We start from the raw sequence: 72,089 nt of genomic DNA, 5'->3' as shown, positions 1-72,089 counted from the left end.
CTCCCCCCTGGCCTACCCCTCCCGCTGGGCAAATGCCCCTAACTTGTTACTTACCCTTTTGCGCAGGTCCAGTCCAGGGAGTTCACAGCCGACATCTTCTTCCACACGATCTTCTTCCTCCTTTGACCGGCGTTTTGGCGCATGCGCAGTAGGAGCATTTCGCCGGTACGGATCTACTGCGCATGCGCCAAAAGTCACGCGCAGTAGATCGTACCGGCGAAATGATCCTACTGCGCATGCGCCGGTCAAAGGAGGAAGAAGATCGCGTGGAAGAAGATGTCGGCTGTGAACTCCCTGGACTGGACCTGCGCAGAAGGGTAAGTAACAAGTTAGGGGCATTTGCCCAGCGGGAGGGGTAGGCCAGGGGGGAGGAGGGAGGGGGGGCAATACACGGGAGGGGGGGTGGGGGGTTAGCGCCGAGGAGGTTTCCTTCCCCTTTAAATAATGTAGAACAGGGCTGTCCAACTGGCAGCCCGCAGACCCCCCCCTTCTTTGGCCCCCCAGATGCTGTGTCTCTTTACCATATGTAGGTATCACTGTAGAGATAAACTGCACCCTGCATTGTTTAAACCTAAAATTCAGACTCTAATCCCCTGTATTGTTCACACTTGTGACACCTCTATTGTTTATATCCTAAAGCCTGTAATGTTCACACCTGAGATCCAGACTGAAACTGCCACATTGTTCTTCTGTTCACACCTTATTCAAAATGCTAATGGGGCACCAGCACTGTGTCACTGTATGTAGTACATATTAGAATGATATCTTTCCCTGCCTCCTGCTCTGTTCTGCCTCCTCTTCCTGCAGGGCTGGAACTAGGGACAGGCAGACTAGGCACCCACCTAGGGCGCAATCATGGGGGGGGCACACTTTTAAGAGGAATTTCCTTTCTTTCTTTTTTAAACCGTGATTTGCTTGGCCTTTAACAGTTTTTCAACTTTATAAACCCCCTGTTCCAGACAGAATCACTCCACACCTCCCCTTTGGCAGCTGCTGGCACAGGTACATATTTGTGGGCAATATCTTGGCTGCTACTTCCTAGACACTTCATTATACATTGTGTACTCCACAAATCTACAGATTCTTTTCAAGTAAAGATACCCCCAATGCAATACCGTTTAGAGTATAACTTTAATTTATGTTATTATGTCGCCCATAGACTACAATGCAAATCTGCGAATTTTCGTCGTCCCACAAATTTTTGATGAAGTGAATAGGGCTGATTCCCCCATCACTAGAAAGTCTTCATTAGCTAGTTCCTCAGTTGTCCGTAGATAGATGATAAAATCATAGTTCAGAATCTCTTCTTTTTCCCTGCTCTCATCAACCAATTGACCTCCCTCTGATAAAAAAGGGTCCCAACCCACCTTTCTTAATTTTTTATACTATTTACATATATAAAAACATATTTTGTATTCATTATACTCTTTGCTGCAATACCCTTTTCAGTTACTATTGAAGATTGGCTTATACAGTAGCATTTTAACATGCTTTATTGGCCTCCTTGTACCTAATAAAAGTTTCAGCTCTTCCAGATAACTTTAATGCCTTAAATGTGGGGATGCCTGTTTTTCTTATCAACTTCATCACCAACTCTTCTATCAAACCATATAGGTTTGCTTTGCAATGATGTTCCTTACATACAAGGGGAATATACTGACATGTATATTAATTAAGCAGCTATTTAAAGACATTCCATTTTCCTTCTGTGCTAAACCCTGTGAAAAGTCTTTCCCAGTTAATATAGTTCAGACATGCTCTTATATTGGCAAAGTTTCCACATCAAAATTTTGCGTTTTAGTTACTCACATACATAGTTGTCTGCAATATAATCTCAAAGGAGATATTTATTACGCCCTATCAAATATGGAATAAGAAATAATCTGACGAAATGGTTCTTTCAGAATCAATGTTGCTTTTATTACTTTGTTAGCAGGGATGTCTGATGTCAGTGAGGCTGACATGCATCCTGCACTTTATTGGAAATGATTAGAATTTAATTAAGTTATTTGTGCATGTTCTGTATTGCTTCACATTTTACATAACTCATATATCGGTGATACATTTTAATAAATGATGAATTAACCAAATGCTATTTCTTGTTAATGTAAATATATATGAAGGTAATTTAATTAGAGGTATTTGTCCTAGGGGGAAGAATAATAAAAGAAGCAATTTAGAGATACAGCAGACCTGAATAGGTTAACATGTGGTACAGGGATGCAGCCCCTGTCCTAGCAGATCACAATTCTTTCTGTCGAGTGTAAGAAATGGCTCCTGGGTAAGGAATGAATAATTTTACCATGACTGGGAAGACCTGAAACTCACTTAAAAGGCTAAATTACTAAAAGGAAAAATTAAGGGGGTGTTTACTAAAACTTGACTCTTTCTCACTTTATAAAAAAATTTGATCAAACGCCCAAATTTGAATCCCCTTAATTTACCAATAAATCCGAACAAAAAAAGCATATGCGGGAAAAAGTCACTACAAAATCAAACATTAAATCATATGGCATGACTATTCCGATTTCACAACCGAAAAGCCTTATTAAAAACATATTATTGAACGAAAACCAGCCCTAAACTTTCGAAGATCATGATAGTAAGAAACATCTTCATATTGTTAAAGGAACATCTGCCATTGACTTTTACTTCATTTCAACAAGTTTTAGCGGAAGTATTTTCGGATTCTAATTTTTAGCTGCTTTGGAGCATAATAAATCTCAAAAAATTTGATTTTTCTTCCCCTCTTATGATTCGAGTTTCCCCCCTACAAAACTCGACCAGAAAAAAAATTGAGGCTTCATAAATAGAACCCTAAATAACAGTTCTGAAGTCTGTACTGAATAGCATTTACTACTCAACTGCTTGGAAAGATATATTGTATTAGTGGTTTGTGTTACTAGAGTGCACACTCTGGGGAAATGCAATAAAAGATGCAAATGGTGCTACAGGTCTAGTTACCTATATTAACCAATCATCAGTTTTCTAATCATGTTCTTTTAATTCGTGAGCCAACCCATGGAAGCAATATAGCTGGCCATACACTATAATATGCACTCGTTTGGCGACATCGACACAGGGCTATATCTCTAACGTTCGGCCCTAGGGCTGATTGATCGGATTACAACGAGGAGCAATGGGCTCCAATGGGTCGATCGTCTGAAAAATGAAACCTTCCTGATCGATATCGTGGCCAGATATCGATCAGGAAGACCCATCGGAAACCCCCATACACGGACAGATAAGCTGCCGAATTGGTCTAAAGGACCGATATCGGCAGCTTTAATCTGCCCCTGTATGGCCAATTTATGGGTGAATGAAATGAAGTTGTTTACATTACCAAGTTGTTTACAGAGGCTATCTCCATGAGTATCAAAAAAATCTTTTGAATTTTTACACGTGGTTGAGAAGACTGCTCATTGAGTGCCTGCTCTACAACAATATGGTTTTGAAGTTGTTTACATTGCCTCAATTTGCAGCTGGGAATGCTAACTAATTCTATACAGTCTTATGAGCTAGTCACAGACTGATACGGTCACTTGATATTTTTTTAACACTACGTTAGTGGTTGACCTTTTAAGCCTTCCAAAGGTTAAAGGTCACCAATCACCTTGTTAGTTTGTAAAAAAATCTGTTCTGCACACTTGTCTGTTCATTAACCTTTAAGTGGGCTCAGTTGTAAGCTACACCTCTTTAAGTTTATCCTGTGAAGTTAGACTGCTAGCAGATGACTTTATACAAGAGACCTTAGATTACCTAGCCTTCTGGTCAATATCAAAAAAATCCTACCAGCTATTTTAACATGAACAGAGACAGCTCTGAGAAAGTTAAAGGTATATTATCACCATACTGTCATCCCAAGATTATCCTCTGTAAAATATGTGCATTTAATTTGCAAGTTAATTAAATCTGCATACTTTTTCAATCCTTTCTTTTCCTTGCTGCTTAATCCTGTTTCAATATCCTGTGCAATGACACAAGGGAACAAGGGAAGTTTCACAGTGTTTTCAACTTTTTGACTGGCAAAATGCTTTTACATTGCCCCAATTGATTTGAAAGGTCAACTGGACTCTGCCAATGTAGATCTGAGGATTATCACTCAGAAATGCCCATTGCTGTGTTTTTACTCAATATTTGCCTGTCCTTTGAGTGCACTTACAGGACCAAGATCAATTCCAAGAATATTGCCATCCGCCCACTGAGCTATAAAATGATGGAAATCACCCCGTTGCCATTGGAGCAAGCAACTATGCAACTTGACTGACATACCAAGATTTCAATGCTTGGTTATGGCGGGGCATTTATTGGGCAATTTTTCCATCTGTGTTTTAATGCAGATGATCACCATTCTGTGCCCTAAGGCTACCGTCACACAAGGCGGTTTCTTGGCCCACTTCGATCTGCAGAATACCTCCCAACATTTGAAAAAATGGAAAGAGAGACAAAAAGATCCGGTGTGTGTAGCACTATAAAAAAATGTTGACCATGCTCATTTAATGGCTACACCCCCCCCAATTACCATGTCAATTTTTCAGAATTTGGCAGGTTATGAAAGCTTGAACACATTCTTGGAGTTTAGGGCAATGTTTTATGTGTTTTAGTTTTGCTAACGAAGGTGAAATTGCCCTTTAAGCTGTGAGTCAGTTCCCTCAAGCGACCTGCTAATCTTAAATTGTCACAATTGAACCAAAATGAACAATGTTCTGGGCTCTCTGCCAAAAAAAACTCTTATTTAATTAAGAGAAGCTCCGGACATTTTCATAAAAATCCAGGATTGTGGGGGGAGCTGTCACAATCGGAACTGTCCTGCAGAAAACTGGAAATTTGGGAGGTACGCATGGAGCAGATTTTGATGCTAAAATGCACAAGTATGCATTTTTGATCCAAAATCCACTCCTGCATTCAGGCCAGTGTCTTTGGGTACAGGCATACAATTAAGCATATCAGAGCATAAGTATCCTAAGCCTCAAAGTCCTGTAGTGATATAAACAGTGGGTTTTAGAAAAGATCTGTGACCACTGTAGTTAGCTTGAGTCATCATTTATTTATGTACTACAGCACTTTAATATAATATTATTATACCCCCATTTTATGTTTTTCAGGGGACCAGGAAAAAATGAAGTTAAATCCGGGAAAATGTAAAATCAGGGAAATGTGTTAAAGTAACTTTTTCTTCAAACACTGAAAGGATATAAGTAAAGGAGTCCACTTACTTTGAGATACAAATGTACTGTGTTAATAACAAGGGTTAAACATTGCAGTGTTAATGTTACACTATGGGGAGCATGTGCAAGGCCTCTCTGTCAGTCACATGCACAACATAAAGCAATAAGTGATTGGTACAGGACTGTATAAGGGCCAGACTAATTGGAATTGACCATTTAAAGGCAGAACCATGGCAAAATACACATCTGGTTAGTCAGGGCCGTTCCTGCCATGAGACAAGGTGAGACGGCAGTGAACGGCCAGTTACAAAGGGCAGCAAAAAGCCGCCTCCTGTAACTTTAAGAGCTGAATTTCCGTTTTTTAAACCGGAAATTTGGCTCTGCTAGTGCAGAAAGCGCAGTACGTGCTCTTGCGCTAGAGATGCAGTCCCTTTTGACCTGCTCCGACGCTAAACTTTTAAGCACGGAGCGGGAGAGAGGGGCAGCATCGAGGTTGCTGCCTCAGGCGGCAGCAGCCCGCAGGTCTCCCTTGTGGTTAGTATTTTAAACCTCTGTATTTTACAAATAATAACATTCATAGAGGAAAAAATTTAGTTTTTGGGTAAATCAGGGCATAATTGTAATGTAAAATCCAGGAAAACATAACTTAAATTCACTGAAATGCACCCATTGAAATGCATTATAAATTGGTGGGACTACAAATAAAAAAAGTGTAAAATGCGGAAAAACTTAAAATCAGGGTACTTTAAATTGAGGTTTCACTGCATTACAGAAAGGAAGATTTAATGAATAAGACAGGAGGGGCCTGCACATGAAACAATCTTAGCCTAAAAAGTATACAGCGCTATAGCCGCTCTCTGAGAGATAGATTTCGAATTAACCTATAGTATTGATTATCCTTTTTCCAATATTATTTTTTTATGAAACTGGCGTCATTAGATACTATACAGGTCGCAAAATCAGTGCAACGCTTTATTGTATTGTTTTACTATTAAAGGGAGCTCCACTTCATTCTTTTTTGCATAATGAAAGAAGATGTAACTGTGTAAAAGTCCCAGCATATGTATTAATTACTAATGTTCAATGTTTTTTTTAAGTTGTTTCTAAATGTAATTGAAAGCAGTATATGTATCTCTACACTGCTTCTTCTGACTTTTGGCAATATTGCAAAAGGCAACTGTTGTCCAGATAAGACTCCAATTCCTACAATGCCTTGCATGCACTGAGACTGACAGGTGCAACTCTATGCACTGCTGAATTGAGCCAATGTACAAGCCTCTGAATGCAGTGCCATTTGGGTTCTAATCAGCACCCTGGCTGTCGTGTAGCTCTAGCTGCCCACCCTGCCTCCTTTCTTTGACATGCAAATGCAAGGTGCACACCCGATGACGCACTGGCCGCGTGATGTCACGAAGGGAGGCAATAAAAGGCTGGGCATGACGTAGAAGTGACAGGCAGCTCCTAGTGGTGATCCATCTGCTACCTGGCTGTGGCTTTTCTGCAGCATGTGCCTAGTACTTGCCAGTGACTATGCTTCTGCCTAATGAAACATTTAATTTCTGCTGGGGGTGCTCTGCAAAAAAATTAGTAGTGGCAAGCAGGCCCAGATTTGTGGAAAGGCCACCAAGACCCAGGCCTAGGGCAGCGGCATTTTAGGGGGCGGCATCCTGCCCAACTACACCCACATTGGTTCAGAAACACTGGGGATGTGCAATTGTTTTTTTTACATTTTCCTCTGCGCCAATCCCCATTACTCCGATCTCGATGATGAAAATTTGCACTAATAAAAGAGAGGGGATAGGGGCGATAAATGTCAGCTGGCCTATGGGTGCCCGTTATGTAAATCATAGGCAAGGACCCAGTGGAAGAACTCAAAACTGCTACTGCTACCTTGCTTAGGGCACCATTTAGTCTTAATCCAGCTTTGGTTCTAGCACCACACATAGAAAGGTGGCACATGGATACAACATGGGAAACCCCTTTCTTGTTCACCTACTTAGGGCCAGTGTTGGACTAGGGTATCAGGGGTCCACTGAGGCTATAACCTTAGGAGATCCCTTACCCCAGTTGTGAACTTATCCGCTTGTGAAACTCGTCACCAGCCTACACCTCTCCCATCGCCCCTCCCCCCAAGTCCGACCCTGCTCAGGGCAAGTGTAAAGTACAGAGATTCTTTACATGCAGTGTGCTATATGTTTTGTACTGACAAGAGTACAGCTGCGCTGTATGAGTGCCAGGTGCAAGCAATTGTGCATTGTGCACTAATTGGCACACGTTTTCATAGCACTTGCACATGATCCCTCACAAACTACACATGCCCCCATCCTATATACTAACCGAAGGCCTATCTATGTCCCGAGTGGAGGGGAGGCAGATGCGCACGCAACTTCGGTTAGGATCTATGAGATGCGCGCGCAACTTCAGCCGAAAGACATAGATGCGGCCTTCGATTAGCAGATGTGCTGGAAGGTTAGGATCAGAACAGGTTAGGATCGGGGAGGCAGATGCGCTGGAAGGTTAGGATCTAGGGAGGCAGATGCGCTCACCGTCTCCTTCTGCCTCCCGCCGCCTCTTCTTTCCTGCTCACTCAGGCGGCGACCGCTGGAAGGTTAGGATCTAGGGAGGCAGATGCGCTCACCGTCACACTAGGGGAACCGGTTGCGTACCTGCACGAAAGTCTGTATAAGCGTCGGCCATCTTGCTACTCCTCTGCGACTTTGTCATCCGCCCACTGCCAAATCCGCCCACTAAAGTCTGTATAAGCGTCGGCCATCTTGCTACTCCTCTGCGAGTTTGTCATCCGCCCACTAAAGTCTGTATAAGCATCGGCCATCTTGCTACTCCTTTGCAAGTTTGTCTAATGGCGGCGCTAGCGTCACTCTAGGAGGGGAACCGGTTGCGTACCTGCACGAAAGTCTGTATAAGCGTCGGCCATCTTGCTACTCCTCTGCGACTTTGTCATCCGCCCACTGCCAAATCCGCCCACTAAAGTCTGTATAAGCGTCGGCCATCTTGCTACTCCTCTGCGAGTTTGTCATCCGCCCACTAAAGTCTGTATAAGCGTCGGCCATCTTGCTACTCCTTTGCAAGTTTGTCTAATGGCGGCGCTAGCGTCACTCTAGGAGGGGAACCGGTTGCGTACCTGCGTGGGTGGCCATTTTTAGCAACTGACTGTATTTAGTACTGACTGTATTGATTCTGAAGACGAAAGTGAGAAACTTAACTTCCCATTAGAATATTTAAACACTATCAACAATGCTGGATTACCACAACACAATCTTATACTCAAAGTAGGAACAATAGTCATGCTGTTAAGAAACCTTAAGGGTAGGGGCACACGGCGCGATTTCGCCGCGATTCTGCGCTAAGCGAGTTGTCGCTGCGTTTTTTAAGCCGAAATAGCTTTGCTAACTTTGGCGCTGGCGTCAATGCAAATCGCGGCGAAATCGCTGCGCTAATTCACACGCGGCGATTCGTTTTCTATTGTCGTCCGAAGTTGCCTCGCTGAGCGTTTCCGGGCGACAGTAGAAAAAGAATCGCCGCGTGTGAATTAGCGCAGCGATTTCGCCGCGATTTGCATTGACGCCAGCGCCAAAGTTAGCAAAGCTATTTCGGCTTAAAAAACGCAGCGACAACTCGCCCAGCGCAGAATCGCGGCGAAATCGCGCCGTGTGCCCCTACCCTAACACTAAGCAAGGTTTATGTAACGGTACACGGTTGGTTGTGAAGAGCATGAGACAAAATGTTATCAAGGCAGAAGTGCTTACAGGATCCCATAGCGGTGATACTGTTTTGATTCCCAGAATTGACCTTACCAGTTCTGACCAGGAATTACCTTTTAAACTTAAACGACGACAATTCCCCATTAAGGCTGCATTTGCCATGACAATCAACAAATCACAAGGACAAACATTGGATAAAGTCGGCATTTACCTATCTGAGCCTGTGTTTGGTCATGGTCAACTTTATGTTGCATTTTCAAGAGTGCAGCGTTCATCTGATGTTAAAGTCAAGATTTTAAGTACAGCTCACCAGGGAGAACTCATTCAAGGACAGGAGAACATTTTCACAAAAAATGTTGTTTATAAAGAAATTTTTCAGTAACACTTTACTACCAATAAACTCAAAATTTAAGAATTCTAATAGCAGATAGGTAATAACAAGCAATAGGCACAGATTCACTCTACATCCCCACAAATTAGCGTCGCCAGTTGCTGCCTGGGGATGCCGAGTGAATCAGCACCCATCGCATTTTGCTGCCTCACTGTTGTTACCATTCTTTCATTAACGATTCTTTAGAGAATCGGGGGTTTACTGGTATGTAATAAATGGCACTAAGTTTGCCCAGGAGCAGTATCCCAGAGCAACCAATAAGATGTTTGCATTTAAACAGGTGACCAGTAAATTCTACCTGGTTGCTATGGGTTACTGCCCCTGGGAAAATTTAGTGCCTTTGATTACATAATCCCATTAAAAACTTAAAGGGCTAGTTCAATTTAAAATTCGTTTTTGTATTTTAAAGACAATGGTATTGTGAGACAATCTGTAAATGTTCTGAATTCTTTGGAGTTTTTTTAAAATGTAACTTTGATCTGCAGCTCTCTAGTTGCCCTCTAGTCCCACAAACAGGCAGTAGTTTGAAAGGCAATGAAGCATTTAAGATGAATAGATGAAATAGATTAAAGCTTTCATAGACAGATCCATAACAAATGTAAAAAAATAAAAATAACAAAATAAGTGTAACCTGTGTGAGAACCAGTTCTTGTTTCGCTCAGTGACCTTAGTGACCAGATAATGATATCTCCCAGTAATGTGACAAAGTGGAGCCGGGCCCAGGCGAAAGTAATCTTCTTGGTGTATACGCTGGTGTGCAAACTGCCAGGGGGCCCTTGTGCAATCGCACTCCCTGCTCCCTAGGTAGTTCCGCTCCTAACATTTGGCACCCCACCCCTAATGATTTACATTTTCCTACTCCTTTAAGTATCCAGTATAGAATTTCCTGGTTGGATGGTTGGATATTGCTAGTCAAACAGCTGGTTAGTATAAACAAGAAAGTAGTAGATATTAGGACTAGCTAAATATCAGACCCCTACCCCAACAAGATGTATTTGACATGCCAAACCAACCTCAACACACTATTTCCAATTCCACTTGTCCACCTCTTAGCTTAATTCTCAAAAAAAAATTCTATTGTTCAAAAGATTTCTTAACTAACAGTGTTAAAATGTGCACCAGTGCAGCTACACCTAGTAACCAATTAGAAATGAGCTCATACTGTATATGCTTATTCTGTGTGTCATCTCATCTGTTCCTTTGACTCCCAGTGGAGTATAGAGCATCCGTGAAGACTCTCCATTCAGATCTATTTGTTGCTATTCTCTTGATCTCATTCCATGTTTTTCCCATCTTTATAATTTCTTATTTCACTGATCTTCTTCTTCATAACTAAATTGGTTAGAGGGATGGAGGACTTTATGAGGGTAGACTGTCAAGGTTGGGGTTGGGGAGGGGACATGATTACACTTTACAAGTTCATTAGAGGACATTATAGACAAATAGCAGGGGACCTTTTTTTCCCATAAAGTGGATCACCGTACCAGAGGCCACCCCTTTAGACTAGAAGAAAAGAACTTTCATTTCAAGCAACGTAGGGGGTTCTTCACAGTCAGGACAGTGAGGTTGTGGAATGCACTGCCAGGTGATGTTGTGATGCTGATTCAGTTAATGCCTTTAAGAATAGCTTGGATGATTTCTTGGACAGACATAATATCAAAGGCTATTGTGATACTAAACTCTATAGTTAGTGTAGGTATGAGTAAATAGGATTTAATTAAAAGTAGAGAGGGGTGTGTGTATGGATGCTGGGTTTTCATTTGGAGGGGTAGAACTTGATGGACTTTGTCTTTTTTCAACCCAATTTAACTATGTAACTATGTTTTTCGAAGCCGTCCCCTTGTTATTGATCCTTTTGGATTCCATTCTAGGGCTCTTCTTTCTATAGATTCCTCTCCCATCCTGAGTGTGTGGCCTATCCATCCCCACTTCTTTTTCCTTAACTGAATTTCTATTGGTAGCTAGTGTTTTTCCACAGTTCTTCATTGGTAACTTCTTCGGCCATTTTATTTTCATAAGTCTCCGTAGGCACCTGTTTACAAAGATCTGGATTTTTGTGGTAATAGGTTGTGTGACCTTCCAAGTTTCAATTGCGTATAAAAGGACTGCTTTCACATATAGTATTAAAAATGCGAACTTTGTTTCTTTTTGAGATGTTTTTATTTCTCCATATAGGGTACAACTGGATAAATCCTCCATTTGCTTTCTTTATTCGTTTTTTTACATCATCTTCTGCATCACCGTCTCTGTTAACAACACCTCCTAAGTAGGTAAACGACTCCACCAGTTCTATTTCATAGTCGCTAATATTCAATATCTCTGTAGCAGTATTTTTATCCTCATTTCTTTTGTTTTGTTGGCATTGATATGTAGCCCTGAAATGTCTGCTTCTACTAATTAGCTGATATTAGGTACAAAATGGTGCAGATTTAGGAAATAACTCCAGATGAGTTTCGCAGTTTGTTGGTTTCTGCAGCAGCACAGCGGTTAGACTTCCACATACCAGAGGCCTGGGAACTATTTGAATTCATGCTCACACTGGGAGGCAGGCCAAGAGGCACACCATCATACTACATGTCTGACACACACATATGACTGTGTCACATTTACCCAAATCAAAGACTAAAACTGACAGCAGGCAGGCCTAACTGTGACTCTCCGAGGCCATTGTCTGATAACTCCACAGGCTTTTTCTTGGTCAGCTCTGTTGAAAAGTGGAACAGAACTAATCTAGAAAATGACTAATGTCATGTGTAACATTTGTTTTAATATTCTGGGAGACTTCTCAGTGTCCTAATTGTGTGATGTTTCCCCCTGCATCATACTATATATGCTGGCCTGAGCCAAAAGGGTTAAATGGCCCAGATTGTGAGCAGAAGATGAGACCTGAGCTGGTGTCCCTGTGAAGTGCTTGACTGTCAGCCAGACAGAGGCTCATCTCACTTGGGGAAAGGACGCAGCGAGGGCTCACGATTCCCCTTCTATTTTTGGGGTCAACAAATCAACAAGTAACAGGTGCTGCCTTTAAAAGCAGCCATCGTGGTAGTATTGGTTACCCCTTTCAAGGGCATCAGAGTTTCCGCATGTGTCACACAAACCTAATGTGTGAATCCCGAAGCCCCACAGGCTTTTGACAGCTATGATCTGCAAGAGAAACCTTATCCCTGGCTTGACAAGTCCTGTGTTGCGAGGCAACAGAAACCCTTTTGCTGCCAGAGAAGCCTGCAGTGCATTGCTTGCTGAGAGAGGGATATCTTCCACCAGAGATATGGGGACTGAAGCAATGGTGAACATGTGAAATGTACACATAATTAAAGATAATGTCCAATCTTTCTGGGGCTCAGCATATTTTAACTAAATTAGGGTCTTTTATTTTTTATGGTGCGTTGCTTTGTGGTTTAAAAACAATACTATAGGGGTGTACTGTAACTAGTAATAGGAAGTACATTGTGATCTGCATGCCTTCATTCAAACTTAGCTGACCCTGGAATATTGAAAATTGCAATGTCACACCAGACTGCCATTAGAAATCATGGGGCTCCATACTTACTTAGAAAGACAAGAAATCCTCTGCACTCCTCATCAATATATTCTGGACATCAAGGTATTTTGTACATAAGCTACCATAAATGGTCCTCGCCTTTAAACAAAAGAGATTGTTTATCAATTTACAGCAATATAATCAAGCTGGCAAACTGCATCAAAGTCATATAGACTTTAATGTAATTGAGTGCAGAAGCTTTGTCTTTATACATTTTGTGTTCACACCCTCATTGTACAGCTGCTTAATAATTGAAAATCGTTTAGTGGTGAGCACAATTGTCCCTTTTGCTTTATTTACCAAGGCCCTTTGCCCTGGAGCCATGTATTTAGCCCATACCCCACCATGGCCCCCCTGGTGTAGGCCCTTCCAACCATGTAGCAATGCCCCACTATACTAAATAGCACCTGGTTTGCCCAAACCCCACCGATTCCAGAGGAAGAACCACAGCTTTTATGGTCAGTAAATCTGCGCCATTGGAAGTTATTTGTCTTTCTAAACTTGCAATCAAACAGACCCCCTGACAGAACTCCTGCCATTAAACAGTTTGCAATAAGACCCAATGTATTTGGTATATTAGTCTTACTGGAGTAAGCCCTGTCTACATATTCAAATGATCAAGCCAAATACAAACTTTGCTTGTACATTGCCTCTGCCAAAGCTCTTAAGATTGAAAAGTGCATTAGGTACACTAATTTTAATATAAAGACAGGGTTTACTCCAGTAATACTGATACATGGCTCTTGTGGTCCCTGTTTCTAATAGTCTTTAGGAAGAGACTTTATTGAACCCAGGTTATGGTGGATTTAACCCTTGATTGTTTTTCCTTTTTAAATTCTTTATTATAACATTAATAAAAGTTACAGTATGTTTTATCTATGAGTAAATATAAGGTAACAATTTCTAGCTGGAATTCTTCATTTCTGACAATTAACTGAACAGATCACTGAGGTCATTATGTATATTTTGTCAGAGAATTGTTTGGATCAGTAATGCACAAACTTTTTCTCCAGAAAGGTGTGAAATGTAGCAGTATCATTCCCATAGTGTTCTTTTTGAACAAATAGATCTTCATTTTGGTAGATTTGCTTTTATTCTGTAATAATGGTGCAAAGAAAATTCTTTGCCATTTTCTGTGTACATAGACTGGCTTTGGAAATGATTTATTGACTTTAATTAAAAAAACTAGTCTGTTTTGTGCATTCTTTGACAAACATTTTAGCAAACATCAATTTAGCTTTTGTTTTGCAAGTGAAAAACCTTGTGTATTGTTCTTTTAGTCTCATTTGGTATAGGAGCAGCTTTCTTTTGTCATATCAACTTTCGAAAACCTAGAAGTTCAAGATGAAATGAGAAATATATTTTAGACACCTTTCTAATGCTAATGTAGCGCTATAGTAAACTGACTTGTGCTAGGACAGTTTAGCTACTTTCCTTGGTGGGCTGAGACCACCATGAGCTCTCTTTCTCAGGGGTAAGCCCTCGCAGCGGGGTGGAGGCAAGGGTGTAGTGTAACTGTAGCCTGATGCGATAGCACAATGATGGGCGCCAGTAGTTCTTTAACAGTTGAACAAGAACGGTATTTATTGAACAATAGCACAGAGATCATTTAGCACATTGATCCACGATGGAGTATAGAACATACACAGCAGCATAAAGGAAACATATACTCACAGCACTTATAGGCTGAATCCCCACAGGCTAGGGAATACACAGCAGAGAGTAAGTTGACAGCATGCGAGGGGTATTGCCCAGTTTTCAGGATATCTTCCAGTGGCAGACTAGGGGAACTCCTGACATCCCTATCTCAACACTTGGTTCCTTACTCTGGGTCAGTAATACCCTGGGATCTTAATCCCTCTAATCTCCTCGGCGGAGCCTTGAGCTGCTCAACTAATTAACCTCTCTATCACATGGTTCCTAAACCTTTAACTGTATACTCTGGCACAGTGCCATCTGGTGTACACTGTGTGAACTGCAGGGGTTACATAAGTACAGGGTCCCCATAAGGACCCACTGAGGTGTCCATATTACTAGGGATGTGACTGTCTGTAAAGTGTAAGGGTGTCTAAGATTTTCACATCCCTACACTAACAACCAATATATCTGTAGGTAAAATGAAAATTAAGTAACAATTCCATCACTCTTGCCTTGTCAGTCCAGTTCCAGAACACAGGACTGTTTCCGACAGCTGACTTTTCCTCTCATACAAATCAGTACCTTGGGCATATGTAGATAAGAACAATAATCCACTACAATAATACCCAGGCCAGAGCACACTACTAATCCATTTATACTGATGTGTAAGTGAAAGAGATAGATATGGGTCCAGAGCAGGTGTTCAGTAAAGACAAAATGTATTCTTATGCCCCTGTCCATAATGTATCTGAAGAAGAGATTAATATTCTGACATAATCTGCAATTGGCCTTATTTTTGTATTTTTTTAGTTATTTTGCTTTGTGCTCAGTTTGGTCATTTAGCTTATATCTGTCTTATTTACCCAAGTAACCAGGCATTGGTCTGAATGAGAGACTGGAATATAAATAGGAGAGGGAATAAATAGGAAGATAATTAATAAAGGAGCAATAGTTTTTTTGGCTTCTAAATATTTTCAGTTTTATGCTGAAAGGGGAAGGTTTGCCAGCTGGGAAGGTTTGCCAGCTGGGCCAAAACTGTCAATTTGGATATTCTAGCAAATGCCTGTTGTAAGCTGCCATAGACCTGCTATTTATTTTGTAATTGTTGCTTGGGTCTCTGTGTACTTGAATACACTTATGGCTTATATTATTTTGGGACTAACAACCAGGCATCAGATACAGGTACTGCCTCTTTCTATTGGGTTAGTTAGGAACTGGCTTTGCAACCTTGGGGTGTCTTAATGGGCCAAAATGCCTTCATTCATTTTTATTTAGTGAAAATGTAACAACTAAAACTAGATATTCCATGATGTCAAACCATATCTCCTTGGTATACATGGCCCACTTCTTATAAGTGGATTTTAAATCTATTGCATAATAACAGGTAACATAGAAACTGCAAGAGAGTTAGTGTGGGGGGCTGTTTAGAGAGAACAAATGTCTCACTATGTCTCGCACTTGGGGGGAATCAGCACTTTATGCAGGTCTTATCAATATACATATACAGTGCCGGAACTAAGAAAAAGCAGGAAAGGCAGCGCTTGCAATCTAAGGCCCTGGCTATCTCCTTTACACAAATGAAGGACAATGTTATCGGAATGCTACCTGCATGTTGTGGGAGGAAAGCAGAGCACCTATAGAAAACATACACACAAACTCATTGCCGTGTCCTGGCAATATGTTTGTTGCAGTTTGCTCAGGAGCACACTACAATAAGTGGCTCATTGTTGGACCACCTCCTTGTTATCAGCTGGTCTATTTCCACCCCTTACTATCTGTAACAGGGGACAATGTTGTAGTGCAGGGCTGTCCAACTGGCAGCCCCCCCCTTGTGTGGACCTCCACATGAAAGTATCACTACAGAGATTAACTGGCCCCTGCATTGTTTAAACCTGTTATCCCCTGTATTGTTCATACATGTAACCCCCCCCTGCATTTTTCACACTTGTGACACCTCTGTTGTTCACATACTAAAGCCTGTACTGTTCATACCTGAGACCCAGACTGAAACTGCCCACATTGTTCACCTGTTCACACTTTTTACAAAATGCTAATGGGGCACCAGCACTGTGTCACTGTATGTAGTATATATTAGACTGATAGCTTTCCCTGTCTCCTGCTCTGTTCTGCCTTCCCTATGCTCCCTGTGTGTGTCATACTCTGCCTATGCTCCCTATGCTCCCTGTGTGTGTCATACTCTGCCTATGCTCCCTATGCTACCTGTGCCAGCACCCAGAAGCTGTGCCAGCAGGAAGCTTCACAATTTCACAGTAATAGAAAGAATGTCTTCAGTTCAGTGCAACTGTGCAAGGCTGAGGGCAGCGAGCGTGCGCCACACCAAGCAGGCCGCCAGTTCTCTGCCTCTCTCTGTAACCCAACCACATCATTGACGTCATTGACATCATTGACGCATGTATGCACTGCCGCACCACACAAAAGGAACTACTACCGTGAATACTGAAAGAAATTATTAAATAAACGCTTGAAAAAACATTAAAAAATAAACACTGGCTTCCATTATTGGCCCTTCACCATGTAGACCAGAAAAATTCTGGCCCTTGGTACCATAGAAGTTGGACAGCACTGTTGTAGTGAATCCTTGCTATGAATGGAAAAGCTCCTTGGCCTGGCTTTGTCTCTATGACAGACTAAATGGATTTTTATAAAACCCTAATACAGAGCCGGGCCAACCCGGCCAGGTGCCATGGCGCCAGCTGATAGATCGCTCGATTGTGCATGCGCGAAACTGCACTTGAGCACAGAAGCGCATATACTAACAAAAATTCCAGAGGCAGCCAGAGAGAGTCGGGACCGGACATGGGGTAGGCGACAGAGCAGGTATGTGCCTTTGCACCCCAGGCACGTGCCTACTCTGCCTACCCCTAGTTCCAGCCCTGCCCTAATAATCATTTACATTTCTTGCAAAAAACAGGTCTTTATAAGAATTGCTGTAAATAATTCATTTGTAACCCTGTAATTCTAATTATTTCATCAATAAATACATTTACAATTACATTTTTCAAAAAATCTCTTCATTCCCTATTCCCTATTCCCCTTTCAGTTTAACCTTTTCTTATTAACTCTATGGTTACTACTGTACCCCCTATTGTAAAATATTATAATAGGGGCAAATAAGGAGCTTCATGGCCATATAAAAGCACAAGGCCGAATGTAAATAATATTATCCTCATACTTTACAGCTGGGGGATATAATTTAAAGGATATTCATGCTAGCTAACTAGTATCACAGATTTTCCCCAAATTCCTCACCATTGGCAGATCTGATAAGGTTCTCTAATCAGCCAGAAATGTATCATACTGCTAGTGTTCCTTCCCACAAGTGCCTGCACACTGCAACCAATCATGTACAAGTTGTACTCATCATCATTTTGGCATATATTAATTTAATTACAGTAATAAAACAAATTGGACCTGACAAGCACACAAAGCATATTAAATATCTTTAATTCAATTAGGGATGCACCAAATCCAGCATTCAGCTCAGATAAATCCCAGCATGTGTTAAGGATTCACATTCAAACATATCCCTAGTATTCAGTAAAGCAAATTAAAGCTAGTGGGGGCCATACAATTGACAGCAGGTGGCTCAGCAGAATACTACTAAGGGGGGTGCAAAAACCAAATAAACACAGAGTGTCAGGAAATTGAATGCTGAATAACCCATGCATTAGGCTTAGAGCAGGGGTCCTCAACCCCTGGGCCGCGGGCATACCTGAACTGGGCTGCCGAGTCCACATTTGATGCAGACACACGGAATTTGACGCAGCGTTTGCAGTTGTCGCGCACCCCCCCCCAGTCCTTGCAAAATATTCTGGCTTTACACTGGTCCCTGGGGCAAAAAAGGTTGGGGACCACTGGCTCACAGCATTCAGCTACTTTATCGCATGTCACACAGCACTTTCCTTGTAGAAGAACATATATTGGGTTTTTAAAGATGGGGAGAGCAGAAATGGGAATGTGGACAAGCAAATAAAAATGGAAATGGAAGCATAGCCCACCCCAATGCCATCCCCTTCATGTCATAACCGCGTTTCTTTGCCACGTCACAAAAATAATGGTCTGTCCAACTAAATGTTGTTCATCAAACTTCTCCCTTAAAGTGTTGTAATTTTAAAGCGCTGCATAATGTGATCATTACACATTTTGGGGCAGATTCAATTCAGTGTGACAGGTGAAAAGTCACAGATGAAATTCAATTTGAGATGCAATTTGATTTGTAAAAACTTATCTCACAGTTTATCACACAAAACTCTATCAGTTTTTCTCACAAAATCATGCTAGTAAGCATTGGTTTTAGGAAAATAATATTCTTTTGACTCTTTGTAAAACCATTCAGTATACAACATATGTGAGGGTGCTCAGTTGGTAATTACTATGGATTAGAGTGAGTCAGTGATCAGCTTGTGGTTATATGGGGCACTCTGCCAACTAACAAGAAAATATTGCAATATTCATCCCAATCCAGTTTTAAATTCCTGTTTGTAATGTATTATCAACCAGGGTATAACACTACAAGATCTAAGGAAAAGTTGCCTCAGATGTTTTAAATGCCGGATGAGTTCTTGTAATTCTTGATCCCAAGCTTTGAATAGTTTAATTATCTTAAATAAGTTTATCCTTGTTCATCTTTAACTCTTTTGTTATGCTTTCTAGCATTTAACACAGTTAGCATGCAGATTTTGCCAAATTGTATCAAGATCATATGCTCTTATTTTAGGGCAGATATTCCCATATATAACAATTTGCTTTAGTAAACCAGTGGGCTTGTCTGTCACTTGTAACTTTAACAAACTTGCAGCCAACAGCACTATTGGGACACACTTACTAACATAAGTGATATCTGCAGCAATGCATGAGCCCATAGCAGCCAATCACTAATCAGCAAACTTGCTGTCCAATAACTCCCAGTTGCCAAATATCACAATTGTGCTTAGAGAATTTCTTGGATAAAAGAAAAGCACTAGGGTGTAAGTTCTTAAACTGGCCGAGTAGATCTCTAGATGCAAGGTTGTCCATAATTACATTCTACAAGTCCTTCCAAAATGCCACCACCAAGAACTTCATTATTCAATTCCGATGTCAGGGCCACATGGCCTTCAGAGAAAACTTGACAATAAAAACATGCCAATGTCTGGTCATGCAGTATTTAAAGGGTTAATTGATCTAGTAGTCAGAATATAGGTAATATTTTAACTTTTATTACTACATCAAATATAATGACTGACTTAAGGCTACTACATGCCCTTAAAGCCCTGCCCATACACATACACTCAAGCTTTATATATATATATATATATTAAATATGTGTTATATGTGTTATATGTATCAAAGAGTTTGTCACATTCTATCAGAGGAACTGTTACGTGTGGGGGGGGGGCGCTGCGGGGTTGCCTGCCACCCATATGTGCTGTTGTCCTTTTATTTTGATATGGCGCATGGCATCATCGCGCACAGCATGAAATTCAAATATTTAAAGGCACCAAGATCTAATTTCGCTGTCCAATGTAGGTTCTATCTTGTATAGCTTCTGGATGCATTGATTTATATGCCTCTCCCTGAGAAATTCCCTTCATACAAATACCTCCATGTGTAGCCAAGCAAAAAAAAAACCAAACTAAATAAGAGACATACTAAAGTGAGTGCACTGGGTATGCCCAACATAGAACATTACTAATAAATCCAATATCACTGATAAGATCATCATCTATAGACCTTATGGAGGAAATGTGACTGCAAACAGAAACCAAGCTATACCACATCTTTTTGGCCAAAGAGAGATGCTGAGAGATATCAAGCCTATACATACAACTATAGCACTTAAAATGTGATTTAGAACCAGGAAAACTGGCCTAGTGAAATTCTCCTAATTCAACATAAGGGTCATCACGAAGGCAAGGTATGGGCATGTATTAACATTACATTCAGTTGTTTTATGAGTTGCTATTGCTGCAACATGGAGCTCATTCAGCCATAATACACATATGGATCATTTTCCTCTCTAACAGCTATTGGTTGCGCCATAAAGTATTGCAGTTCTGTCAGACCCCCGTGTGGCTTCTGTACAGTGCTGGGCATAGGCGATTTCTGTGCACTAAGATGCAATGATTTCTAGGCAGGCAACAACTGAAAATCGCTTGGGAAATTACGTCTGTAGCAATCCCAGCCTTCTATAAATTTTCAAGAATCAGATGTCCAGGAAGGACATCAATCTGAAGCCTGAACGACAAAGGGGCAAAAGTGATTATGAATGAGAAAGCTGGACTGCCAAGTGGAGCAGCAATAGTTATACATGTATTTTTGATTTAAACTGCTTTAACTTTCAACTTCTGTTACAGATTCTTTTCTGCATGTACAACAAATGGCATAAGGAAACTGTAAGAGGCAATAATAAAGCCTTTGTAGTAATGTTTCATTATGGAAATATGGAGGATACATAAACATAGACATAGAGCCAATCACTACAACCTATGTGAAATTGGGTCCTGCTTTGGTAGATCAAAAATATTTTTACTCCTGTGGTTGAACGCTGGAAAAATGCCTGTGTATAATAGGCTTTAGAAACAACATAAAAGGTATATTTTTACAGTTACTGTGGTCATTATGGAGAGGACAAACCCAGATCTGGAATGGGAGTCAAAATAGGCCCTGGCATTCAAAATACAGAGAGGCCCAAATAGTCCCCCACCAGCCCACTAAATAGTGACTTTCTATGGCATCTTATGGCAGCCCCTCTGGCATTTGTCAGAACCCACAGCTTGCCAGTCCTGGCCTGGACAAGGCTATTGAAAAAGAAAAGAGCACAAAAGAAATACATAAATATGCGGTGCCTGGGTTTTATTTGTCATCATACACCAACGGGGAGTTACGGTACCAATACCATGGCCTCAAACCCATATGGAGTGCATTGGACCTCGACTGTACACATGCAGAGCTGATAGTTAGGGGCATTTTCATGGGCCGACCTTGGGAGCCAAATGTTATCATACACTTCCATATAATTCTGTTCAAAATTTCTTACATTTTAAAGTGTGATCTATGTAATTTTGAACATTTCCATTCATACTCTGGATTTATTTCTGCACAAATATATTTTTCCATGGGCTTAAACCTAGTAAGGGGAGCGCTTATTAATCTAATTTGATATATTCAACCCCCCAGTTAAAAATGTATTCCGTTAATGAAATGATGATGACTAAATGCAATGCTTCGTTTCACTTTATCAAGCCCTTTACTTAATTTTTTTTCAGCGATAAGATGTGTCTTGCAGCAATACAAAAATATAATCCCTACCTAATTCTTGGCAAAGCTGCAAGTACAGTAATTACCTGAGAGCTGATATAGTCCATCTAGGCACAAGACGTCCTCCAGTCTGGCATTTTATCACTTCTACTTCCTCAAAGTTTTTCATATTACGTGATGACATTACAAAGTAGCAATTGGCCTACCATGTACTGCTCATTTCTTCACTTGCCTGTTGCAAGGACACAGTTGATGCTACTGTACGAGAGCTTAATAGTTGCCAAAATGGCTCTAACATGACTACCTCGCTGGCTGGTAGAGCTTACATATTGGAGATTGCAGTAGCCTGTATTATTAGAGAGAAACCTGTGTCAGATGAATCTATTTCTGGGTTCCATATCCACAGCATAAGTAAGGCACCTGTGGCCTGAATTATATAACTACATATAACAGATTAAATTATGTCCAATTTTATATGCCATTCTCAGTCAGGGTTAAGAGAGAAAAAAATGTGAGAATCTTCAGAAGTTTTCTAAACCAAAACAACAATTTTTAAAAGCCAATGACAAATACAGAGTATGATGTTGTTATTTCTAATTATAGGAACATTGGGCAACACAGATAAGGAAGTGCAAGGCTTATAGCCACATTTATTGTAGAAAGAAGAAATTTCACAATGGTTTGGGGTGGTAAACCTTCCTCAAAAAGGTAAAATTGACTGATCATGTTTTTTTCACCTGAGGAAGTGTTACCAGGTTCATTTTCTACAATAAATGTGACTATAAGCCTTGCACCTTCCTTATCTGTTTTGCCCCATGCTGGCCCGGACTGGCAATCTGTGGTTCTGGCAAATGCCAGAGGGGCTGCTGTAAGACGCCATAGAATTTCACTATTGGTGGCTGGTGGGGGGCTGTTTGGGCATCTGTGTACTTGGAATGCCATGGCTTATTTTGAATCCCAGTCCAGACCTGGCCCTATGTGCCTATCATTGATGTTAGTTGAAATCTTCTCTACAGCTATTCTGGATGCTGGTGGACTGGGTGCTCCAGAGGGAAATTTGTATGGACGGTCACTACAGTCATAAGGTGTGCTGGTTATTTTGCCTTATTGTTGTTATTTCTGATCTATGTGACTAGTACTATGTCCTAAAAGTGGATTTCATCCTTTATTTTATAATGATCTCAGTGGTCAGTCCCAGTGGTATAGCTGACCCCTCTTTTGGGATGGGGGGATGGGCATGTAGACTATACTCAAATTACTTATGTGGAATAAATAATTTATTCAGTTCTCACCTATCTGCTGTTATATCTTTTGCATTAGAGGGGTGCTTCTCTAGTACTGAGAACACAGTCCCAGACTAGAAGAACTGCATTTCCATGTTGATAAAAGGAAATTTGGCTGTGAAAGTTATCACAAAGGGCTTTTAGCAGTCCTCCCAAGTGCTGGTGTTCTCATGTTGTCTTTTGGCTGCAGCACTCCTGGGAAAAACATAGAATTTGACAGTCAAAATATGTGTCTAAAGCTTTACCTTTGCTGAATGTTTTGATTATAAGGGTAGTTATACAATCAAAGGTGCAAAGTCTGCTCCAGGTATGATCACCTATAGCATCCACTCAGCAGGTTGTATTTATTAACCACCTGTTTAAAATCAACTATTTTATTGGTTGCTACCGGTTAGTGCACCCAGACAAAAAATCTTTGCCTTTTATTACATATGTCGGTTAAACTTTTATAGAATATATTTTATATACTGCCATGCACCACATAAAGTCAGCTCAAACTGAATAACTGCTAAGCCAGAATGCTAAGGATGTTAATGCCAAAAAATGCACCGTGGGTATAATTAAGTACATTTCAGCAATGTGCTGCTGACAAGTTTTAGAAGGTTAAGAGACACATGACATACCAAGCTCTCTCAAAATCTAAATTAGTACTGACCCGTTTGCTATGACCATTTTATAAAAATTGGCATAGTAGAAGAACCATGTTGCACCACTGTTCTGTACTATGAGTAGAAAATGGGATTTCAAGGATTGTAAATTTTTTTTTTACATTTTAAGGGTTTGACATCTGCTGGACTAAAGATGTTAAAGGGTTCAGGATACTTCATGTTAAATAAAAGACTGAAACAACATGCAGCTAATAAACTAGGCAGAGGCTTGCCTAATAATGCTAGAAATTAAGTAGGATTAACACCATCCAACTCCATCATTGGTATGGCAATAGCTCTGTCTGTAGCAGCTCCTTAAAAAACAGAGAAAATATGAATACCTATTGAATTTGCAGATTATGATATATGGTGCCTAGATTTTAAATTTGGAATCAAGCCTGGAACTGCCTTGGCACAACTATGTGCCAAGAGCCAGACAGATTTATGGGTGGAAAATTGCAATCTGATATGAGTTCACACTTCCCCTTCAATCATGCTCTGCTTGACCAAGCAGTCTATAAGCATTTGGCTAGCGAGTAGGGCTATATGAGATCTTACCTTTTATTATATGCTTGCAAAAATACCAGACCCTTGACTGGCTTTACAGTTTAAGATTCTGAAGCTGCCTCATTAGATTTTGCACAGGAGTAGAGAGGGTTTTTGGTCTGAGCCAGTCCAGTGTATCAGCAATTATAACATGTTGACACCCCCAGTGATTTAATATTTTGTGTTTCTTTAATAATTTACAATTTACTCTTCTTTTCTTTTTTGCATCTGTTATATATATATATATATATATATATATATATACACTACAGCGAAATAATCTGCCAGTCTCTATATCACATGCCTTTTTTCTTGCCATGGAAAATTATGCAAATCTGGAAGTTGAAAGACTGTATCAGCACCATGGCTGGCTGTGGATCACGGTACACACTGAGACATGTTATTTGCCGATAAAGCCCTGACAAGGGAATGGACAGAGGTGCAGGCAGAAGAGCTACTGACAGATCTACAATGTTCCAGCGGGAAGCAATCCACTATGAATCATACCACATGACAATATTTGTGACTGATAGGAAAGGGGGACCATAGCAACCAAGTAACAGATTCCGTTACAAATAGGCTGCATAAGAAAATGTTTAATTAAAAGAAAACAGACAATGATCATACTTTATACAGAGCTGAATAATTCAACTGTGCTTTACAGAGACAATCCATCATTCTCATCAGTCCCTGTCCCAGTGGAGCTTACCATCTAAGGTTTAATTTATGGTGAACATTGCCATTGCAACTAACACAGAAGGCCTAGAAGAAAACACAGGAATTGTAAAAGAGATTTCAGCTAAACAAATAAACAACACTTTCCTTTTAAACTCAACCCATCAGATTTTGTATTTTCTTGTTTTACTTGCAGCTGGCTGAACAAAGCTCATCACTTATTGGTTAATCACTTATTGGGCAGCACAGTGGCTCAGTGGGTAGTACTTGTGCCTTACAGCTCTGCGGTCCTGAGTTTAATTGCAGTTGGTCACTATCTCCAAGGTGCTCTTCACATGTCTGCATGCGTTAACTCTGAGTACTCTGATATTCTCCCATACTCCAAAAACATACATGGCTGTTAAATGTCCCTAGTAACTGGCATAAGTATAGAGGAAGCAGACCCCTTGGTGGTGGACTCAGGGGATAGGGGGGCCCTGGCAGTGGGGTTTGTTTCCTCTGTAGTTGCAAATAATCTTCTATCCCTAGCCACTCTCCTACCTGTGAGATATATGATAGATGTGCGTCTGCGCCAGGGAATGGGTGGATGGGGGCTAAGTAGGAGTCCCTCTGCTCCAGGCCCCTTTGAAGATTTCTTTGCTGGGAAGCCTGGCTCAGACTAGTTACACTGATTGGACATGCTTGACAAAGGGGCGGAGCCCCGAAACGTTGCACCACCGCAGTAAAAACTTTTGCAAGGGCTCGCCCTGCAGATACAAGTCTTGTGTGCTGGTGTGTTTTTTTGTTTCAGACTAGTTACACCACTGGCCCTAGTGTGTGTGTGAGTCAGTATGATAGAGACATTAATTTGTAAGCTTAGATTAAGGGAGGTGTTCCCGAAACACGTCAGGCAATGTTGGTCTGTGATCTGCTGCAATAAACCACCATCTTTTATTCGGAGTGCCGCCTTTCTCTTTGTTCAAATATGGCTTATTGCAGTGGGAACGATGTCGGCAGAGCACCCGGAACTGAAATTGGAGCTATACTAAGGTGAACATATGGGGGGTCTGGAGTGGCCTTATTTTCTCATTGACTTTGTTCTCTCTGAAAAGTGCTGCATAACTATGCTGTTGCATAAATATGGAGTTCACATGTTACTGGCCTTTATTATCTCACAGGCTGTAAATTTCATGGGGCTGTATTCAGTTTATCTTTAATTTTTTTTAACTGACTTACCCCTTTTTCCAAACTAAAAGCTTTCAAGCCTCTGCTCCAGCCTGATATGAGAAGGCTCCTGTTTGGAACTATAACATTTTATCATTGCTCTCTACCTCAAATACCAGCAAAGTTTGAAGCAATCTCTCCACCTTCCATTACCTCTTCCGTTCTCATTTCCCCCAGCGATCAGCTGCTTATGTCTCTTTGTTCTGGGGCCCTTCAATCAACTTTTAAATATAATTTTAAATGTTAAATTATTAATAGCAGCTTTCCTCAAACAAGCCCTTTGGGACCACATGACTGGGATTTAGGGATACTGTTAATTGAATGCCCTGAAGTAATAAAAATGCTATCAGGTGCTTTTTTGAACTCACTAGTTAGTCTTTCCAAACTAGATGGGTTACCCTCCAGCTTAGTATTAAAGGGCTCCTATACAGCATTATGTATTTCTGTAATTACAGACATACATGGTCAGACTGAAATGAGCACATAAAGGAAAAAAAAGTTACTATTACTAAATTTAGAGCAGCAATATTTTATCAGGAGAGAAAGTAACAAACACTAACAACAAGGGAAATGTTTAGATTAACAATTACTCTGCATTTTGTTACTTTGCCAGATGCAATGTTCCAATGAGAAAGTCTCCTTGGACTTGACTCTGGTTTCTGGCAGCATTTAGAGCACATAGCACAATGTTGTGTAGCTGGGATCCATTTGAGGGAATGCCAGAACAGTTGTACCAAAAATTTTTTTAAAGGGATGACACTATAATGTATTGTTGCCCTGCACTGGTAAAACTGTGTGTTTGCTTCAGAAAGACTGCTATAGTTTATATAAACAAGCTGCTGTGTAGCCATGGGGCAGCCATTCAAGCAGTAGATAGATAAGTTCTGAAGAATCCCATTATATATTGCAGAATGCATCTGCTATCAGCTGTGTATTCTGTGCCTTTTCTCCTTTTTCCAACTTGAATGGCTGCCCCCATGGCTATACAGCAGTTTGTGCATCTGAAACAATAGCCCAGAAACCTCCCAATAATAATTCTTGTAAAGAATCTCTTCCAGAAACGATCCTCTAAAAACCCGCAAACTAGAAGCCATGTGCAGCAGTACAAAGCTTATTGTACACACAGTACCAGACCTGGGACCTACAAATGAAGCTTGGGGCCCAGACATGTCAGTAAGATCACTGCAGAAAATGGATAGATTGAAAACATTAACTTGCCCACAATTGCACAAGCACCACGAGTACACACGGTTGTACTGGTCCACCAGGATACAAGCCTGGCTCTGCAACTTTCTTTTAAAAGGTGTTGAAATAAAATTAAAGATGGCATTTTGAAGTTTCAGCTATACAAGGCAGAGCAAAACAAGCAAAATAAGAGTACTGGGAGTGGGAGACATTGAAAGTTTGTGGTATTATGCATGTGCAATTGTGAGCGAGTCAATGTTTTCAATCTATCCATTTTCTGCAGTGATCTTACTGACATGTCTGGACCCCATGCTTCATTTGTAGGCCCCAGGTCTGGCACTGTGTGTTCAATAGGCTTTGCCAATATGGTATAGTCAACATTAATACAAAAATAATAGTGAATGTAAAACAAATTCGTTTTTTTTCCATCAGACAAATATACCACATATTTTTACTCACGGAGCATCAATGGCGGAGCTCACCCGGACCAACATGCCTTCCTGCTTGATCGCAGCTCTCGCGATAAGCCGGTCACTCCTCACCGGCTAATACTTCCAATCCAAAAACCACAGATCGCTGTCAGGCGCTGACCAAGAACATCAGGAATCCAGCACAGTTATCATCAAACTTCGGCTTTTATTCGCACATAAAAAGGGTTACAGTGGAGGGTGTACAATTCTAACGCGTTTCATGCCCCATAGCTGGGCACTTCATCAGAGTGATTGTGTGCACTTGTGTGAAGGATTAAATAGCCACGTGTGTGCATGTGATTAAAATAAAGGCAAAGTGATGCCTCAGTGTAATTTATATGATAGAAACAATTTTATATCATGTATAAAAACTTATTATGTGTGTATTTATAAGCATGTATAATTATGCCATATAATCATATAAGTAAATTTGTATAAATAAGTAAAATACATACTATTTATTATTTATCAATTTGTGTGTGTGTAATTTCAAAAGGGTTCTTTAGAAGGTGATAAAAGTGTCACTATATTTATTAAAAACATTTTAATTATGTATCAAATAGCCTATCGTGATCAAGGATAATAGATATATATATATATATGTATATCCATGTAATTCAATAAAAAACTCCATAAAAACATATATATTGATAACATCATACTCCATGACCATATCAAATATTCATTTCTATGCAAGCACATGTAATTTAACATTATATTTTTATAATTTTTATAATCTTATAAAATATATTCCTATAAATGCTTGTATGCCTACATATAACTCTTATGGTATCAATTAATGAAACAGAGGTTGTAAAAAAGTTAATGGGGGTTTTTCTAAGGGTAATATTAATCAATTATTTATTAAATTTATTTATTGTCTTATTTCCACACTAGTATGATTAATAGGTCCCCTTACGTAGAGGATCAATGTATTAAGGCACATAAATAAATAAATAAATAAATTTTACTTCCTTACAGAATCTAATACTCCAATAGCACTGTGTTAGTAGTCTACCCTAGAAAATATTTTATATCACAATCTCTATTCAGCCCTTTAGGTGCAACAGTATCCATTACGGTCATCCACTTAACCTCTTTCTTGGATAACAAAGTATCTATATCGCCTTTCCTCTTTCCCAATCTTATTGTTTCAATTACCTGAAAGGAAACAAAATTATCATTAGCACCATGTTCATGAATTACATGCTCTGCCACGGCTGAAGAGACATCTGCTCTGTTAATACATGCTACGTGTTCTAGAACCCTATCTTTCAACATTCTCTTTGTCTTACCGACATATTGCTTGCCGCAACGACAGGTTGATAGATATATCACAGCCTCCGTTCGACGATTAGCATATGTCGTACATTTATGAGTTCTCCTTGTTGTTGTGCTTTGTATATTTTTTGATACTTTTATAAATCTGCAACATTTGCAGATGTTTGCACCACATTTGTATGTTCCAGTGGTTGCCAGCCAATTCTTACCACTCTTCTTTTCGGGTAGCATACTGGGAGACACTTTGTCTCTAAGGCTATTAGCCCGTCTGTAGACAAACTGTGGCTTTTTTAAATCCAACTGTGTCAAAATGGGGTCAGATCTCAATATACCCCAATGTTTCATGATTATATTCTGTATTTTCCTTGCCTCCATATTATATGTGGTGACGAATCTCATCTTGTTTGTTTCCAATCTCCTTTTATTCCTATTTTGTCCCTGTTTCTCAGTGCTAAGCAACTTAGATCTGTCACTGAGTACCGCTTTTTCATAGGCCTGTTTCACGCATGTTATGCTATAGCCTCTAGCTATCATTCTATCCCATAATTCCATGGACCGCTCCTGAAAGGAGTCCCATGTGGAGCAGTTCCGTCGAAGACGTATAAACTGGCCCACTGGGATGCCCTCCAACAGGGGTCCAGGGTGACTGCTCTCCCTTCGTAGGATGGAGTTTCTGCTAATGGGTTTCCTATATATATCAGTGTGTATCTGAGTCCCATTTGACACAAATTGTATATCCAAATACTCAATGGTATTCACATCACATTTATATGTAAATCCAATATTCCTATCATTATTGTTACAGTGATCCACAAACTGTTTTAGTTATATTTCTGTCCCATCCCAGATCAGTATCAAATCGTCAATGAAGCGATAGTATCCTTTAACTTTGTCACTGAATATGGATTGCTCTCCAAAGATATGATATCTCTCGAGCCACCCCATAAACAAATTTGCATATGAGGGCGCAAACCGCGCCCCCATCGCTGTACCACACCTCTGTAAGTAATACTGGCCATTAAACATAAAGTAGTTATGGGTTAATAGATATTCAACCGCTTCCACTATAAATTGGTTTTGTTCCCTGGTATACAGATCTTTCTCAGCTAACCAATATTGTAATGCAAATATACCATCACTATGTCTAATGGAGGAGTACAATGCTGTGATGTCCATTGTCACCCACATGTATCCCTGCTTCCACTGAACATTAGTAAGTTTGTTAATGGCATCCCCGCTGTCTCTTAAAAACGAGGGCAGTTGTGTCACAATAGGCTGTATCAACTTATCAATGTACTCACTTAGTCCCTCATTCAGGGAGCCTATCCCTGCAACTATAGGACGCCCCTTGGGCTGTTCACTATTCTTATGTACCTTGGGGAAGGTATGAAATACAGGGATCTTTGGACACTCACACCATATGTATTCACTCTCATTATCATTCAGGATACCCTCTGATTTACCATAATTTATTAACCTTCTGAGTTTTCCTTGAAAACAGGGTGTGGGATCCATTTCTAATTTTGTATAATTGGTTAGGTCCCCCAATTGTTCTATTATATCCCGCTCGTAATAGTCCCTGTCCAATACAACTATGGATCCGCCTTTATCGGAATTCCTCACCACTATATCCTGGTTTCGTTTCAGAGATTCTATTGCTCGGTATTCGTTCTTTGTTAAATTAAGTCGTTCCTTATGTTGTCTCAGATTTCTATTCCTGTAATTTTCCTCATCCAATATTTTTAAATCACGTATTACCAAGTCATAGAATCTCTCAATAAACGGACCCCTGTGCTGCGCTGGATTAAAGTTAGATTTAGTTTTCAGATCCGTATGAATTATGGCCTTTTCTATATCTCCTTCTATTATACCCAGGGTATGGTCTTCAAGGTTCTCCCCACTTACACGGTCTATAGCTTCCAATACATCCTGTGTCAGGAAATCAGTCTCCTGTTCCATAAGTACCTCATTTTGTATGGTATTCCTAGGGTGAAAGAATCTCTTCAGTGCTAAGACCCTCATAAATCTATTCACATCAATAATTGTATCTGTCAGGGAAAAATGTGATGAGGGGCAAGTCCCTTATTCAATAACGATCTTTCACTATCTGTCAGAGTATATTTGGATATATTAATTACCAAGTCTTCAGTCTCTTTTCCTATCGTGGCTAATTGTTCCTTGGATTTCTCTTGTTTTTCCCTTTCTTCGATCTGGTGTCTTTTCTTTCGACTCCTTGTTCCTCCTCTCGTGCCTCTCTTTCTTCTCTTGTTCTTCTCTTTTTCGCATCCTGCTCTATCCCGATGTCCTCGTCCTGGCTCATCTCCAGCTCGCTCCCGGATGTCACTAAAAAAGAAACGCTAGGGGACATACAATCAGATTCCACACTTGAGGCATTGGTTACTGCATTAGAGGATTTACGTTTTCTCTCTGATCTTAATGCAGGTTTAAGTCGTTCCCATCTGCCTCTCTGTGTGTTCAGTTTCATTCCCCATGAGAAGACCCTATCTTGATCATAGTCTGCCTTATCCCGTAGGAATTTCTTTTGTTTAGTGTCCATGATCTTTATCTCCATCTCATCCAGATCTTTTTTATTACGTTTCTCTATTCTCATATACTCAGGATCCTCCTTATGTGCATCCAAAGCTGTAACCCTTTTTATGTGCGAATAAAAGCCGAAGTTTGATGATAACTGTGCTGGATTCCTGATGTTCTTGGTCAGCGCCTGACAGCAATCTGTGGTTTTTGGATTGGAAATATACCACATAGCCAAAAGTATTCCAACAACCCTTAAAAAAATTGCATGTTCTTACTTTTAGGCAAAGCAGAGAGGTCAAGTGCACACTCAGGCCCTTCACAACTGGTTCTGCTTGGTGCTCAAACACTTAAGGGAGACGGCACCCACAATTTCCAAGTAACCAAATAGTACAAGCTGGCACACGATGCGAGTTAAAATGGGGTTTATTGCGTCACAATAACGCACCTGCGGTTTAACTCGCCTTGTGTGCCAGCTTGTACTACTCACTTTTAGGCACCCTCTGTTGAATCCCAACTCTCTTGAAGCAAAGTCAAAGTCTGGAGTAGTGGAAATGCATTCTCTGGAGTGATGAATCTTGCCAGATGCTAAAATGCTTAATTATCTAATGCTAACTGTACAAGTTTTGAAGAGGAGGAATAATGTTTTGGGGCTGTTTTTTTATGGTTCGGGGTCCTGGCATCAGTTTGATCAAACCTTATAGCCTACTTTCTTCTTTGTGGACTACAGAGAGCTCTGATCTGAACTCGGTTGTACACCAAACCGGCCAGATCCCCCAATATCAGTGGCCAACCTCACTATTGCTCTTGTGGCTGAATAGAATCAAATTCCACCAATGTTACAATAGTGGAAAGCCTTCCCAGAGGAGAAGAGTTTGCTCCAGCAGCAAAAAGGACCAACTTCATATTACTACACTTGGTCTCTGAAAAGAGGATTTACAGCAAAGTATCTGGCGAGTTTTGCCCATATAGTTTATATTTCCAAAATACATCTTGCTCAATCTCTATAATCTTACAGGTGTGATGCTTTTTTAACTCTTTAATCTGTAATAAACATTTAAGAAATACTCCTAGGGGGTGATTTATAAATGCTTGAATTCAAATTTTTTGCACAAAAACTCACAAATTTGAATTATTTAAATAACTAAAAAAACTTCAGCATCTAAGGCTAGGGCAAGATGATTGCGGATAATTGCGGATTGCGTTTCTCCACAGCTCAAGAATCCTCCCCCACTGCCTGCCTGCACCCGGAAGTATGTTTTTTCCGCTCCGATATAGATGGTGGATCTCTGCTACGAAGCGTGACATTTTGCATTTCGCACCGAAAATCCACCCTGATTCCATTCTGATACTAATTTATCTTTGGCACACCACTTACAATATTATAAGGTGCATGGAGTCCCCAGGCTGCTTCCATCCATAGAATCCAGTTACAGTCAATGAAGGGAATACACACACTATCTATTGCCTTTAAATGATTTATTGTAGAAGAGTTTTCAGCACAAGCGTTCAGGGACAGCCCAATGCTTCACCTGAGGTGCCAGATGGTGTACTTCTTTCCTTCTTGAATGGTAAAGTCATGCTAATACATTGCACCCAATTGGACAGCTTAATGTATTTGCATGTTAAAGTCGTCTTCCTATCATATTTAATGATTATCTGAAAGACCAAAGAGATTTATAGACTTTTCTATACGTTCCAATAGGGCAGAGCTTGTAAGCGTGTAAGTACAATGCACCCACTCTATGGAAATAATTGGGTAGCTCTGTACTTCCTGATCCAAACATTTGTAAGAAGTCACATCTGCCACAGGCTTTTTCCATGTAAGGGAACTTGTTTTTAAACCATAGATGTTATGATGGACTGCAGTGCTGCACACCAACAAATCTGGCTCTTAGCATTCAACATAGATTACATATATAAACTGAATCTTCCATTTTGTTTCTAGGTCTTTTATACATCTTACAAAAGGACCATTATCCTGCTTATGTGCAGTTGCTTTTCTTTTAGACACTGGTTAAGAATATGCATTTCTCTTCTAATGTCATTCTACATAGCACCACGCTGTCATTTCATTCTGTTTATTTTCAAAGACGTAAAAGACTCGAAAGACAAAAACGTCTAACCACATGTGAAATTAATTGTATACAAAAACAAATCAGAGATGTCCATTATGTGATATTCTAGGTTAATTTTTTTTCTGGAAGCTCAGGGGCTCGGTGTAATTTTATAGTTCCATGTTTGCCGAAGAGGTCCACGGACATCTTTATGGACAATCATGTTATGGGATCAATTATAAAGAAAGCGCAGAATTATCAGAAGGCCGTTTCCCATTTTAATCAAATAATTACAATTTTATAAAATGACTTCCTTTTTTCCCAGAATAATAAAACAGTATCTTGCACTTATACCCAGCTAATAAATAATGAATCTTTATTGAAGGTAAAAAAATCCTATTGGGTCCATTAATGTTTAAATAATTATTTTTATAGACTTGAGGTAGGGAGGTCCAAATTACAGAAAGGCCCTTTATCCATAAAACCCCGGATCCTGAACATTCTGGATAATTGGTACCTGTACAACTGGCCCACAATATTTAGCATCCTCTAGTAGATGAAGTGCCTAAGGTTGCATATACCTGATGTAGGCAAATACCCATAAAAGTGAAGCCCCACTTAAGATCAATGTTCATTGATGCCAGTTCAAATGTCAACAGACCTCCACTGCACTTCTTGAGCTCTAAAATAAGGAGACCCCTGTTCTTCTCATATGATGGTGGTATGAATGTCAGCAAGTGTCATGTACCATCAAAGTCATGCATCTTGTGACATTTTTAAAAAGTCGCATAACGACTAGGTTAAAGCAGCTGTAAAGTATCTTGCCCCATGATCCATTTGCTCTTTCGCTCTGTTTTATGTACCAGACAGCCTCTTCTCCCAATAGGGAGGTGATTTGGGTGGAATGGTAAGAATGTGCATGGCCAAGTGCTGAATCAATAAACCCTAAATGTCCCAAAGAACATGATCTTTAACTTCTCCCCAACATCACCTTTTTAAGCAAATGAGAACTAGTCGGAATGTCTAAGCCACACACCAGTGCTCAGACGGATTTATATTTAAATTGGTTGGTTTGGGCAATCTCTCTCTCTTAAAAGCCTTAACTGGCGGGGGAGGATCTAGACTCCAGAGTGAAACCAATGTTCCACAAACACTGAATACAGGTAATGCTATTATGCAGAGAATTGTCTTTTTATATTATGACCTGGGAATAAACAAGTTAGGGACCGCCATATGGGGTTTACCTTGACGTGGTATGGTGGCTTTTCAACTTTATGATCATAACTTTGTAACTAAAAAACCCCTGTTTTTGTAAACACATGCACTTGCATTTATACTGAATTGCTTATGAGACAGGGGCCCAGAGAAGTGCATTGTAAGTAGCACTTCCATTATACTTAAATACACTTTGATTTAGCCTTATGAGTGCTTCCACAACCCCCCAATTTTGGATTTATATTTAAAGCATACTCTTTGGGCTTACTCAGAATCGGCCCTGCCCACATAGGACAAAGTTAGCGCTGAGACATGTAGTGTGTGCCGCCATTAAGGGCAGTGACACGCGCTTAGATTTGGGGAGATTAGTCGCCCGGTGACAAATCTCCTCCTCTTCTTCAGGGCGACTAATCTCCCCGAACTGCCTTCCCAACGACTGGAATGTAAATCTCTGGCAGGATGGCACTTGGTTTTCCAAAGTCGCCCGAAGTTTCCTTGTGAGGCAATTTCAGGCGACTTAGGAAAATGAATCGCCATCCCGACGGCGATTTACAATCTAGACTACAGAAAGGCAGGGGAAGGCAGTTTAGTCGCCTCAAAGAAGAGGAGATTTGTCGCTGTGCCAAAATCGGAGCGTGTGTCTCTGCCCTTAAGGACCAGCAACATTTGAACATTTAAAATGTGTATCTCACGACCAATCAGGCACAAATAACATTACATGAGAAAGGTTTTCATTGTACAGTCCTGTAGAGAGCCATAAATTGTGTTTACCCCCCCCCCCCGTGTAAAAGCTGATACAATTGTATTTTACAGATTTCAGCAGTGGCTTTACTAGATATTACTGGGCCCCACAGCAAAAAAATTTTCAGGCCCTAAAAATGTCTAGAGGTTGACCTGTTTTATCAATATCTATTGAAATTGTATATTAAATAGGGCCTCAAAGGGCCCTATATTTCCTGGGTCCCCTTTGCAGCTGCAGGGTCTGCTTCCTGTGTAGTTACACCCCTGTTTATCAGTTATCTGCAGCATAACCATGATCAGATGCTTTTGAGCAGGTGACCAATAATGCTACCTGCCAACTGGCGGCTGCCAATAACTAGACCTGGTGCTAACTTTGCCACGTTGGTTAAATTAGATTCAAAAAGATAGAACTAGGTATTATTACAGCAAATTTTTTATTCAATATATTAAATATATATATTAATCGGAAAAAACACATACTGTAAATCCAGTAAGATACACAAATATAAATGTTTCTTTTCAAAAAAAATTACACATATTTACACACAGCTCGATGGCTGTGGGAACCATAGTCACCACTGAAAAGGGCAGCTTAGCATTTTCACAGAGCTATATATAGTTTTATATACAAGACTTTACAAACTGGCTGTGATTGTTGTGGGTCCATCCTTTCTGACCTATTTGACAACAGTTGCATGTAAAGGGGTGAGTCTTTGTGGCAGGACAGACCTGTTACATAGAAGCAGTAAAGGGCATGCTATTTCAGAACCAGACGATCTCTGCAAGTGTTTCAATAAAAATAAAAAATAAAAAAACAGAATACACATCTGAACATGAGACGATAGAAGAAAGGAGGAAATAAATGGAAAAAAGTCACTTTGAGCCAAAGGCACATCTGGGTTTTCTGTAGTATTAAAAATAAAGACTCCTAGTAAGATCCAGTAGATCACACTGCATTGCAAATCTGCTGGCCAAGGCACCGAATGTCAAAATATTTTAAATGTTCCAAGAGTTTCCTCTTTTCACTTAGAGCATCTCTGGGCAAAGCAGAGCAGCTTCAAAAAGGTAAAGTATCCATAAAGATCTTATCCACAATAGGAGGAGGAGGCACCAGATCTTCTAGTTTTAAGTAGAATATACGCTGAAGACCCTGCGTACAGAGAGTGCGGAGTTCTGGAAGTTTCCCCAGAAGCTTGGACAGGCAGTTGGGTCTGTTCTGCTCATTCATAGAGGAGGGGGCATGCTCTTTAAGGCAGTTGATAATCCGGCTTTGAAGTTCCTCAACTTTCTTCGGTTCCTTCAATCCATGTCGATCTATTGAAAAGAAAAAAAAGAAGATCTCTCAGCTGTGGAAAGTTCTTTCACTTTTATATTTAATCAGATGCTTTGCAAATCAATGTTGCCCTGCAATTTATACCATTAAATCTTCTACTGTGGCTTTGGCCCTGCTCTGCTGATCAGCTTGAATAGAGAGTTATAATGACAACATAGTTAACTCATGGGGCGAGGACCAAAAGAAACATAAATAGTACACAAGGGTAATCATTGCTGATCCTGGATAACCAAAAGTTGCAATTCACTGAAGAACACTAATGTATAAAATGTACCCTACATTATAACTCAACCAATGCTCTTAGTCCCTTGAAATGGATGTATACTTAGAAAGGAAACACTCCTGTCTTTTACAATATGCCATTGTGATTGGATGAGTGGAAGAGTTTATATGCCGAGGACTTCCCACACCAGTCAATTGAACTGAAGAAGCTGCTCGGATGAGTAGTGAAATGTCTACAATGATTACTCAGCAAGTCCAGTTGTTTTAGAATTACTTATACTAGATATACCATGACCTGGATGAATGAAGATCTTCATAGTCACTCCTGTCTTTTTTTCTATTGAACTCACCTGTGATGATGACAAGAGCAGAAAGGCAGGAGAAGGATGGGACATCAATGTTCGTGCGCTGAAGGTTATGTGAAAACTCAATGATTGAATCTATCCACTCGCCAAAGCCTCGGACACACTGTGTACGATGAAGCACAACACCATTGCAGAAGATCAGCTTCTCTTCCTCTGGTCTTGACCTGTTTGAAAATATAAAAAAAGTCAAGGTTACACTATGTATCAATGAGAATGGAACGTAGTATTAAATAAATAAATACGGATGTACAAATGTTGTTTTATTGATAGACGTATTACCAAATTTCTTGCACTTTTCCTATCCTATAACTTAGCGGTTGTTTCTTTAAATCTAAAATCAGTTTGGATTAACAGTTTATATGCCAGTGCCAAACACAGGCCTTAATTTGGTCTAACATTTGCTTTGGCTGGACTCCACTCGGGAGAATCTGATTTCCCTAGCGGGCAGGTAGTTGAGCTCTTCTCGTTTATTACTGCATGTCCTGTCTAAGGTTCAGTAAAAGGATTACCAGGGAGAAGCACATAACGCCTGCCTGCAAGTGACAGCTGGTTTACCTATAAGCTAGACGCAGAATGAAAAGCTCTAGAAAGGCGGATTCAAGGAGTAGGTCTTGATCTTCTTTGGGGAGATCCACAAATCCCTGAATTTTCTCTGCCCACTTGCGAATGACTTCCAGGGAGCCAGAGAGAAGGTCGTAGAACTGCTGCACATCAACAGAGCTTTCTTTCTCTAACTGGACTGGCACAGTTTCCTGGAACTAACAGAGATAGGTAGAGTAAATTTCAAGCAATTATTATGCTTTATATCCTAGGTTAATAAATACATTTCAATTAAGTATATTAGTAGCTTGGGAAAGCACAATAGAGGTTATCTTGTTTTATCATGATGTATTTAGAGGGTTCTATGTTTAAGGAATGTTTCTCAATGCCAGAACTCTCAATCTGTTGGTGAACAACCCCCACCTCTGGTCTTTAGGAGTCATATTTGAGGTGTGTGGCTGTCAAACGAGGATTGACTGGCAGAGCAAACACTGTAGGTAGAATGAGTGTGGGTAAAATTCAGCAATGTATCTTTCGGTGCAGGTAGTACAAGAGCCCAAATGGAAACCAAAAAGCTAAAAATAACAGGTGCAAAAAAATCACCACTAGTCCTGCCATCGCTAATGAGAGCGGACAATTTGTAAATATTTTATGTTAGTGCATCATTCAAGGCTTTTCTTAACTAACTTTTTTAGATAATGCACACTTACCTTGGAATAGTCCAATTTAGAGGAGCTGGGGATTGAGTCAATGTGTGCTCGCACCAGTGAATTGATCAGACTAACTGGTGAGGACTCTGCAATTTGTTTTGGTTTTGATGGAAGCCGACCTCTCCTGCCCTTCAGATTGTCAGTCCGTACAACTAAAGTGAGAAAATGGCCAATAAATACATAGGAATAAAATTCAGAAGAGGAAATGCAGCATGAACAGCATGTTCTTCAAATGTTGACAAAACTTAGCTAATATGTGGTTTGTAAATGACTGTGGTTTCTCCAGTGCTCCAGGTTAATTGGCACATTGTTCATATTTGAATAATAAGTTGATCTACTCCACATCTACAGTATGCAGGTTCATAAAGCTATGCAGTGTTGTATGGGTCTTCACAGCACATTGTGTTAGATCCAAAAAAATTGACATCAGTATTCTCTTAAAGAATGGGAAGAGCAGCCATATTGAAAAGCAGATCACTATGATCAGGTGGAAAACAGTGGCCACACTGCTATGGTTTTTGTTACTTTTTGTTAGTATAAGGATTATCATTTTGCAGATCTAGGTAAAAGTGTCTTATTGAAGGGAAAAATCATACATACCTTCTTTTACCATTCCCACTGCTAAGCATTTCTGGAACCGACAAAACTGGCAGCGATTCCGTCGTCTTTTGTCCACGGGACAGTCCTTGTTAGCCAAGCAGATGTACTTGGCATTTTTCTGTACAGTTCTCTATGGGGAGAAAAGGGAACAATTGTCAGGAGAAGCAAGATGCCAGGCCAAGACAAAGACCCTACTGTTCCCATTTATTTTTGTAACATTTCTCTTGTGTCGGACTGTTCCTAATATCAAGTTGACATTTGGCTCTCGGAGAAAGAAAGTGATTCACCTATATTAATTAGCAGGGCTTTTCTTCTAAAGCATCTGATTTGCCTACAACGCAACAGACGTGGACCAAGATATGGAAAAACTAATTATTATGGGGACGATCTCAAACTGGAGTCAGTTCACTTATCCAAGATACCATGATTGATTTCTGCAAATAGAGGCTGTGCCAGCCGACTGAAAGGGATGGTTCACCTTTAAGTATGTTATAGACTTTCCAACGCTATGCAACTTTTCAATTGGTCTTCATCGTTTATTTTTTTTTTTTATAGTTTTTCTAATTATTTGCCTCCTTCTTATGATTTCCAGCTTTCAAATGGGGGTCACAGACCCCATCTAAAAAACAAATGTTCTGTAAAGCTACAAATCTATTGTTATTGCTAATTTGTATTACTCATCTTTATATTCAGACCTCTCCTATTCATTTTCCAGTGTCTTATTTAAATCAGTGCATGGTTGCTAGGGTAATTTGGGCCCTAGCAATCAGATGGCTGAAGTAGTCATTTAGAGAGCTGCTGAATAAAAAGCTAAATAACTCAAAAAACACAAATAATTAAACATGAAAATAAATTGCAAATTGTCTCAGAATATCACTCTCTACATCACACTAACAGTTATTTCAAAGGTGTACAACCCCTTTAAAAGTGGAATGACGTTGCATGTATCCATGATCAGATCCTTATACCTCTGAGAAAGTCAAAGTAACTTATTAGTATGAGTAAAAGTTTTGACAGATTTTAATAAAATATTTTGAAGAGTCTTCTATATTTTTGTGGGGTGTCACTAAAAGTTTAATGGGTATTTACAGTAGATCACTGCACATAATACACGCATCTTATATTTTTAGCACAGAAAGTTACAGCAGTGATGCCAACATGGATTGGAAACTATTCAACAACAGGCATGATTGGGTTCCTGAAATAAACACATTTTATATTTCAAATTTAGCTTTTGTTTCTTTGTAGGTGTTGTTTTACAGACACAAAGTTCTATGCATTGCTAAAATACTAATGTTTTCTGTTTGTGTCTGTGTTTTTTAACAAGCCTGCTCTACATAGTATGATTTATTGCTGAATTACAGCTTGCCAACATGCCCAGCTGCCTTGTCCCTGCGTCTCAGTCTGGAACTATTTCTGTGCCTTGGTAACTTAACAGATTCTCAGGTGTGCAGCCCCAACCATGGCATGGTATCTGAGGAGGGTGTCCTTTTATCTCCTGAGGAGGGTGTCCTTATTTCTCAGTTTTTAAAACGGAGAGGCTTAGGATGACACTCTGTGCTAATTATTTCAACGTATTCCAATTCATACAGACTTCGATTTTTTACATTAGAAGTCAAAATTAACGTGTGTGTGATATTTTTTACATTTAACTAAGTAATCTAATATGTATAAATGCAAAAAATACTATTTTACATTTTGGATATTAGTTTTCGTCAACATGCAACTAACATTCTGAAAGCAGCATAACAAAATAAAACAGCTCAAAAATGTCAGCACATTAATTATGTGAGCTGGCAAAATATCTAACAACCTGTCCCCGAAACATATGCGAAGCAGGCTCGCTGGGTATCATGGCACATCAAAGCGTGTGTTTTACAAGGTAATGGGATTCTTTCTTTTTCCCCTAAGGAAGGGGTTAAGGTTGCAGCTTATTTCACACCGTTCCAGTACATGCTGCCTAATGGAAACTTTTGGACCCCTAGCCGTTTTTTAATTGGTGTTGGGTTCCTTCTCCCCACTTTGCTCCTGCTCGATCCTTTCAGTTGACTCTAGGAAAAGGCAGCAGAGATGATCAAGTACTGTACGACTGGGCCAAGAAACTGTAAACGGGGAAGGACAGCTGCTCCTGTTTAACACCACGAATGGTTTTGGGACGAGCCCTTTTTCCTCATCCCAAAGAACGCAAATCAGCTAAAGAGAAAAGACTGGATGGCTCACAGTCAAATTTAGGTGCCAGAGATACTTGCCAAGTCTGGAGCCAACCAGCAGCCTGGGAGACCAACAGGTGAAGCAAGCAAAGCTTAATATAAATCATAGAGAACAGTAACAAACCGAGTGCTAGCTTGGAGTTTACCTTAAAAAATCCTTTACATCCTTCACAGGTCCGTACGCCATAATGTTGACAGGAAGCATTATCCCCACATACAGCACAGCGTCCCTCATTAGAACTGGGACTCAGTGTTTTTGAAGGGGATAAAGGACTGTCCAGTAAAACTGAGCTGTCAAGTACCCCATGTGCCTGACCAAGAGGAATAGCAGGAAATCCCGATGAAGAGTTATGGGCCAGAGCAAAAACATCAGCATCCACAATTTGCTGATCAAGTCTGTGTGTTGCAGGAGCCATCTTCAAGGGATTGGCAGCCACGTTTGGGCTGTGAGCTGGAGTGCCAAAGGAAAAGAAAGTCTGCTGTGAAATACTGTTTTTCTGTTGCTCAGTCCAATGCCGCATGTTGTCATAGTTCTGATTTGGTGAGTATGCACCATATGAACACTCCCAAGTGGGCAGCTGAGGGTTCTGGAACCCTGGGGTTGAAGGAGATGGGATAGAGCAGGGACTACCATAATAGTCTGATCCACTCGACGACATGGTTTCGTCCACTTGGTTTGTGAAGGAGCCTGGGTAGCAGCCGAAAACCTGGAACTCCTCCACTTTCAGGGAGGACTGCTGATTTGATGAAGGGATCTGGTAAAGAAAGGCGTCAAATTCTCCGGTGTATCCGTCCATGAAAGTGCTAAAACTGGGCAACGAGGTGGAAGCTGCAATTTCACTGTTAACAAGGTCCATGGTGAATTTGCCAAACTCAGAATTTAAGATGTCTGGTACATAGTTGTCACAGGGACCTGCACATTGAGACAGACTTCCATACTGAGCTTGAATACAGGGCATTTCTGAAACAGAACCAGGGCACAAAGTCATTTTTTTGGGCAAGAGAGAAATCAAATTAAACACAAGTAGGTAGAGATATAAGAATTGTACACAATGATTTACTGCATCCCCAACCCAAAAATATTTAAGATTCTAAAAAAATGTACCATGGCAATCCCAACAATTACTGCTATATTAAAAAAAGCAGAGTTGTTAATATATGTGAATATGAGACTATGTATTGCAGACTAGAGATATTCTATGCAGGTATCTCACATAGGCTCTATACAAGAGATGCATTTGTAAAAACCACAATTATAAGCACTTTCTGCTCTTGGAGAGGTTTCATGTATCACTCATATACAAGTAAGGAGAAAAGAATAGAATAGCTTTATGAGAAATTATTTGTTCCCACAGTTTTGCCTTGGGACCCAGTAACTCCTTGTTACGCTACTGCTTTCATCAAATTCTGCCTTAAAACATTATTTTTTAAAATGTGGATTATACATCAGAGCCTCTAACACAAAATGGTTAATGTATGATACTTTTTCCAAAAGGTGCAAACTTCATCCTATTAATTTTGCCAATAAAGAAAAGGAGGATGACTTGACTTTGAATGGCTTGCTGTCACCATTGTGTAAGAAATATTTAGCTTTGAAACAAAATAAGTGAATTTGTCAAGCCTTTCTCCTCCACTAGTGCATTTTACCATGATTAACATAGGTGGAGAAAAAAAATCTAATTTTCAGAAGGTCTCTGAATCTTAGATTTAATTACCAAGGAACAGGCAGAGATTGGTTTCAAAACAAAAGGTTAAAAAAATCACTATCTTGTGAAAACTGCAGCTATAAAAGCTCTTGGGTAGAAAAGCTGAAACTTGCCATCCAGCTTCTTGAAGTCACACCCCATACCAGAATGTCACTCCAATAAGTAGGGTGTCGATTGACAGCTCAGCTTCCCATGATTATCTGTACTGACTTGTGTCATGGAAGTCAAGTGATTCCTATGATACAGCAAACTGCTCTTGCCCAAAGAGTCATGGTCGGCTACACTCAGAAGCCTTTAATTGAAGTAAAGACTGCAGGTCAGAAAGTAATTAGAAGCAAAACTATATTCAGTGCAATAATCTTTAGGTTTTCTAAAAGGAGTATTTGGAATGGGTGGTTGCTAAAGCTAAAAAAATAAATAAAGAATGCTTTTATCTACAGCTGAAAACTGTGTTTCCAATGCCTGGTCAACATTCGTTTCCCCCTGTGAGGTGCACTAGAGGGAGGCCTGCGCATTTGTTGTTTAGCTACCGACAAAGGCCATATTGATCCAACACAAGACTGTTTTAGAAGCCTTATAGGTTACAGACTTCCCCACGGGAATTGCAACCAGTACATGGAGATAGGAGACTGCAGAGAGCCAAGAAAGCACTTTGCACAAGAACACAAAAGCACTGCAGCCCATTTGTCCCAGAAAGGTCAACTCCCCCTTTAATGTATCTGAGTTTCTCATTTACAGTAAGAAGAAAAAAAAAAGAATGCAAAGTTAGATCCCTATACTTCTTGACTTCTTAGTATGAACATCCTTATATACATATATTCTAGAGAGATATATATATATATATATATATATATATATATATATATCTCATCATCATCATCATTTATTTATATAGCGCTGTCAAGATACGGAGTGTTTATATATATATATATATATATATATATATATATATATATATATATATATATATATATATATATATATATATATATAGACTTCATGGTGAAAAGACTGCTGGGTCCAATAAGATGGAAGCAACTTCTTTGAACAACAAAGAGTAAAATAATATTAATGTATGGTCCAAGGTTGCACAAAGAAAAACATTTCATAAAAGACCACAAATGCAGCCAGTGGCATAACTAGATGTTACTTGGCCCCACAGCAAATTAATTTTAGGGGCCCCAACATATCCAGAGGTTGTCCTGTGTTAACAATATTTATTGAAATTGTATATGAATTAGAGCCAGGAGGGCCCCCTATACCTCCTGCAGCTGCAGTCTGCTTCTTCTATAGTTACACCCCTGATATCAGCTACTGGATATTAATGTGTATAGGATACATGGCTGCCTTCAGACAGAGGCACTAATACATGACTTATTAAACAGACAGTGATTATCTATAAGAGACAGACAATGTGTGTATGCAGAGGTGAGCTTGCTGCATATCTATGAGGACAGTAGGGTCTCCGCTATATAAAGACAAGTAGAAAACAGAGAGAGTCTGTGCACCTGTTGCTGTACAACATCGACCCTTCCCAACGCACAGAGGCTCCTCACAAGCACAATCACATCCACAACCATTTCCATGGGGAAAGAGAAATAACTGTGCAACAGCTGATGGGCGCTTATTAAATGCTACAGTACAATGATCACGCTCGGCCGATCAGTGGCGCCGACACAGAGTCTATGTAAAGAGCCATAAGCAAATAGAATGTGCAAAGTATTACCTTTCCCTTGCATGCATGTCTACCTCCCAAGGGAATGATCTAGACAGCTATTAACCCCTGCACATACCAGATCTCCCAGCTGTAAATCCCTTGTACGGGCTGTCCGCTGGGGTCAGCGTGTTGCACGGTGTAGAATGGGTTACTGTGCTGCACTCGCTCTCTCCAAAGCTCACTGGGATTCAGTCCTGCATCTACATGTTATTAAAGCCTCCGTGACGCACATGGGCGGGGTCCTGTCAGAGGGGGTGTGTGACGCACGAGGGTGATCCTGCTCGTTCCCCCTTAGAAGGACACGGGGGGCGTGGCTTTTCCGGTAGCAGACGGGCAGCGTGCTCCTGGAATGTATCTGCGTGACGCAGGCTGTTTCCTATGACGCAGGCAACATTGTTTGATCTATTAATAGGGCCCCACGCTCTAAAAATAGCTCCGACCCTGAAATAGTAGTCTGCAGACCAGGGGGTGGGGGAACACGATGCATGAACGTCACCAGTAGTCGGATATAGCCCAGGGCACGAGGTTTCCCCGGGATTCTCTACATATCTACCGCTGACAGGATTCCACGAGCGCTTCAGTTGTGGAAAGGTGGCGGCCAGGTCTCTCCCTGTACTGGGTGTGTCTATGATGCAATGGTTTATTCCTAAGGCTACATACCCTGTGACTCGTACTGTTTATATTCAGCCATACTCCCCCAGGTCAGGAGTGCAATGGGCTAGGCCGGGCGCCCCTCTTTTGTAACTTATTAGTAAAGCCCATACGTTTTCATGTAATCTACTGTACAGTCCTCGTGTTATTATATCAACTAATGTCTTGTGACTAACAAGGTTTCCCTCAAACTAAGCTGCACGCGACCAGTCATAATAAGGGATAGATTTAATTAGCATCAGAGTCAAGGGGAGTGGGGGCAGGGTTGCCAGGTCTAATTTTCAAATCAAACCAAAGTCAGCTACAAAACCAGCCCAAAGGCACTTCAAAACTAGCCAAGAGGCACTTCAAAAGTAGCCCAAAAAATAGCACAATAGTTGCAGTGAAAAAAAAAAGTCTAAAAAATAAATGAATATATTGAAAATACTACTTTTTCAAATTTTCACGGTTTCGCAGATTTTTCCATGACACAAAATGGGACAGATTTGCCTGTCATCAGTGGCGTAATTACAGAGGGGGGCCCAGGAGTAGCGTTGCCACCTTTTCCGGAAAAAAATACCGGCCTTCCTATATATTTATCATTTTTCCATATTAATAACATTGGGATTAACCATCATTTTTACCGGCCAGGCCGATAAAATACCGGTCAGGCTGGTAAAATATCAGCCAGGTGGCAACCCTACCCAGGAGGTATAGGGGTCCCATAAGGCCCCAATACATATTCAATTTCAGTAAATACTGGTAAAACAGGTCAATCTCTAGACATTTTGGTGGCAAGCCGAATTTTGCCCCAAAAGTGTCTGAAATTAAGGAAAGTAACGGGAAAATGGGAGAATGCTTAAGAGTAATGGGAGACTGGGCTACAGAGCCCAAAATCTGGTAACTCCTGACTTCTACACAACTCATTCCCATTGCATGTTGGGTATTGTAGTCTTACATTAAACTTGGCAGCTGGCAAATTGTTAACCACAAACTACATTACCCAACATGCATTGGGACACAAGCTTGGCACATTAGGACAAGAAAAAACTTTGGCTGGTATTCAATTAATTTACTATACAATATAACACACTCATAAATATGGATTAAATGCCATGCATTGCACGCCGTAATTGGCTCGCATTCCAAAGTACAAACCAGAGGCCCAAAAAAGTAGTCCAAATCCGTACCTTGGCTAGTTAGTACTTTCAAAACCCGCCTGGGCTTTAAATTAGTAGTCCAATTTGGCTTGAAAATGGCCAACCTGGCAACCCTGGGGGTAGATCTAATTTAATAGGACATATGCTGGGAAACAGTTCCTGTATTAGTAAGGGTATACAACAGGCAGGCCTCCAGCTCTTGGAATGCACCCCACCAACAGCTGGACGCTTCCAGGGTATCATGGGAGTTGTAGTACAACAACAGTTTCAACATTCCTAACTCTTGTGTCTCCACAACCCTAGACATAGTCCAACCCTTTAGGTGCCATTGCCTAACAGTGATATCCTAGCCTTCTTTTTGGTTTTAAAATTTGCCAATAATGCGCAGTTTAAAGGGGCTCTAAACAGAAAGTTAATGTAAATTTACACTTAATGCTTCCCTGAGCACTTTTTGGAATACACATTAATTTTCTATTTTCAGTTGAGTTGTTAGCAGTTTTAGACTACTAATACCAGGCTCACAGCTCTTTTTTAGAGTCACAGCTTTACTGATCATAACTTTCTATATGCTGCCTGCAGAGACAGTTAACCCTCGTGGCATGGATACTTTCACTCTGAAAGAGAACTGCAAGCCTTGTATAAGCAGTCGAAACTTTACATATCGCAGAAACCACTAAAAATAGAAAATTAATGTAAATTGCAAAAGCACTCACCATCTAGATCCAATTTTGATAGAAACACAAAAGCATAGGAATGTCAGTTGGGTCTATGTCACAGGAGTGTTCTTACATACATGTCTATCAACATAGAATAGGCGCTTGCACAGCTGATATATAATGTAACGTGTTCTATGGATGCAAAGCAATATTATGCACACAAATCCCCCAAAAACCCTTCTTATATGGGATTCTGTAATAAAATACACTGTTTGCCCTGGTGCAGTAACCCATATCAACCAATCAGCATGTAGCATTTAAATTTGTCTGTAGTTAAAAACAGCAATGTGGCCATCACAAAGTAAACAACTCTATTGGATCTGTCCTGTGTATTTCTGGAGACGGTACCTTGCCGTAACTTGGATCGCCATAACATAAAGAGATGTCTAGGATATGTTTAAAAACAATAATGAACAATACATAGTCCTGGTTTTATTTGGGGCTTAAAATTAATATTATCTTCAAAAATGACCCCTTTATTGGAGCCTTTAGATCTGCTATGGAGTTCAAATGAAGGGTGGGCATGTCCTAACGGTCCCTGCCAGAAACAGAGTAGGAGGAGGGACAGCCAATCACAGGCTTCAGTTCCCTATCAGGTTAGCCTAGCTGCTGATTGGTTCAAATGCTACAGCGCAGTATGCCGAGTGCACTGGCTCCCCTGTACAGCCTTGGAAAGGGGGCAGGTGGAAGAGAAAGATGTGCGGGGTTAGTAGGGTTTTTCCAGAAATGTTCAATTAATCAGCCAGAAACACTACTTTTTTTAAGCACAGTCCTATATTTAGAGGAGTATAATGCACAGGTACATTCTTGTTTTTCACACAAAATGTCACCTTTAAGTTTACAATTCAACACAGTAGGACTGTTTTGCCACCTTTAAGTTTACAATTAAACACAGTAGGATTGTTTTGCCACCAATAGAGGTGTGTATAGCTTATTTACCATCAACTACAATGTACGGTTTTATTATTATAGAAAAAAGGATTTCATTAAAAAAAAAAAAAAATAGGAGATGGCTTTCATGTAATTTGAAGATTGTGCTGAACCAGGATTTCCTATCTTTGACAGCCATTGGATTGTTAAAGGAGAAGGAAAGTATAAATCACTGTGGGGTAGGGTGCCAAAAATTAGGCACTAGTGATAGGAGCTGGACCGACTGGGTGGGGCAAGTTTTCTGCTAACAGGAGCACTGGACTGAGGTATAATGTAAGTGATTACAATCACTGGGAGTGATTTATACTTGCATTCTCACTTTAAGACTGGACAAATCTGCTGTAGCAAAACAGACGTCTCTGCAACCTGCAAATTGCCAGTCATCTTCATTGTATGTTTTGCCATGTGTGATTAGAGTTCACGTTTCTTGTTCCATTGTGTAGTTCATGGGTCATTAGTTTAGTCGAGCGTTCAGAAAAATCCATAATACACTTAGTTTGCAATTACTCCCCATATTGCATATGGTTAAGCGGTTATGCATTAGTCGTAATAATCAATACAGATAATATTCTAGCTACGTCAATAGGAAACGCTGACATGGTTGGGAAGTATATCGTTGCCTCATTGTAGTAACAAAGTTTCCATTTTAATTCTACTTAGGGTTTATAGGCTTTGTTCATTGGGCAGTGTAAGCCCCACAACTCCAAACCTGCATTCTAAAGTGCCCTTCTCTATGGCTTCTGAATTAATGGCATGTTGTTAGATTTACCTTTTTACTTTACATTATAAGAAAGCACCCATTTATCTATTTTAAAGATTTATGTACAGTAAATTTCTGAGAATATGGCAGTTTTTTTTTACTGCAGTAGATATATTTTAATCTAACTAACTACATATAGAATAGGAAGAACAGTAGAAGATACAGTGACAACCTCCCAGTGCCTGTACTGTTGTTGGATCACTGACAGTACACTCATCAGGCAGCTGTGTGGCCTCAGGGAGAATTAAAGTCCCTGGGAACAAACAGTTAAAGGAAAACCTGGCTTCAGAATAAAAAGTTCAGAACTACAGTGCAGTAGTTCTGGAAAAATATGCTTTTTTACTCAACGAGTTATTGACATTTTGTAAGGCTTGCAATCCATTTTTGGCTTTCTAGCAGACAACGGAAGCTCTATTTTGTTTTATGGCTGATAGTCTAGATCTACTGTCAGGATCAAAGCAAGTATGACCCAAGACAAAAATGATATACTGGGTTTGGAATGCCAGTGGCCAATTTAACAGTGAAGTACTATGGGACACTTTTTGATGTTTTGATGGTGCTCAAGCTGCTTCCAAATGCTCTATGTCCTCTAGGTCTGACAGTGAGAAAGATAAGGAGGCTTGGCTGGAGGAAGGTTTTGCAGCGAGTGCCGCTGCCAGTTTAGTGGTTTTTGCCAATGGATGCATGAATGGTGGTTTCCTCATGAACAGAAATAGCTGAATATTTTCTGTACTGCGGATGCACCTGCACAGGGTGGCACTGAGGATCATTGGAAAGAACAACCAAAATGGTAGAAGCATTGTGTAGGGAATATTCCCTGGGTGAATGGTATCACAGGGTAGCAGCACCATATGAGTTTATGTGTTCTAGATGTTGAAATATAACCCACTAGTGTTGGTGTTATCACTTTAGTCCTGTCTGGGAGAAGTGTGGTGATGGAGAGGTCTGTCTTGGTGCCTTCTGCTTTACAGTCTCTGCATTCCCAAGAGATACCATCCTACTGGGAGAAGTAGTGTCTGCCATAGCAACAACATTTCCCAAACGAATTGATGGGAAGTCTGCGGAGAGAGGCATTTTTGATCACTTCTCCCTGAGAGGACTGTGGCAATCCATGAGTTTTCAACCCTTATATGGTCCATTTATTGAAGGGAATATGCAAAATGTATCAATTTAACTACGAAGGCACAGCCTATTGCTTGTGCAAATCACTACTTCTCTAAATATTTATACACTTAGGGGCCGATTCACAAAGGGTCGAATATCGAGGGTTAATTAACCCTCGATATTCGACTGGGAATTAAAATCCTTCGACTTCGAATATCGAAGTCGAAAGGTTTTTAGCGCAAATAGTGCGATCAAACGATTATTCCTTCGATCAAACGATTAAATCATTAGAATCGAACGATTCGAAGGATTTTAATACAACGATCGAAGGAATATCCTTCGATAAAAAAATCTTAGGAAAGCCTATGGGGACCTTCCCCATAGGCTAACATTGAGTTCGGTAGCTTTTAGATGGCGAACTAGGGGGTCGAAGTTTTTTCTTAAAGAGACAGTACTTCGACTATCGAATGGTCGAATAGTCAAACGATTTTTAGTTCGAATAGTTCGATTCAAAGTCGTAGTCAAAGTAGCCCAAAAAACACTTCGAAATTCGAAGTTTTTTTACTTAAAATCCTTCACTCGAAGTTAGTGAATCGGCCCCTCTGTAGATGCTGGTATATTTCTCAAAGAAGCAGACTTTAAAATGACAATGGTAGCCAACCAGGGAACCAGTTTGAAACCCACATGTCTCAGTGCAAAATGTGATACAGTGTTTCCTCCTTACGCCCCCAAAGATATAGACCCTGTGTAACCACCACTTTTTTTTCTAATCTTACAACTTCTATCTACCCATTTACTGTATGTAGGTTTGTAGAATTTCCCTCTTATATGGCATATGGCAATTTTTCCGAAGCAAAACATCTAATTATATATGCTCATGGGCTTCTCTTAGCTTCTATGGTACAGGTGTGAGGGCAACCATCATGGTTAGGGCCTTTGCAGTCAAGGTGATCATAAATATGGTGCTTGTGCCAACATGCCTAAAGAATACTTATGATAGAAGGACCATTCAAACTGGCATTGACCAGACCTGCTTCTCCCAGCCTGCAAAAATATGCAGGCTGACAACTGCCAGAGCCATCAGTCTGTGTGCCTATAGCTTAAGCAACAAGAAGATCCAGCAGGTTTTAGGAAAATTGCTATAAGAAACACAAGGTTCTCAGTCATTTGTTGCCTCAAAAATGGCACCCTGAAATACCTCTGAATTATCTCAAATGAAGTGCCTTTTTTCTGAAAGTTGGGAAAACAGAACTGCCTTGATAGGGACCATTGCATTCTGCTTACTGGAATGCAAAACGGCTTTGTTTTTAGTTAATGAGACTGGAGTTTTGAAAGGAAAAAAAAAAAAAAAACTAAAAGGCATCCATAAAAAGAAGTAAAGTCTGTTTACACAGCTGAGCTGAATTATATTTTTATTTACAAAATATTTAGGCATAACTCTAAGAAAAAAATCTCCGCATCCAATACTTTACACGCAATGGAGAGTACATAAGAGACCAGATGATTTAAAGCTCCGTACAATACTCCTGTTACTATAACCCTTCTTTAGCAGATCATTTCACTACTTACATTTTTGGTAGTATTCCACTTGATTCTTAGGTGATGGTCAACAAATTCTTCTAAAGGCACTGGAATGTTGGAATTTCCAGCCTTACAAGTTGAGTTGGCTTTATGTTTTGATGCTAAACTAAGAAAGGAACAGACGTCAACAGTCTGCTTCTCACACATTATGTTTCTTCCCCTTTAATTGTACCACTACATGTAAAGGGATTAATACATTGCTGACACTATATATTCATATAGAATACATACATGAAAGCCAAAAACATATATGCCTAGCACAAAAGCCATGCATAAATTATAAAATATATCTTTATAAATGGTGCTAAGTGATGTCATCGGTTAAAACTGGCACAACAAGGGGAACATTATTAATTCTATATATGACAAAAGACGGTATGGGTATATGATCGATTATCCAGAATGCTTGGGACCTGGGCTTTCCAGATAAGGGATCTTTCTGTAATTTGTTTTGACCATATTTTCAGTCTTCCTAATCCTCTCGACGGAGAAAAAAAAAAGTCATTCACCGCTCCGGGTTGGTGGTCTGGGTGCAGGCTCAGACTGGCAATCTGTGGGTTCTGGCAAATGCCAGAGGGACTGCTATAAAGTGCCATAGAAAGTCAGTATTAAGTGGGCTGGTGGGGCTGAATGGGCCTCTGTGTACCTGAAATGCCCAGGCCTAATTTAATTCTCAGTCCGGACCTGTCTGGGTGCGAGGCCCGAACTTGCAGCAAGGTTAAAACAGCTTTACGCGCGGGAGCACGCAAAATGCGTCAGGATATGTACTAAGTGAAATAAAGCTGTTTTAACCTTCATCGCGGTACAGGAGTTTGTGGAGTGCATGTCTTTTGAAAAATTGCATATTTTCAGTCTGCTAAAAGCAATAGTTTTTTGGCTAGCATTTTAAAGGGGTTGTTCACCTTTGAGATAACTTTTAGTAGGATGTAGAGAGGGATATTCTGAGACAATTTGCAATTGGTTTTAATTTTTTATTATTTAAAGGTTTTGAGTTATTTAGCCTTTGCTTCAGCACCTCTTCAATTTGCATTTTAAGCAATCTGGTTGCTAGGGTGCTTTTAAATAAGAGACATGAATATGAATAGGAGAGGGGCTGAATAGAAAGATGAGGAATACAAAGTAGAGATAACAATACATCTGTAGCCTTACAGAGCATTTTTTTGTAGAAGGGGTCAGCGACGCCCATCTGGATTCTGCCAAAGAGTCAGAAGAAAAAGACAAATAACTATAAAACTATAAAAAAAGAAATAATGAAAACCAATTGAAAAATGTCTTAGAATTGCCCATTCTATAACATACTAAAAGTTACCTTAAAGGTGAACCACCCCTTTAAGAGCTGAAAAAGGCAGAAGGCAGTAGTAAAGAATAAAAAAAATACATAGAAATAAAGACCACCTGAAAGGTTTCTTATAATAGGACATTTTATAACATATTCAATTTTACCTACTGCTTTAAAGCAGTACATGGACTTCAAGCATAACGTCTAAAAGACATGAAAACAACTTAAAATAATAATAACTATCAGGGGAGAATGAGAAGTAACAGTTATGGCAACCCCTTCCATTTACTTTGTAACAGTTTCAGAACAATACAACTGCTTCAACTCAAATAATGATTCTGCACATACTATCTAAACAGGTACATATGCAAGGCAAATTAATACAATAACATAAAAATGAACATATTCGACGTATAAAATTGGCTTAAACCGTGCTTTTGTGCATTTTAAATTTCCTATCTATGCTGAGATAACAGCTAGGTGATTTACTTGAAATAAAGTGACTGAAATCCAAGCAGAAAACAAGTTGATTTATTGTTTTTGTCTTGTCTCATGATGATACCTTCCAGAATGTACTTTACAGATATAAAATGGATAGCTTACTCATGCACAGGTCCTGTGACAGGCAGCAGGTGTAATATGGTCTTGGATTTTAACTGCAATAATGTTAAGCCAAGAACACAATGAATTCCTGAAATGATGTGTTTTTTTTCTAATTTGCCTCTTTTCCATTGCTTGTGGTTGTCTTCTAGATTGGAACATGCTGAAGGTGAAACTACACCCCCCTGAGATATACAAAGCACTGGCACACTGTCAGCAGCTGGCAGGGCATGAAGAGGATAAGGAAGGCCACCAGTGCAATGTGAAATACAAACAAAAAGAGGTTATGCACTTTTCCTATTGTTAAATTCTATTTTTGGAATTCTTTCTGAGTTGAGTTAAGCAGATCCACACACATGCGTAATTAATTCAACTTTATGGCATGTTTGCGTTAGATTCTTGGAATATGGCCCAGGGCTGCTGCTTTTTTGGAATGTGCTGGTGGTTATTATTATGGACTGCTTTGCCAGCAACTTTCTGGGATTCAAGCCACTGCCTAAAGAAGATTTGAAATTGCTTGCATTAATCATACATCAACAAGAGAGGTGGGCTGCACAGATGGCATTTTAGAGATGCAGGAGGAAAAGTGTTTGTTCCCCCGAGATATGGGAACGCCTTTTTCATGCAACCAATCAGAAGGCAATGTGTTATTAACCAGAATGATGCCAGCGGCAAAACACAATGTAATAATGGTGTTAATACATAGGGACAAACGTAATATATCAATACACTAACAGTGTTTGATTTGCCTTGTATTTGTAGAGTGTTTATGCAATGTGCTATAGCAATAAACAGCTTTAACTATATCAAGCTTCACTGAAGTGCATTCTAATTTAAAGCTGCAGAAGATTGTGAGGCTTCAAGAAAAGGCTAAAGAAACAGCTACAAAATACGGCTACTGATTTCTTTGCAATGTTAAAGAGCAAGTCAACCTCAAAATAAACATATGCCTAATAAAAACATAATTCTAAGAAACTTTACAATATATATTTATTAAAAATGTACAGTGCTTTTAAAATTATTTGTAAAAAATATGGTTTAAAGCAGCATTTGCCAAACTATGGGTTTCTCCTTTTTTTTTTTTAAAAGCAAATACAGGTCTATTAATCAGCTGCTTGTCTTACATTGTATCAACAGTCTGAGCCACCAGTGCAGATAACAGACAGTGACAGACACTGGTTTCAATAGCTTTAAATATGCAAATACCTTAAAAACTATAGAAAACGTATAATGAATGTACATTGTACAAGTTGCTTAGAATTATAAAAATATTTTTTTTGGTGTTGACATTTCATTTAAATATCATGATGGAGTTGCCAGAATTACCCTTAGGCAAGAGCTTCCCAAACTATAGGCCTGCCCAGGCCTGGACTGAGATTCAAAATAGGCCCTGGCATTTCAGGTACACAGAGGCCCAAACAGGCCACACAGCAGCCCAAACAGCCTCCCACCAGCACAATATACAGTGAATCTCTATGGCAAATTACAGCAGCCCCTCTGGCATTTGCCAGAACCCACAGATTGCCAGTCCGGGCCTGGGCTTGCCCCACCATGAAGACCCAAAGCAATGGTTGTGGGGGAGCGGTCTGTACGGTGACATTTGTGTTAATTTGTATCTTTGGATAGTCATGGAACTAGAGCAGTATGGCATATGGGGTCTTAAACTAATGTTGGACAATTAAAACCTAAGATGTCTGATAACCTCTGCTTGCACTCAATGAGAATTTTAAATGCCATGACGTACTTTTGTATTGACAAAATATGGGAAATCCCCATGAATAACTCCAGCCACATAGGCATGATTGCGGCTCAGAAACATGTTCTGGTGCCTGTCACTTGACCTCTATTCTCTCCCCTTATCACCGCCTATAGCCGCTCTTGAAGAGTCATGTGACATGACATCCGTAGTGATTGTGTGTGTGCGTGCAAGATTGAATGGGCGTCATTTATCAACACTGGGCACATTTGCCCATGGGCAGTTACCCATGGCAAACAATCAAATTGCTGCATTCATTGCTCTTCTTGCAGCTGGCTTTAAAAAGCTATATGCTGATTGGTTGCTATAGGAAACTGCCCATGGGCAAATTTGCCTAATGTTGATAAATGAGCTTCAGTAGAGAATGCCAGAGTATGGTGATATGGATACAACACATAGTTGCACATGCCTACCACCACCATGTAGTAAAGTAAAAGGCTGCATGGAAGCTGCAAATGAACCCTGTTACAAAGTAACAACAAGCAAATCATTTCCAGTAATTCAATGTGAAGTAAAACAAAATTAAAAATCAACTACACCTCAGTGAAGCACCCTTACCATTTGAATATTTCAACCAGATGCCAGGAAGAAATCATTTGCCACTGGGACTAGGAGATAAGAGGCTCTTCTCTTGCACTACAAAATCTAATTAATCAACAAATAAGTGGTCATCTTATAAAATGAAAGTTGTCTGTGGAAGTAGCTCAGCTGCAGCCTTGTGTCTACCAAAAGTGGTTTTTCCATTTGAAATTGGTAACTGCTTATATCGCAGCAATAAACAGTATGGCCAGGAATGGATAGACAGAATAAAGCAGGAACTGCTTGGAACAGCTCAAACCCCTGTATGAAATTGAATAATAATAATAATGTAAAACTGCTCTAAAAATGTATTTCAGATGATAGTGACATGATTTTTTTTGTTCCAAAAATGGGAAAGGTTTATAATATTGCCAGCAACCTGCTGTCCCCCACACTCCCCAGACCAGTAGTCCACTAAACAGAACTAGAAGCAGTAAAATGAGACCTTCGTTGTGGAGCGAGGATTGTCATGAATACAACACATTGCAACAGCCGATTACTAGCAAAAGTGGCCAATACTGAAGATCACTTTCTAGTGTCCCATTTGTACAAATTTTGGGTGGTGATCTTGGAAACATACGTGTACATTGGCATTTTTTTTGTGCAATCGTGTACGTACATCAAGGGTGAAAAAAGTTCATACAATGAGGGAAGAAGAAATACCAATGTAGTGTTTTCCTTGTGTCTATTTAGAAGCTGGCGGAATCCTTCAAGCTCCAGTGATAATGAAAGGATACAGTGCGCACTGATGTATGTCCTAGCACACCGAAGACGTGCTTCTTTGTTTGTGTGAAAATAATGAAAGTCAAACAGGTTGGGTGTATGAATTGGTCTCCTGTATAATGAGTGGCTGCCAGACTCCCCTGCCTCACTGGCATCATGAAACTGCCTTGCCCCTACTGCAATGGACAGGTTTAGTTGTATTCATAAGGTAGGTCAGTCCGCAGAAGGACATCCCTGGTAGAGTTATATATATATATATATATTCGCCTTGAGAAAGGTCCCAATGGGGACCGAAACGTCATGTCGTTTATATATACACAATACTAATTTTGTCATGTGGATTTGTTTACCTTTCACCTGGGTTGCAATAGGCAATGGACAACTGTTCTTTGCAATGAAAACAGTAATTCAGGAAAACCATCAACTTGAAATAGAATGCCCCTTTTCACCCCTGTCCTTAAGTGTATACGCAGTTCCATTCCAGCAGGCGTAGGAGAATCTCCTTACACACATAGGATTGTAAAGATCCACCATAGATTGTGGTCGGATATAGCGGAGACATCTATAAAAAGCCGATACTGTATCACATTTTGATGGGTTTCTAACGTAGAAAGGCCATCAATAATTTCTGCTTAGCACTCAATTATCTCTCAGCGTGGGTTTTCAGCCCTATTTTAGTGTCTAACTCTTGTCACTGCGCAAGGTATTGACACAGAGCAAGGTATATGATCACAACTGCAACAGCATTTTAAGGGAGGGCATGAAAGACTTCAGCAGAACATTAGACAGATGCAACACAATGTTGCAAGGGTTTATTGAATTCAGTTTTACAATTCTGATAATCAATAAATATTTCACAAAACTGTAGCAAAATAAAGTACAGTAATACGTTGCCCTGCACTGGTAAAACTGGTGTATTTGCTTCAGAAACACTACTATAGTTTATATAAATAAGCTGCTGTGTAGCAATGGGGGCAGCCACTCAAAGGAGAAAAGCTTCAGGTTACACAGCAGATGTAGAACATAATGGTGTTATCTGTTATCCACTATTCAACCTGTGCCATATAGCCTTTTTTCCATTTCCACCATTGCTACACAGCAGCTTGTTTATATGAACTATAGTAGTGTTTCTGAAGCAAAACGCCAATTTTACCAGTACAGAGCGACACTTCATTATATTTTATTTACTTGTTTTATTTTATTTACTTTCATTTTTAGGTGTTACTGTTCCTTTAACTTATTTGTGTCAGCCAATGTTGAAGACTCCTAGAATAATTAGGCTATGGAACTATCCAGCCAATAGAACAAAAGAAAGCAGTACAGTGTTACAATCACCTAAAAAGACTTTTGGGTCCCTTTTAGGCTTGAAATCTATAAAAATGTCATTTAGAATAGGCCAAAGCCCCCCCCCCATCCTGTTGGAATGGTGCTGCCCATGCAGTAAACTGACTTTGTCCTGCACCTCAGCAGCTGATGGTGAAAATACTAAATCCACTTAGGGGAATAGAATAGCCATTCAAACAAGGGCAAGAGTAAACGGGAACGGGATTCTGCCCCAGTTCCAAGGGCATTCAAAATTATTCAAAATTGTTAATTTAAAAAAAAAATGTACATACAGACTCCATGACAGTCCACCTTACACGTTCCTTGCAGGTAAAATATATTGTTTTATGATTTTTGGGTTACCAGACAATTTTAGCAGTTGATGGTTGGCTACAAAAGATTCACTACAGCGGATCTTCAAGGGATTCTGCCATGATTTTTATGGTGTCAATTTTGTTTCTAAATTACACTGTTTACACTGCAAATAATTCACTTCTACCATGTAAAATGTCATTCATAATCCTACAAGAATATTTTTTTAGTTGTAATATTGATGTGTAGGCAGCCATCTCAGGTCATTTTACCTGGTCATGTACTTTCAGAAAGACCCAGCAGTTTAGGATGGAACTGCTTTCAGGTAGGCCATTGTTTCTCCTGCTCAATGTAACTGAAAGAGTCGCAGTGGGACATGGATTTTTACTATGGAGTGCTGTTTTTATATTCAACAGAGAGCTGTTATCTTGTTCCCTTCCAATTGTTCAGTTGAGAGGAGGAAGGGGTGATATCACTCCAACTTGCAGTGCAGCAGTAACTGAAGAGTGACTGAAGTTTATCAGAGCACAAGTCACATTACTGTGGGCACCTGGGAAATTGACAATATGTCTAGCCCCATGTCAGATTTCAAAATTAAATATAAAAAATATGTTTGCTCTTTTTAAAACAGATTTCAGTGCAGATGTCTGCTGGAGCAACACTATTAACTATTATGCATTTTGTTAAAAACACGTTTTCCCATGACAGTATCCCTTTAACTATCTACGGTGATAGCTTTCTTTACATTTTTATAAGTGGAACCACCCGAAATGACAGCTTGAGATAAGATAGATAACAATATGTTACAATGAAGTGAAGAAAACCTGTAAGAATAATTTTTCCCTGCAGGATATTGCACGGGGGAAGAGTTGAATAGGGGGTTAGTGTGCAGTGTTACTGCAGAGCAGCCCTGAACGCTATCACTCATTCAACACAAAGGTGCTCATCTGCTCAAAAAAAAAGGTCACTTTTCCTACAGTCAGAATTATTTTTGGATAAATCACAATAGACTGAAGTGTAGCTTTATTCTAAAATAAATCTGCCCTATAATTATGCATTGGACAGAACATTAAACCTATTGCTGACTTACTAGAATCCCAAATCTGAGGCAAAACTTTACAGAAATGCTAATGAGGTGTTTTAACATACTAAACACTGCATTGGATTGCACTTAACACCGCTACCAACATGGAACAGAGGGAAAGCCTTCACGGTCTTCTCAAGTAACCAGTTTTTGGACTACACTCAAACAGCTTCCATCTGTTCAAAATGTAAATCTTTCGCTATTTCGCTTTACAAGTCATTGTATATGTTATTGCTGGAAGACAGAAAAATTCAGAAAATCTGCATCGAATAACCACTGACAGGCAGCAGCCCGCACACAGATTCTCCATCTAAATTCATTTGCATAGATTTGCTAAAAAAAAAAAAAAGTTGTTTTTCCCAAAGAGGGCAAGTGATTCCAAGGTATTCTGCTATTTGTACAAGTGAAGAAAAATATGTTAGGGGATTTCACAGTAATGGTGTGCTTGAACGGAATCCTTGTGGATCCCATAAACACTTACTATTTCCCTTTGCTCACTCTCTTCATAATGACGCAGACAGTGAGCCTTCCCCTACACGCAGGAATATGTTATCCGAATGTGCCGCAGCTGTTGGCGGCTGCTGAAAGCAACATCTGCAAGGAACTAGTCCTGCCAAAACCTAGATCACCCTGTGGATTATGCTCTATGCCTGAACACAGTATAACTAAAAAGATGTATCTGTTTTGTACATTTTGTTCCTTAAAACAGATTTGCAATCCCTAGATCATGCCAAGTCATGCCAATGCCCTATGTGCCCTTACATTTAGGGGATGACACATTGAGGCTCATGGTTCTACTACTACTGTGATAGCTAAAAAGCCATATACAGTATATACAGTAGAGAGAACTCATGAGATGTTATCGAAATTGCTTTTACAGGTATGACATCTGTCATCTCCAGAAAGCTCCAAATTATGGAACGATCATCTCCCGTTTTAAAAATGTAAATTTAGATTTCCCTTTTCTCTGCAATAGTAAGAAAGTAGCTTGTACTTTATCCCAACTAAGACATAATTAATCCTTATTAATGGCAAAACAATCAGATTGGGTTTATTCAAATAATGTTTTATTAAAAGAGGAAGAGAATTGCTTATGCCCAGGCCAGTTTAAAAAGCCTGTTTCACAAAGTCACCAAATATTTTTACGTTATTTTTCTATGAAAAATTCGCTCATTCCTGCTGGGGAAAATAATAGTAAATTGCAGTAAAAAAGATTTTTGCCTCCCAGGTAAGGCAATAGTGCAAACAGACTTCCGTAAGTACGTGTTTGATATTAACACAGATTAAATAAAGAACTCCCCATGTGGGAAATCCAACTATTTACATAGAAAGCCACAATTTCTGTAGACGCAGATTCCCAGTTGGTAGATAAACAAGTAGATGCACATGCCCAAGTACTATGACACATCTGGTGGGGCCATTTGAAGTTCTGGAAAAATCCTCATTAAGGTTCAATGTTCAGACACGGAAAAGCTGGCAGTGTGCAGGGAAAACATTACTAGTCGGCCCAAAGCAAAACAGCAGAGGCTACTTTCTTTTTTTTCTTTTCTGCTTTTTTAAATGAACTAGTCACAGGGAAGCAACCAGCTAACAATTTCCAATTCTAGTCTCTTGCACCCAATATATCTTACGACAACGTATCATAAAGGGAAAATATACCCTAATTTATCACACAGGTGCTAAATTAATTAGATTGTAAGCTCTACTGGGCAGGGACCTACTTCTGCTTGTCTCTTTGACACTTAGCTCTAATAGGGCAAGTCAACCCTCATAAAAAAAACAAAACAATTCCACGCAACTTTCCAATATACATTTATTTAAAATTTTCAGTGCTTTTAAAGTTGTTTACAAAAACAATAGCTATTGAAAGCAATGCTTAATTCCTGTGAGTGTGAGTTGCAAAAGTCTTAAAGGAACATTTCAGTGTAAGAATAAAAACTGGGTAAAAAGATAAGACTGTGCAAAATAAAAAATGTCTAATATAGTTAGTTAGCCAAAAATGTAATGTATACAGGCTGGAGTGAGTGGATGTCGAACATAACAGAACATGACTTCCTGCTTTGCAGCTCTCTAACTCTGAGTTAGTCAGCGACTTGAAGGGGGGGGGGGGACATAACTGTTCAGTGAGTTTGCAATTTATCCTTAGCATGCAGCTCAGATTCAAAAGCAACAGTTATGACACATATAGCCCCCCCCCTCAAGTCACTGATTGGTTACTGCCTCGTAACCAATCAGTGGAACCAAGAGTGCTGCAAAGCAGGAAGTAGAGTTCTGGCTATTATGTTAGACATCCAGTCACTCCAGCCTTTATACATTACATTTTGGCTAACTATATTGGAAACATTTTTTAATTTTACACAGCCTCTCTATTTACCCAGTTTTTATTTTTATACCGAACATTTCCTTTAAGGTGGCCATAGATGCACCGATAATATTGTACGGAACTATATCGTACAATATTTGGTGTGTTTATGCCGGGAAATGAGCTGACCAATATCGGCAGAACACCTGAATATTGTTCGGCTCATTGATCGGGCTGGCCAGAACATTGGCCACTGTTTTGTACTGAATCATCAGATACAGGTATAATTCTATTATTTCTCTGTATATTCAGCTTTAATAATTTTGTATTAAAAACGAACAAAGGAACTAATGGATGCAGGAAAGATCGTAATTGTTACATCTATGGCCACCTTTAGTTCCCAAACAAAGACAGGTCTGTTAATCAGCTGCTCATATTACATTGTTTAAACAGGGCAGAAAATAGAAAGGGACAAATACTGCTTTAAACCGTAGAACATTTGTAACAAATGTATATTGCAAAGTTGCTTAGAATCAGGTTTTATTTTAATAGGCAAACAATTATTCTTTGAGTTAACATTCCCTTTAAACTTTAATGTACTTTGTATTTATTAGTGTAATGACCCTGCGTGTTCTATTCATTTACTGTTCTGCTTTAGGGCTCTTACTTATGAGCGGTTGTAGCTGCGCTCCCCTGCGTTCCGTTTTTCTGCGTTCAGCCGCAGGGGAGCGCAGGAATAGATGCATTACATTTTTTCCAATGGGGCTGTACTCACACAGGCACGTGTAGGCGCTGAACGCAGGAAAAATGCAGCATGTTGCGTCTCAACCTGCGTTCGGCGCCTACACACGCCTGTGTGAGTACAGCCCCATTGGAAAAAATGTAATGCGTCTATTCCTGCGCTCCCCTGCGGCTGAACGCAGAAAAACGGAACGCAGGGGAGCGCAGCTACAACCGCTCGTGAGTAAGAGCCCTTACAGTACTGGGTACATAAGTGCAGTTGACAATAGCAACCAATCAGGTCCAAGCAGCTTGTAGTAGATGTTTCAAAATGAACTGCTGATTGGTTGTGATTGGCAAATGAAATTGACTGCCTATATTTGCGAAGCTGCTTATCACCTCCATCCAATACCCACATAAAGTAAATTTTAGGCATATGTCACGTGCAATCATTTGGTACCTTTTCACGCAGGTGTGTTTTACATTCTCAGAATGCCCAGGACCGTCCCCAGATTTGTGCCATGGGAAACACAGCAGACTATCACAGCTGACAGCACGCTTGTATGTGGTCCTACACTAGGGATGCACAGAATCCATTTAACCCCCGATTCCTTTGTGAAAGATTCGGCCGAATACTGGCACTAACCCGAATCCTAATTTGCATATGTAAATTGGGGGTGGGAAGGGGAAAACATTGTTTACTTCCTTGTTTTGTGACAAAAAGTCAAACGATTTCCCCCCGCCCTAATTTGCATATGCAAATTAGGATTCGGTTCTGCCGGGCAGAAGGATTCGTCAAAATCCGAATCCTGCTAAAAAAGGCAGAATCCTGAACCGAATCCTAGATACGGTGCATCCCTATCCTACATTACATGTGCATGCAAACTGCCCAGTTTTCACGTGCCCCATAGGTAGCACTCAGAGCTGATTCAGGTGATCCGAACTGCAACATGGGTCATGGACCTAAATATTCCTCTTCCCTTCATTATCTAGTGATAGTGCAACATGACTGCTGTTGGAGGTAAGTACAGCAGGGAAAAACCAAACAGACAGACAATTAGCTGTTGCTAAACGAAGACTCCCAGCACCCTTAATGTGAAGGGCTGCAGGTAGGACCCTCCTGGTATACAGAATCATGGGGAGAATAGGAATGTATTTTCAGCAGTGCAGTAATCAGTGGGGGTTATTTATAAACACTGGGCAAATTTGCACCTGGGCAGTAACCCATGGCAACCAAATGACTGCTTTCAGTGCTCAACCTGCAGCTGCATCTAGGACATTGGTTGTCATTGGTTACTGCCCAGGTGCAAATTTGCCGTGTTTATAAATGAGACCCAGTGAGTCTTTATAAAAACAACGGATTGCTCTTTTAGTATTAGGGCAGGACTACACGGGTGATTTCGCAGCGATCCGACGCGCTGCGCAAAATCGCAGGCGTCACGTCGGATGCGACGGAAACAAGGTAAGTAATGGCAGTGTCGGAATGTGTCGCATTGTTGATGCAACACGACTGTCGGATGCAGACGCATCGTGCAGCGTTTGCATCCGACAGTTGCGTCGCATCAACAATGCTACACGATGCGACAATTGAATTACTTACCTTATTTCCGTCGCATCCGACGTGACGCCTGCGCTTTTACGCAGCGCGTCGGATCGCTGCCAAATCGGCTGTGTAGTCCTGCTCTTACAGTTAGGGTTGCCACCTGGCCAGTATTTTACCGGCATGGACGGTAAAAATTATGGTTGATCCCAATGTTATAAATAGGGAAAAAATATAAATATATAGGATGGCTGGTATTTTTTTTCCAGAAAAGGTGGCAACCCTAATTATAGCATAAGACAAAGCTATATGTTCTGTAAGGTAGCACAGCATCCAAGTTCCAGGACAGAAGCTGTTCCCCCCTGCCCCAATGGAACATCAGATTTCAAGTAACTGTATACTAGAGATTGTTCCGGTCGGGCTACAGTAAAAAGGATCAGACACACTCTGTTCTTACAGCCCAGAAGGTCTCAGATTGTCTTGCATTTTTCACTCCACATTCAGCCAAGCTGTGGCAGCACAACAACTACTTAACTACAACTCCCAGAAAGCTCTGCCAACAAGCCAGCAATTCAAGTGAAATCTAAAGCAGCACCGCGCCCCAAGCTTCACTAGTATGCAAGGATGCTGGGATTAACAGTTCTGCCCAGATTCCCCAATAATGCTGAATGTGGGCTATTGCATTTGCTCTGGAATGCCAGTTTGCATTTAAAGGAACAGTCACACCAAAAAATGGAATGACCCAGAAAAATAGATACAAAGGCACACTCCACACAAAAACTTCTTTCTCTTTTATTGAAGTGAGATCACAGCAAACGTTCCGGGGACAAGCCCCTTCATCAAGTGCTACTGATTTTAAGGAATGACAGTATAGTGTACTGTTGCCCTCCACTTCTAAAACTGGTGCGTTTGCCATAATAATACAACTATAATTTATATAAACAAGCTGCTGTGTAGCCATAGTGGCGGCCATCCAAGCACAAGATACACAATAAATCACAGACAAGAAACTTATTGTATCCTACAGAGCTTTATCTGTTATCCCCTGTGTATGCTGTGTTTTTTCTCCTTTTTCAGCTATAGTAGAGTTTCTGAAATAAACACACTAGTTTAAGCAGAGCAGCACAACAGTACATTATATTTTCATTACCTCAAAGCACTTTAATATTTTGGCGTTACTGTTCCTTTAAGCAATACAGGAAGACACATAAATGACTGTTCTGTAAGGGCAGGTCAGTACAGTATCACAGTTCAAGCTGCTGAAAGCAGAGGATGCTTGTTATTCCCTATAGGGTGCTCCCATGTTAGACTGATGCTGCCCTGCAAATCCAAGCAACTATTTGTACTATTTTAGCAACTGGGCTAGATTTCAGTAAAAAAACCAACAGTGAAAGCTGTATTGCAGCTCCTAACTCGCTAAAGGGTTCACTTTTAGTAAGTCATAGAATGGCCAATTCTCAGCAACTTTTCAGTTGGTCTTTATTATTTATATTTTTATAGTTTAATTATTTGCCTCCTTCTGACTCTGTCTATTCAGCCCCTCTCCTATTCGTATTCCAGTCTCTTATTCAAAGCAATGCATGGTTGCTAGGGTCATCTAGACTCTAGCAACCAGACTGCTGAAACTGCAAACTAGAGAGCGGCTGAATAAAAAGCTAAATAACAATAACCACAAATAACACAAAAAAAATAAAAGCAGGTTAATTTTAAATTGTCTCAGAATATCACTCGTACTAAAAGTTAACTGAAAGGTGAACAAGCCCTATAACAAAGTTATACAGATACAATGAAAAACGTGTTAAAGTGAAATCAATGAATTCCTATAGATTTAGTGTATTCCACCCACTTCCATACTTTTAAGACTACAGGTCTGTATAATGATAGCCTTGTGTGTGTGTGTGTGTGTGTGTGTTTCCCGTCATCTCTAAAGTATGTGCAGTAAATCCCAAGCTCACACACTATCACACATGCAGCACATTATATCTGTACCGAGTCTGTACTTACACTGGGCACACTGTGTCTGTCTCCCCCCCAGTCCCGAGTGCTCTGATCAGGTTACAGGCTCCAGACGCATCCACCTGCTCTGTGTGGGGGGAGACAAGCAGGGATCCCTGGGTCACATTGATCCTTCTCCCCCTCCCCGAGTCCCCTTCTTATCTGTCTTATTCCAGTCGGGAAGCTCCTTTTCTCTCGCTGAGGGCAGCCCATCGCCCAGGAGAGCAGGGAGGCACGAGGAAACCTGATGCTCCGTCTGTGCTTCTCACACAAGTTCCCTCGCATTCTCACTAGCAGCTTCTTCCTTCTCCCAGCAGCCGGGCGGGGAGGGCCAGTGACGTCAGCACGCAGTCCCATTGACGTCAGTGGAATCCCTGTATCTGCATCAATGAGCTAAAATTAGCAGCAGAGAAGAAAAGCCCGAAATAACTCTCATGCTTTTGTGTGACAAGCTCCAGCAGTTATTCCACAGACAACAATGGGGGCAGACATGGAGTATTTATAGGCTCCCGCAGCACTGAGCTAAATGCAGCTTGTTTGTGGCTTATTTTTTTTCCCTCCAGCCTTGGGACATTAGTTGTATCAGTACAGATCCTGCTCTCATTTCACACTGTTCACTATGGGGCATATATATAAGGCTTTATTAGCTGATTTCACTATAGTATATAACAGGCTCACTGCTGCCCAGGCCTGAAATTCAGAGCTTTATTATTTACAGAAGTGGGGAAGGGACATTTCCTAGGGAGTCCTCTTTAAATGCCTACATTATTCATTAGCAATGGAAAGTGCTGGCAAGTCTTGTGGACTAGCATTATCTATAGGGCTGCACCCAGTGCTACATTTGTCCTTCCGCTGAAGGTGTGGAACTCACATTGCCCTTTCAGTTGCTAAAGACACATGGGGGGTCATTTATCAACACTGGGCAAAATTGCCCACGGGCAGTAACCCATGGCAACCAATCAAATTCCTGCATTCATTGTTCTACTTGCAGCTTTAAAAAGCTATAATAAAAAATAATCACTCTTCTGTATTTCCTTGAAAATTGAATAAAGATTACATACCTCCCAACTGTCCCTTTTTTCGGAGGGACAGTCCCTCTTTTGACAGCTCAACCCGCAGTCCCTCATTTGTACTGGAAAGTCCCTCTTTTCTCTGCACGGAACAGCCAGAAAAAGAAACAAAGTTTCTCACTTAATTGGCTTTTAGCAGAGAGCCCAGAACAGCTAACAGCTGCAAATAAGATACTTTGTAACAATTTTGAGACACAAAAACACAGTTTAGATGAGGAGAAATATTTTCAAAATTTCATAACCTGCCAAATTTTGTAAAACAAACATGGTAATTAGGGGGCGTGGCCACAGAAAGGGGTGTGGTCAAAAAATTGCTGCGCTACGTGCGGGAAATTTTTTTTGTCCCTCTTTTTACTTCCAAAATGTTGGGAGGTATGAGATTATTTTCAAAAAAAAAAAAAAAGCTAATCACTAATTGGTTGCTATAGATAACTGCCCATGGCCAAATTTGCCCAGTGATGATAAATGAGCTCATAGGGTTTTTTTTACTCCCTTAAAGGAGACGTGTAGGATAAATGAAATAACCCTAATTTTTTAGGCAATTATGAGTAATATATGGTGTTGCTTTTACATAGAGCTAAAAAATATTATTTTTAAAAATAGCCCCTTTATTGGAGCTCCCTATCTGTGTCTGAGGGGTGGGCGTGTCCTAACGGTCCCTGCCAAAAGCACAGTAGGAGGTTCACAGCCAATCACAGCCCTGCAGTCACACAAGCAAAGACAGGCTTCAGTTCCCTATCAGGTCCTGCTAGCTGCTGATTGGTTCCTGTCCTACAGTGCAGTGAGCTGAGAGCCGCCCCCTGCACAGCCTGGGAATTCAGGGAACAGGAAGTGGAAGAGAAGGGAGGGATTATTAGGGTTTTTACAGAAATAATCAATAAATCCGCCTGAAACACTACTTTTTTAAGCACAATTCTTCTATATCTAAATAAGTATAACGCACCGGTACATTCTTATTTTTTAGACAAAGCCTCCTTTAAATGGTATGGGCTCTGAAAAACATCTCTTTCAAAACCTAAGGCCAAAAGGCTCAAGAGTTTTTGGACCAGACCTGGACTGGCAATCTGTGGGTTCTGGCAAATCATGCCAGTAGGATTGCCACTTTTTCTGGAAAAAAATACTGGCCTTGCTATATATTTATATTTTTTCCCTATTAATAAAATTGGGATCAGCCATCATTTTTACCAGTCAGGTGGCAACCCTACATGCCAGTGGGGCTGTTGTAAGGTGCGATAGAAAGTTACAATTTAATGGGCTGGTGGGGGCTGTTTGGGCCTCTGTCCACTTGGAATACCAGGTCTTATTTTGACTCCCAGACCTGCTTGGAACTCACTTTCATCCAAAGTTCCTTTATCCCTATCCTCAGGCCAAAAAGCCCAAAAGGGCAAGGATCCGCAGACTCTCCTTCCAGGCGTGTTTTGGGCTGTAATGACACCTGAGGCAGCGTTCGCAATGCCGCCCCCCTTGCCTGTCGCACTTACCTTAAGATCAACGACAGGGGTCCGGGGGGGGGGGCGCATCAGAAATTCTGCTTTTCTAGCGCAGATACCGCAACTTTAGTAACTGGAAATTCAGCTTTTAAAGTTACCAGGAGGGGCTTTTTGCCTCCCCTGGTAACTCCTAGGGAACTGTCATCTGAGGCTCACCTTGCCTCATGGCAGAAACGCCCTGTCTCATTTGCCTCATGGCAAGGGGTCCACTAAAACTTCACCCAAGGAACTAGATCCAAGGTTCAGAAAAGACTAGAACCTGATGGTCACACAGTCCTTCCCTAGGTCTTTGGGGAAAACCCCTAATGAGCTGTATTGCACCCCTAATTCCCAATTGAAAACACATAAAAACAGTGTAGTGCAAGACATATTCCTGTAATGATGAGACTGTTCTTCTAACTTACCTGCCCTTTGACACGATAAGTCCAAATGAATCAAAACACTCAATCTAAAACGGCATCCTCAGTTTGAAACCTGAAAGCAGTGTCAGGACAAGTAGTATTCACAGGGAGCATGTTTTTTTTATAGGTGATTAAAGGTAAACAAACTGAGTATCAACTTCAGTTGGAGTGGAGTAAAGGTTGCCATCATTGTCTTTCAGACAGGGCCCCCATCAGGGGAAATGCCAGGAATTCTGCAATAGTCATCTTAAAGGGGGGGGGTTTACCTTTAAGTTAACTTTTAGTATGTTATAGTGTGGCTAATTCTAAGCAACTTTTCAATTGGTCTTCATTTTTTTAAATAGTTTTTGAATTGTTTGCATTCTCCTTCTGACTCTTTCTAGCTTATAAATAGGAGTCACTGACCCCATCTACAGGCCTGGATTTGTGGAAAGGCCACTAAGGCCCGGGCCTAGGGTGGCAGGATTTTAGGGGGCAGCATGCTGACCAACCACACCCGCATTGGTTCAGAAACACTGGGAATGTGCAGGAGATACAATAGAAATCTCCATTGCTCAGGTCCCAATGATGAACATTTTGTGGGAGGGGACAGGGGCGATGAACAGCAGTGGGCCTAGGGGCGCTCGCTATGTAAATCCAGCCCTGCCATCTAACAAAACAAATGCTCTGTAAGCCTACACATTTATTGTTATTGCTACTTTTTATCTTTCTATTCATGCCTCTCCTATTCATATTCCAGTCTCTTATTCAAATCAGTGCATGGTTGCTAGGGTAAATTGGACCCTAGCAACTAGATTGCTGAAATTGCAATCTGGAGAGCTGCTGTATAGAAATCTAATTAACACAAAAACCACAAATAATAAAAAATGAAAACCAATTGCAAATTGTCTCAGAATATCACTCTCTGCATCATACTTAAAGTTAATTTAAAGATGAACAACCCCTTTAAGAGTACAGCATACAACATTGTTGAGAATTCATTGTTTCCTACTTTATGGTAACAGTTTGGGGAATGACTTTTCCCGTTTCAGCACCATAATCCTCCTAAGCACAGAATGCTGTATATTCATCTCACATTCATTTCATAACGCATCACCATATTTATATTTACTCTTTCAGTTTATATAGCATTGTATATTCATCATGTACTGTATGCTTCACTTGCCCAAATGCTTAATAGCAATCTGCTTATAGTTTTTTGTAGATTTGATCATCAGATATATTTGATATGGTACTGTTTGTTTTTAGGTTTGTGCTACTATATACAGTGCTTATAGTCCAACCATCCTCTGCAATAAACAGCATTCCTTTGACTGCATTGTTCAGGGTCAGGCAAACCTGGTGGACCCCAGTCATGTTGGCCCCATCTTCCCATGTACATTGGTGGGTGGTGTGGTCTAGTATGGCAGATGCGGGACAGATTGCCTCTACTGCAATGGTTTGGGGGGGGGCAGTTTTAGCCACTTGACTCTGGGTGGGCCCCAGGTGATTTCACATGTCTGAGAAAAACTTTTAAGAAACACTGCAGCAGCATAAAACACCTTGCATAACTCAGAGAAAAATCTAGTGTGCAAGACATACAGTATACTGTATGGGGTAATTTAGTTATTTCAGTGCTTATTAAATATACTTAATTATTTTAGAAATATGTTATAAAAGTGATATTTCCTTTTCAGCTCACTTTGAAGATCAGCCCTAATACCATTGTCCCTGTGTAGCAGCACAAGCAAATATTCTCCGGTCTATTGACCCGTAGCAGCCATAGAGATGTTTGCTTTCCTTATTCTAATTACCATCAGGCTATTAAAATCGAATTGCCGATTTGTTGCTATGGGACCAGAACAAAGTTTGCCCATGTTACTATATAACCCCCATAATATATATTTGTAGACAAACCCATTAAAACGATCAGTTATCATACTATAAATAAAGTTATCAGAGAGAGGTCAATGTAAATATTGTAACAGAGGTTATGCAAGTGTGCCAAAGATTTTCACTTTGCTTTCAGCTGAAAGCCTTGGCCTCTAACAAAGCTTGTTCTCTGTGCCTTTGGGCATAATAAGGAAGCTGCTGTAAATAGCAGCCAAATTTTAAAGGAGGTTGTACAACTTGACGTCCTGTAGTTCCAGCCAACACCTGCAAAAAACTGTACAGAAATCCAAAGTCAACTTAAAATGTTCTTTCCACTTGCAGGTACACAGCCTCAGGGAACCTGTGTGTGTGTATACTGTGTGTGTGTGTATATATATATATATCTATATATATATATATCTATATATATATATATATATCATCAGCCACCCCCGCCTAATGGTTTTAAAAATTAGTGGTGAGCACAACTTTCCCTTGTTTGTTATAGTTATACAGGAGCAGTGACCAGCTCCATGTTGTAATCCAAAAAACACAAAGTAGTGCTACACACACACTTTCTCACCGCTCTTTGCAGCGTCGGGTGCCGTCTGTGACCCTGTCTGCCCAGGTCTGGTTCACGTACAAGAAAATTTTCTTGTACAGCTCCATGTTGTAGCCCCACCCTTCCCAGCTATAGTCAGGTGATCCCACTGGTGTCTAATAAAAGGGCAACCAAGTTTGGGAGTTTTACTTTGAAAGCAGCTAGTAAGTTGCAGGTAAAACTTAGTCCCTTTGTAAAATGTATAATGAAGCAATAGAATTCTTAATGAATCAGATGAAAATTGAGCGTAGGACTGGCCAGATATGGGATGACTGACGTAGTTGGCCATCTTAAATATATTGCAAGATATGGACAAACAATCCCTTTTTTGTTTAAAGGGTAAGGCATTTTTAGTAGCAGTATGCACAAAATGTCTATGTCTTAAATATATTGATAATGGGTTGAGTGCAGAGGACTCTTGTATTTGTCTATATGTATTTTGTGGTCACAGTCTCATTGCACCCCCCCCCCTAATGGTTTTAAAAAATAGTGGTGAGCACAACTTTTCCTTGTTTTTATATATATATATATATATATCCTCAGTCCTTAAGTGTCTGCACTCTATTTTGGTAATCTTCAGGGTGCACAATCAATTCTCAGACATATAACGTTGATTTGGAATAA

At 40.2% G+C, this 72,089-nt stretch overlaps 1 protein-coding gene across 4 annotated transcripts; it reads right to left on the bottom strand.

Annotated features, from left to right (window-relative positions):
* Positions 1 to 35,972: 35,972 nt before the first annotated feature.
* Positions 35,973 to 66,358, bottom strand: nr4a1.S (nuclear receptor subfamily 4 group A member 1 S homeolog). Of its 4 annotated transcripts, none has more exons than XM_018248038.2 (7): positions 66,062 to 66,358; positions 41,682 to 42,496; positions 39,326 to 39,455; positions 38,726 to 38,877; positions 38,031 to 38,233; positions 37,461 to 37,639; positions 35,973 to 36,869 (listed from the first exon to the last, which is right to left on the bottom strand). In XM_018248038.2, the coding sequence occupies exons 2-7, from the start codon at positions 42,492 to 42,494 to the stop codon at positions 36,613 to 36,615; spliced, it is 1,734 nt and encodes a 577-aa protein (XP_018103527.1). In that variant the 5' UTR covers positions 42,495 to 42,496; positions 66,062 to 66,358; the 3' UTR covers positions 35,973 to 36,612.
* Between the last annotated feature and the right edge of the window lie 5,731 nt (positions 66,359 to 72,089).

This window comes from Xenopus laevis, chromosome 2S (genome assembly GCF_017654675.1).
Source record: "Xenopus laevis strain J_2021 chromosome 2S, Xenopus_laevis_v10.1, whole genome shotgun sequence".
NCBI lineage: Eukaryota > Metazoa > Chordata > Amphibia > Anura > Pipidae > Xenopus > Xenopus laevis.
Note: the sequence above shows the minus strand (reverse complement) of the source record. Positions and strands in the feature narration are given on the sequence as shown.

Bases quoted from the DNA above. Each gene is read 5' to 3' on its own strand.
- nr4a1.S (XM_018248036.2), bottom strand. The intron at 39,456-41,681 runs GTAAACTCCAAG...TTCTCCCCATAG, and splicing joins GATGTAAAGGATTTTTTAAG to AGAACTGTACAGAAAAATGC. The intron at 38,878-39,325 runs GTATGTATGATT...TTCTCACTTTAG, and splicing joins AGTGGGAATGGTAAAAGAAG to TTGTACGGACTGACAATCTG.